General features: G+C 41.8%; 1 protein-coding gene and 2 long non-coding RNA genes across 3 annotated transcripts; all 3 read right to left on the reverse strand.

Annotated features, from left to right (window-relative positions):
• Window positions 1-815: 815 nt before the first annotated feature.
• On the reverse strand, window positions 816-1,331 carry LOC120435125 (stonustoxin subunit alpha-like; the record flags this gene model as incomplete). Its single annotated transcript, XM_039604108.1, has 1 exon — window positions 816-1,331. A coding segment is annotated over one exon (516 nt), but the record flags the coding sequence as incomplete, so codon positions are not given.
• Window positions 1,332-29,173: 27,842 nt separating this feature from the next.
• On the reverse strand, window positions 29,174-37,661 carry LOC120437940. The gene is made up of 3 exons (XR_005611517.1): window positions 37,597-37,661; window positions 37,411-37,512; window positions 29,174-29,230 (listed from the first exon to the last, which is right to left on the reverse strand). It is a non-coding gene; the product is annotated as an uncharacterized LOC120437940 (long non-coding RNA).
• An 18,302-nt stretch (window positions 37,662-55,963) lies between these two features.
• Window positions 55,964-58,159, reverse strand: LOC120439025. The gene is made up of 2 exons (XR_005612328.1): window positions 57,943-58,159; window positions 55,964-56,363 (listed from the first exon to the last, which is right to left on the reverse strand). It is a non-coding gene; the product is annotated as an uncharacterized LOC120439025 (long non-coding RNA).
• Between the last annotated feature and the right edge of the window lie 13,930 nt (window positions 58,160-72,089).

Here is a 72,089-nt window from a genome sequence, read left to right on the forward strand (position 1 = left end):
TACACTGAACACTTCCAGTCATGGAAACTGTCTGTTGGATCTGTGTGACGTTGCTTTCTTGTGTTGCTTTCTTGGTTAGAGTTCCTCACAAATGTCCAGATGATTCTTCTAATGAGGCGTCGACCATGTTTTCAGTTCTTTGGAAGAAAACATCGCCCTTTGCCATCCTTACTTTTCTTTGACTTCTTCAAATGCAGCTGAACTCCAGCTGGTATTTGATTGGACTCTGCAGCTGTTTCTGGTCATCAGTTCATTCCTGCAAACCTCTGAACCTGAACAACAATGATGCTGCATTGCTGGCTGATCCCAAAAGGTTGATTCTGTTCATCTGGACGTTTTCAGAAATGTTTGCTCACTGATCAGGTGACTTCTTCAGTCTCAGCTGACTGCAGCTTTACAACCTTACAAACAGCACATTTGCACAATGACTGAAACCAGCAGCACCTGATATATATGATACTAATATAATACATATACATATATAATCCATACTAATGATGAAGGAGCTGAGCTCACAGTGTTCATTCAGTGAACTACTCAGTTTATTTTGGGCCTCAGAAATGCTCACTCTGTTTGTACATCACTGTCAGCAATAGACTCATTCTGCTGTGTGGACAGGAACACATGTGACATCACTTCCTGTTTGTTTGTGACTGAAGAAGTTTCCAAGGAATCATTTAGAAGAGTTTCAAACATCAACTGATTGAATCCATGAATGTGAAAACGTGTTTGTGAGTGAAAGAGACAGACATGTACAGACTGAACTATCTGTTCAACAGTCAGAGTGTTTCTCTAACAGGAGACACTCTTTACACTCAGCACAGGGACACTGAAGAACCAGGCCAGAGTCTAAACCCAGGATAAAGAGTTTGAGTGAATGTGGTGTTGAAGGTGTGGAGGTGGATCAGAGTGTCAGAGGAGACTCTGTAGAAGGACAGAGTGCCAGCAGGACAGTCCACATACACTGCTGCTCTGTTAGAGGCAGAGGAGGAGGAGGAGGAGGAGGAGATGGATGTGTGTTTGTTATTGTGCCTGACAGACTGAGGACCATCATCAGAGCAGTACAGACTCCAGGACTGATCATTGTATCCAAACTCACAGTCACTGCCTCCTTTCCTTCTGATGCTTCTGTAACTCACTGATATACAAACGTTTCCTCTCCACTCGACCTCCCAGTAACAGCGACCAGTCAGACCATTTCTACACAGCAGCTGTTTACAAACATCAAATCTGTCTGGATGATCAGGATATGACTGAACCTCCTCCACATGTGTCACCTTCCTGTTGTTGTCAGACAGTTGGAGGTTTGTGTTCACTGTGTTTGTGTCGATTGTGAGTTGACAGGAATCTGATGGAGAGAACAAACACAATCCAGCTGCAGTTATTGATCCATCATCTGTTCATTGATTGACACTTTGATGATGACTCCTGACATGATGAAGATGGTTGAATGTGTGCTGCTTTGTTTTCATGAATCCCATTAAAAACACACTTACACTTCCTCAGACCTGGTCTCAACCATCGGACTCCAGCAGGCTCCACCCTGAAAGGAGGAGGGGTCAGAGCAGCACAGTCAGCATGCACACATGGACATTACATGGCTCTCATACACACACTGTTACACACTGAGCTCAAAGCTCGGCTCCACTGTTTTATTCAAAGAAATCTACATTTATTTATCAGCACATTTAAAAACAGCTTGAGCCAAAGTGCTGCACAGAGTAGAGATAAAATAGGAAACATACACAGTAATTACTATAAAGACTCGTCAGAATTGAAAGCTACAGAGTACAAATGTGTTTCCAACCAGGTTTTAAAAATGTCGAGTGTTGGTGACGACCTGATGTCAAGGGCGACTGTTCCAGAGTTTGGCTGCAGCCATCAATAAAGCTCACCTCTGTTTTTACGTCTAGTTCTGGTCAGAAGCTACTTATCTGCAGACCTGAGGGCTCGACGTGGATTATTTTTATTAAAGAGAGATAAGATGGAGCCAATCCATTCAGAGATTTAAAGACAAACAACAAGATCTGGAAGTGGATTCTACGATGTACTGGTAACCAGTGGAAAAGGCTGGAAAAAGCTGGTGATGGGTCGTCTAGCACAGAGCCACCGCTGGAACCAGACAATTCATGAGGGAGAGAACTGTGACAGCGCCGTTCCTTCACTTGACCTCAGTCGCTCTCGTCTGCTCCCTCGTAACACTGCTCTTTATTGAGGTTACATGAATATGCATAAGTTCATTAACATATGACGTCTTACACAGGTATGAACAAAGAGTACCAGTCTGTGCATAGTGTAGGTATGTGTGTGTGTGTGTGTCTGTGACCTAGATGTGACCCTGTGAAGACTCCCCAAAGCTAGTGCTAAGAGTCCAGCGGTCCCCCTAACAAAGGGCTCTTATACTTAACCAGACACCGAGTAGGTGTCCTCCTATACCATAAATGAGTAAGAGAACGTACGACCTCTCTCATGGCCCCAAGTTGTGTGTGTGCATGCCAGAGCACTCTGGAACGCACACAGAGTCTTTACAGACTACTAAGGATCAAACCTCTATCATTATGCAATCGATTATAAAACTCGTAAGCATATATGAGTAAATATTTCTAAGCATAAATGACAATCAACAATATAAACCTTACAGCTGGTTTTAATAACAGAATTTATTTGTTTCTCAAATGACAAAGAGCTACCGAGAAACACTCCTAAATCTTTAGTTCTTAACTTTACCAGTGGGCCAGGGTCAACATTATCCGATAATGCTAACACACATTCGCATTATAACGATGTGAGGAGTTAATGCTAAGTATGCTGCCATTAGCAGCTAATTCTAATTAGGGGTGAATAATTATTACTAGCTAATGCTAATATTGTTTTCTCTTCCCTTTTAACAATGTGAGCAGCTAATGCTAATTTGATGTGAATTAGCATTATATTAGTGAGGAGTTAATGCTAACTAGACTGCCATTAGTGGCTTGTTCTAATTTTAGGTGAATAGGAATTGGCATCTAATGCTAATGCCATATTTTCTTGTTTTATAACAATGTGACCATCTAATGCTAAGTAGGTTGCCGTTATTAGCTAATCCTAATTTGAGGTGAATTACCATTTTCTGCTTATGCTAACAATGTTTTTTCTTACTTTTTAACAATATGAGTAGCTAATGTGAACACTATTTTTCATTCAATTTTAACTTTTCCCCTGCGAAGTGAAGAGTTAATGCTAAATAGGACGCCATTAGTGGCTAATTCTAATTTTAGATGAAAAAGTATTTGCAGCTAATGCCCATACTGTTTTCCTTTGCTTTGTAAGAATGACAGCAGCTAATGATACGAAGTCTACTGTTATTAACAAATGCTAATTTGAAGTGAATAAGCATTAGTAGCTAAAGCTAATATTTCCGTTAAGCCTATTTAGCATTAATTAACTTCATTTCGCTAAGAAGTTTGTGCTAAATAGGCTACCATTAGTGGCTTATGCTAATTTTAGGTGAATAAGCATTGGCAACTAATGCTAATACCATATTCTCTTGATTTATAACAATGTGAGCAGCTAATGCTAAGTACGTTGCCGTTACTAGCTAATGCTAATTTATCCGCTAATGCTAACAATGTTTTTTCTTACTTTTTAACAACATGAGTATCTAATGCTTATACTATTTTTCCTTCAATTTTAACAATGCGAGCAGCTAATACTGAGTAAGTTACCGTTATTAACTATTGCTAATTTGATGTGAATTAGCATCATCTGTTAATGCTAAATCTTTTCCCTTGCATTATAACAATGTGAGCAGCTAATGCTAAGAAGGATGCTGTTATTAGCTAATGTGATGCAATGTGAGTAGCTAATGCTAACACTCTTTCCCTTTACTTTATAACAATGTGAACCGCTAATGCTAACACTCTTTTACCCAGCATTACAACAATCTGAGCTGCTAATGCTAAGAAGGCCGCCATTAGCAGCTAATAATAATTAGTAGCTAATAACAATTTAATGCGAGTTAGCATTATCCGATAATGCTAACACTTTTCACTTGCATTATAACAATGTGAGCAGCTAATGCTAAGAAGGCTGCTGTTATTAGCTAATGCTAATTTGATGTGAATTAGCATTATATTAGTGAGCAGTTAATGCTAAGTAGGCTGCCGTTATTAACTAACGCTACTTTGACGTGAATTAGCATTATGTGCTGATAAAAGATTATTGAACATATATGTGATCAGCTCCATGAAATGTATTCCTTAATTCATTATTAAGCACATGTCTACGTGACTTTTCACCTAATAACTTTTGACATGAACTCTTCTGTGATAAACAACTTGCAGCTTCCTCTTTCTGTTTTGGAAGATACAGACTTAGAAAAGGGGAACCTCAGCTCTGAGTTCTGAGAATAACTCTGTTATCTTTGTACACACACACACATACACACAGAAACATGGTGTATAAATAAAGAAACGCGGACGGTGACAAAGTGCGAGTCCATGAGTGTCTCCTGTGCGAGTGCTCTGTGACCGTCCTCGCGAGTGAAAGAACTGCAGTGTTGTGTGTTTTCTAACTCAGGTGTCTCAGCTGAACAAAGAACGGCAGGGTGATTTAAAGAAATCCCCTGTCATGTGCTAATGCTAATACTGTTTTCCCTTACTTTTTAACAATGTGAGCGGCTAATTCTAAGTACGCTGCTGTAAACAGCTAATGCTAGTTTTATGTGAATTAGCATTATTCAATAATGCTAACACTGTTTTCTCTTACTTATTACAAATTATAGTAGCTAATACTAATACTCTTTTCCGTTGGGTAACAACGATGTGAGGAGTTAATGCTAAGTAGGCTGCTTTTAGCGCCTAATTCTAATTAGGGGTGAATAATTATTAGCAGCTAATGCTAATACTGTTTTCTGTTTCCTTATAACAATATGAGCAGCTAATGCTAATTTGATGTGAATTAGCATTATATTAGTGAGGAGTTAATGCTAAGTAGGCTACCATTAGCAGCTTAAGCTAATTTGAGGTGAATAAGCATTAGTAGCTAATGCTAATACCCTTTTCTCTTGTGTTATAATGATGTGAGACGTTAATGCTAAATAGGCTTCCATGAGTGACTCCTTTGCTTTGCGTTATAAAGATGTGAAGGGTTTATGCTAAGTAGGCTACCATTAGCAGCTAAGTAGCCAATTTGAGGTGAATAAGCATTAGTAGCTAACGCTAATACCCTTCTCTCTAGTGTTATAATGATGTGAGACGTTAATGCTAAATAGGCTGCCATGAGTGACTCCTTTCCCTTGCATTATAAAGATGTAAAGAGTTTATGCTAAGTAGGCTACCATTAGAAGCTAATGCTAATACTGTTTTCCCTTGCTTTCTACAACTTGAGCAGCTATTGCTAAGTAGGCCACTTTCCTCTGCTAAGGGTTTGTGTGACCATGATGGAAACTCTGATAAGCTAATGCTGCTAAGCTAATGCTATTTATGAGCCCTGTTAGAATCAATATTTCATTCTCATTCTGTTGTTTGAGAACAATAACAGAAAAATGTGCACTTGAGAACAAATTTATTGTGAATTCAGCTGTGAATGTAGTTTGTCATTATTTAAGCTTCCATTTCCAAATGTTAGCTGACACTTTATTAGGTACACTGGCATCTATCTCAGGTACACCTGTGACCTAGATGTTCCTGCAAACAGACTCCTTGGAGACCCCTACATAAATATCCATGTACTATCCAGCTAGACTAGTGTGTCTGTCCCTGAAAATATTCCTGCATGTGTGATTGTTCATTTCTCATCTGCAGGAAACAAATAGGAAGTAAGTGAAGGACACAGGAAATGTTTCCAGCTCTTCCTCCTCTATCAGACATTCTCTCCATACCTGAGAGTGTCCAGTCTCCAGCCTGGATCCTTCAGTCCAGCCGACAGCAGCTTCATTCCTGACACTCCAGGATGATTGTAACTCAGGTCCAGCTCTCTCAGATGGGAGGGGTTGGAGCTCAGAGCTGAGGCCAGAGAAGTACAGCCTTCCTCTGTGATCAGACAGCCTGAAACACTGCAGACACACAAAACAACAATCCATCTGTTATCCATCTCTATGGCAGCATAACTAAGGGATGGTTCAGGGTCACCTGATCCAGCTCTAACTATAAGCTTTATCAGAAAGGAAAGTTTGAAGCTGATCTTCAAAGTGGGTGAGAGAGGGTGTCTGTCTCCTGAACTCAAACTGGGAGCTGCTTCCACACCCAGTCCAACATCGCCACGCTTTTTTTGCTGCTTTGACAAAACCTCAAATCCCAGTCAGAGATGATGAGCATCATCACAGTGATGATCATTTCTCTGTTAACCCAGGCTTTCTGCTTCAGGATCTGTGCACGCTCACAGAAGTATCAAGTATCACTTAAATGCATTACACGCTGTTGATGGCAGCAAATAAACCACCCAAACAAACAGAGGTGGGAGGCTTGGGCAGACTACGTAGATTCAGCTTGTGGGAGGAGTCTAGATAAACCAAAGAAAGACAAGCTAACAAACGCCACAGTGAAGTGAGTAGCTACAAACTGCAGGCCGATTAGTGTTGTTGAATAAGTCGGTCTGAGGAACGTTCTTAGGATCAACAAATGACGGCATGTATGAGCCTCCCTCAAGACGCATCATCACAAGAAGAATACATGAGCTGTAGAAGAAGGAGAGACTACGAAAGCCACGGCGTTACAACATGAACCTGCTGTTGGTCTCTCTGGAGACTACTGGACGTGGCTGGGTAACCATGGTTACCTGGGAGTTACAGAAACATGCAGAACATGTGATTCATGTTGCACAGCAGTGGGACATTTGAAATAAAGTCAGCACACTCAGTACAGATAGTGCATCAAATATGATCCTGCTGCCAGACGTCTGCCTTTGAACACGTCCCTGCATCGCGCACAACACCAAGGTTGCCATGGCAATCACAGCTAACAGGGACAAAGTGCACAGCTGGAGCCCTGCAGGTATATTTAACATGATGTATTTCTCAGTGTCCTGTCTGTGTGTGAGAGACAAACAGCCTCTGTATGTGTGTGTAAATACAGCATGAATATGTAGAGGACATGTTTGTGTATATAAGTAAATGAATGCTCTGCGTCATTTGAATCTTTGATTCTTGTTTCTGTTGCAGGTCTGTGACTGAACTTCTGTGAGGAGAAAAGTTGGTTTCATGCTCTGTGATTCTGTGTTTTGTCGTCTCTCTCAGGTGATGGAGAGCTCAGATGATGACCCCGCCTACGTGGTCAAATTCAAGTCTACATTCAGAACAGACCTGGAGACATGCAAGCAAAATGCCAACATTGTATATGTGAAAAGTGCTGCTGCACTGGAGCCAGATTCAAGGAGCTCAAGTGTTTACCCAGATCTTACTAAACTTACTGAAGGAACAGAGGGTTGTTGGAGGGAAACCTGTGGAAGCAACAACATCCGAGCCACCAGAGAAAAAGTTGGACCTATTGGTGCTTCATCAGAGTGTGATTGTGAACAGGAGGAAGACTCAGTGTGGTGGATACAGAGCAGAGCCCACCATCAGTACAGAGGCCTGTGCATTAGAGTGCTGCTCGAATCTGCAGCACAAGTACTTGGCCACAGCTGCAACATCTGTACCTGTGAAAGCTTGTTCTCTGTTGCTGCTCATATTGTACAGAAGAAGAGAGTTTCTTTATCATCAGAAAATGTCAATGAGCTTGTGTGTCTTAGCAGCTGGCTCGGTGCAGAGGAGGAAGAAAATGTCAAGTCAGAGGAAGATAAATGCAGTTCATGTTGTCAACTCAACCTGGACGACTGAAAGTGTTTTTCTTTGTCTTGTTTCTGACTGAGATTCTTCAAAGGAAATCCAGCACAAACACACACTTCACACACTCAAAGTCCTGCACAGTAAATGAGCTGATGAGCGTTTGTGCTGCTGCCTGATAACAGAAAAATAGTTCTGCTGGTTCCTGTTCTGAAAACACACATTTATAAACGTTCACTTGCTGTTGGTCAAAGGTATGTTGGTGGCTCTGGACTCTGAGGGGAACTTTGTAAAAAACTAGATCAAATGTTGACGTCCTGGCAGAGACAAAGAACTTTAATTTGATATTTGATTTGATTAGATTCATGTTTCAGCTCAGATTGACAGAAATATTTGAACTGCTGCTGTGTTAAAGGGAATACTGCTGTTAAAAATGAATGTTGCACTTCTCATACTGCAGTACTATTAAAATAAGTACACAATACACTACTTTTGAACTCATGATTGCATGTTGCTGTAACAATGCCATTAATGGTGATTCAAAGTATTCATGGTTGCCCAGCACTACAAATGATTGTACAAGTGTGACTCAGTGACACATAGTGTGGGCTACAAACACATTAGAAAGTGGATCAGTCACACTGGTGAGTCTGTGTATCCAGGTTCTATGAGGAGAACAGGATATAGTGACTGAGTCCAGCAGATTAAAGTCTGACTCCATCCTCCATTTAAATAACTCACACCAACAACTGAATAGCTTTGCCTTTGTGTAGCTGACACTTCATTTTAATGTCCTTCTATTCTGGTTCATCTGGTTTCCGTTTCTATAAGCACACAGGTTTCATCAGTGACTCTGTGACCTCAGTAATCTTTGCTGGGCCTTAATGCTCTGAACAAAGCTGCACATCACAAGACTAAATAGAAATGAATCAGTCTTTCATTTCTCACTGCTGTTTGACTTCAGCTCTCAATGTCCCACCGTAACCCATGGAAAGAATTACTGTCCATCCAGGCTCCTGAACATGAAGCTGATGAAGGTGGAGTATTGTGAGGGCTGATGGAGATGATGATGAGGAATCCAGGAGCAGTGGGTGGATGGCAGCATCAGCATGAAGGATCAGTGTGAGAATACATCATCATCCACAAAGAAACCAGTCTCAGAGTCTGACGCTCTTGTTAGAAAGACGCAGTCCCAGCAGTTAGCTTGTCTGCTAGTTAGCTGAGAGCTAACTCACTTGTACATTGAATACCAAACTGTGTAAACCAGGGATGTCAAACATATGGCCCGTGGGCCAAATCCAGCCCTTGAGATAATTTCATATGTCAAATATTGATGAATTTTCAGGCTTAACTATATATAAAGTGTGTCTGAATGGCAGAGATGCAGAAATATGTGCATGTAGCACAGAGCCACGGCTCAGTGTCTGAATGAGTCTCACAGACCTGAATGTGCTGTTGAAGCCATTTATAATTATAACGTAATTCTTTACTCGTTTGATCTGCTCCTTACCACAAGTGACCAGACGTAGAAGGTTTTGGACTTTTAACTATATTTTCTTAAGTTTTACAACTTTTCTTACTGTTAAAAACCTTGTTGTGGCCATTCATGCTATACAAAGTAATTAGACATGTGTGGTATCTACAGAAATGTCAGAATCTCAGCTAAAAGTTCACAAAACCATCTCAACAACCACCAAACAGCTAAAACAGCAGGTGAACAGATTACACAAAAAATGTGTAAACACAAATCTCCCTGATCATCTGTTTTTTTTTAAACATGAAGCGTAGTTTTGGACGTTCATTTACTGCTGGTTCAGTGAAATTTGGTTGGACAGTGATGAAACCTGCAGTCTCAGAATCTGTGAGAAGTCTGCTTTCAGCACGCAGCAGCATTGTTGTGTTGTGTGCTGTGGACTCACCTCTGCAAACTCATCACTGTTTTACCATCATGTTTTTACTTAGACAATAACAAAGGAAGCAGTTCCCAGGAACTACTTCCTGTCTTGTTAACATAAGAGTATGTTGCCCTTCAAAACACCTCTACTTCTCCTCTTATTAGAGGACTGCCTTATTATTAATCTGCTAATTCTGTCAGTTGATGAAAGAAAAATGCTTGATCTCACCTGAGAGTTTCCAGTGTACAGTGTGGACTCTTCAGTCCTTCAGACAGAAGCTTCACGCCTGAATCCTTCAGGTTAATGTTACTCAGGTCCAGCTGTCTCAGATTAGAGGTCTGAGAGCTGAGACCCGAGGACAGAGCTTCACAGCTTCTCTCTGAAAGGTCACAGTGACTCAGTCTGAAAAATAACAGATAAAACACTTATGTTGAAGTGTAATGAGATACTATTATATTTAGCAATATTTAATCTTGTTTTTGTCAGGAAACTGAGCACTGATGCAGAGAAACATGTGGAGAGAATCAGAGAAGAAGTGAAGAGAGAACAGCAGTAAAACAACACTGAATTGTTCAGTGTGCTTTTGATATCAACAAAATGTGTCAAATTTCTTTATTTTGTATTTGTTTTAGTAGAATTGATGATTATCACTTAGATAACAACCACAGGCCAGATCTACATGAAACTTTAGTAACAGTTACACCCAGAAATATTTCAGAAATGTGGACAATTTGTGCTCCAATGTATTCAGTATTGAACAAACTGAGTACCGATGACCACTTAATATTTTTTATATTTTATTTTAGTTGTTCCCACCTGATTTATGTTAACTAGAATAAACATTTAAAAAGTAAAGGTATTTTACTTTTTTACAAATATTTACTTACAGAGCTTTGTTGGAGGGTTTGACCACTGGCAGCAGCCTCAGAAGAGCCTTTTTAAAGGCTCATGTTCTCACTTAGATCATTTATTTCTACTTACATTTCTTTCTGGGAAAAATGGGGATTACTTTGAAAACAGCAACTATTTTCCCCAAAAATCAGCCCTGGATTAGTAAATCACTCAAACATCTTCTCAGTCAGAAGAATCTGTCTTGTTATGAGGGAAAGAAGAAAAAGACTGAGGCACAGAAACTTGTTGAAAGAGAGATAAAGCAGCTAAAATCAGGTGTAAAAGTAAAGCAGTGCACAAGTTGAATAATGGACACTCAAGGCTGGCTTGGAAAGGAATGAAGTCCATGGTGGGGATGCAGAGCAAGGACAAAAGATGAAAGTGATGCTGAATCAGCAGAAGACTTGGACTCATTGGATTCCAGCTTTGATATCACTGATTTCAATGAAGAGCTTTGTGATTTTAGGAAAGGGCTGGTAGCTCTGTGAGTGACACTGATGAGGTGTTTGTGAAGGTTCGCAGTCATCTAAAGAGCTTAGAAAAAAGGCATCTGGACTTCTTTAAGTTTCTTGAAGACGTTTCACCTCTCATCCAAGAAGCTTCTTTATTTCTAGGGTCAAATGGTGGAGAGTCCCAGATTTAAGCCCTGTGGGAGAGTCCGCCAAGGGGGTCATGAACCCCCCTGTTGATCCTCTACCTAATCACACGAGCCAAGGTGTGAAAATGGGTGTAGGTCACAATCAGCCAAGGTTGCGGAGAGCTCATTGTGAAACCTAGCCCCACCCTAGCATGTGATTTCTTGAGGTTAGGCACTGTACAAACAGACTTCAGAGTGAGTGTGAGTGAATGAGAGCACACACAGGACACTCTGATCTCTGAATGTGTGTGACTCAGTGAAACAGAGGATTGTACTGGATATACTGTGACTGACAAACAGAGTTTAAAGAGAAAGGTTTTTGGATTAAAATGGATTATGCTAAAGTGAACATGCTAATGAAATCTGAACTGACTGAAATATGAAGTGAAGATTATTCAGATGTGAAAGAGAGAAACTGATAATAAGGTGGGGCTGGAGATCAAACACCTGATTGGCTGAGTAGATATCAGATCGACAGTTTCACAGTTTTCCCTGTGGATTATAACTTTAAGAAGATGTGACATTCATCAAGGAATCCTGCTCTCTGGATTATTTCCATGAACACTGAGCGAGAACACATCTACAGTGCTGGAAGTGCCCATCTCACCACCAACCTCTCTGTGCACATTCACTTTTTAACACTTTGTGAAACAATAAAGGTTTAAATATGAGTATTATTCTATGTTAGTGCAAACACCTCTAATAGGTTGCTTTGGCCTTTCCAAGTAATATCTTCCCTTGGAGTCTGCGGTCCAGGCTAATCAACCAAATTTAACAAGCACTAAAATCTAGAGGAGAGCTGCACTAACAGGTGTGACTGATAAGATCTGACCTGCAAGGATATTCAGGTTTCTCCAAAAGTTGATTCTGTTCATCTGGACGTAGCGTTTTGTGGGAGAAATATTTCGTCACTCATCCAGGTGACTTCTTCAGTCTCAGCTGACTGCAGGTTTCGCCAATCTTATAAACAGTACATTTGCATAATGACTGAAACCAGCCCACTGAAGGAACAATGGGCTGGGAGGTCAGTTCCTTATTCATTATTATGCAAATTCTCATGACCATTGATCAACAACCACTGACCAGTTACTCATGTTTATGTGCATCAGGAGAAGCAGGGAAGACCTGGACATCAACTCTGTCAGGCTGCCTGAGTCCTCTCACACACATCAGCTCAGAACTCTGCATTATCTACTGAGTCAGACTCAGAGGATCAGGGATCAGAAGTTCTACAAAAAGCCGAACAAGACTTCCTGTATAGAGGTCTGCGGGCCTACTGATCCACAGTGTCAGCACAATTTTCACGTCATATCCATCTCAGCACAACTAAAACATGGTGACTGACCTCAGAGTTTCAAATCGACATCGTGGATTCTCCAGAAGAACACACAGCTGCTTCAGTCCTGAATCCTGCAGGTTGTTGTAGTCTCCACTCAGGTCCAGCACTCTGGGATACGAGGGGTTGGACTTCAGCGCTGCTGCCAGATAATCACAGCTGATCTCTGACAAACCACAGTCCACCAATCTGTATAAAGAATGAAAGATGTAAGTTTATTAGACAAAGTGTGTGCTTGAAATCATTCAGTGTTTCATCATCTGTTCAGAGCTGAAGAAGGTTCAGAATGTAGAAGTTTAGAAAATGGAAACTCCAAACAGCTGAAGCCAACAGGAAGCAGCTTCAAACAAACAAGAGAAAAAAACTATTTCCCATTAAAGTCGTACATTTATCATAAAAACATGAAAAAGTCGTGTTTTTCCTTCAAGGAACAACATGGCTTCATTTTTAAAGGTGAAGTGTGAAAGAAATGGACATATTTGAAGTCCAACACCTTTTTCCAGTCACATTATTAAAGCAGACAAACTACAAGCTCATTTTCATTCCAACAACTCATCTTCTGACCCTTTATTATTATTGTTATTATTCAATATTTATGGAGGATGTTTTAAAATTAGGACAGACATTTAATCCCATTTCAGTTTGGCCTCATCCTGGGCCGGATTATCCAACACACACTCGTTAAACCCTGATGTATAAAAGCATTGCTGTGTCATTGCTGGGCGGAGATCTGATGCTGTCTGCATCTCCCCAACGCTGCGTGTGTTCATTAAAAACTATCGTCTGACTCCACCCGGCCGGACCAGTGTTGTTATTTGGATTTCCAGTATATCTCTCCTTAACTTTTGAATCTTAACAGATCCTCTGCCCGAGTGTCGTGCTGGGAACTTTAGATTGCCTCAGTTGCCGGTCTCAGCCTGTGGGGAGACAGACCGGCTTGTGATCGAGGCCTGGACAATTGCCACCAGCACGAGTTATTAAAGCTATTAAAGATTGAAGTTTTAGTCTTTATGATATGTAGCGAGCTTGACGCTCAGTGTCCTTTTATTCTTTTAACGTATTGCTCTGTGTTTTATTTCCGTGAATGGAGGACGTGCCAGTGGCCCTGGGACCTCAGGTGGTGGGTCGTTTTCACACTTTCCTTTGTACAGCACTGGCTGCCAGCTGTAGTGATTTTCTTTTTGTGTGATTTTCTTTTGAGTCCGCGGCTGCTGGTAAGTCCAAGTTCCATGATTGTTTTATTGTACTTTTAGGACACTGTCAACAACAATGCTACATTTTGCTTTTTAATATTTTAATTATTTTAACCATAAATAAAACTGTATTAATATTGGAGCCAACCGGATTGGCTGATCCGCAGGGCCAGCTCTGTTCTAGGATGCCCTCTGGACCCAGTGGAGGTGGTGAGTGACAGGAGAATGGTGGCTAAGCTGTCATCCCTGTTGGACAACATCTCCCACCCCATGCAGGAGACTGTGACAGCACTGAGCAGCTCCTTCAGTGGGAGACTGCATCACTCACGGTGTGGGACGGAGAGATTTCGCAGGTCTTTCCTCCCCACTGCTGTCAGACTCCACAACAAAGACTTCAACTGATCTAACACACACATCCACAAATGTGCAATAACACTAATGTGCAATAATCTTTTCTGGCATTGTTGTATTTTTACTCAGTTGTATATAGCATTTGTATTCTATTTTTATCTTATTGTATATTTTATTCTATTTTATTCTACTGTATATAGTATTTTATTTTATTATATTCTGTACAGTTGTGTACTGTATTTATTCTTATTTTATTTTATTCTAATTTTTGCTTCATAACTTTTGCACTGTGCACTTCCTGCTGTGACAAAACAAATTTCCCACGTGTGGGACTAATAAAGGTTATCTTATCTTATCTTATCTTATCTTATCTAACCTGCCTCGGTGTGCATCCTTGAATCTGAGCGGCCTCTTTTATTCACTTTTACTTATTTTTCTTGAATATATATTTCCTAGGGGTGAAATTCCCCTAGGTGGCGTTGTCGTTTATTTGTTTTTTTTATTTAACCCCGCCGACCACTTGGTCACATAAGTATTTAGTAGCTGCCCTCTGTGTCTCCTTGTTGTTGTTCTCTGTGTTTCTTCTTTGTTTGCAAGCGCAGACCCAATACCTACATTCAAATATATATTCTCCAGCTAGAATAGCTTACCATCATTTACTGTGTGACTGAACCACGTGGGTGTAGCGAGCATGGCTTTGAGTTTTAATAGCACATGGCAACATTCAGACATGAATCTAAACAGTAACACTTGGATTTGTTACAGACTGAGCAGAGAGAAGTGGGTCACTGTGAATGCAGTGATGAGAAAAAGAAACTCAGCTCATTTCTGCTCCGTTTCATTAAAATCCTGTTATTGAAGAACAGTAGGTTGGGCTCACCTCTAAACACTTAGCTTGAGGACTGTGTGAAGAGTTTTATGACAAAGCCAAAGTTTTGGCACTGCGATAACAGCTTTGATGTTCCTGTTACACTCTGCCTGATGAGCCCGGTTGTAAGTAAGCTATTAAGACTCGACTGTACACTGTGTTCGTGTTTTCCTCTGAAACAATAAGTTCCTTTGGAGTAGCCTTTCAATGCCTCTCTCTGTCTCTCACTAGCAAAGTTGACCCAAACAACAAAGTAAAGCTGGTTTTGAGCTACGAGCCCGACACGGAAAGCGACGTAATAGCCAGAGGTCCCTTTACTACGGTTCGGAGCCATGGACCTGTTTTATATACGGGTAGAATAGTTTTCTATACGAGGTCGCTGCAAAATGTGCAGCCTTACCTAATGTCCAACCTACTGAAGCTGAGTAATCTTCAGTAATAGTAATAAATCACACAGCAATAGTACATTTATGTAGTTGTACAAAGCATGATAATATATTAAGTGATCCAAAGTATTCAGAATACATCACTCTCATTGAGTAACTTAAGGGAATACCTTACAAAATACATTTTGGTGCATGTATTCTGTAATCTGTAGTGGAATACATTTCAAAAGTATCCTTCCCAACACTGCCTATCCTTCAGTATTTTAACTGTTATCGCCCTGATTGTTCGCTGTACTCTGTCAGGTTTGTTTCTACGAGGTTACATTCTGCCCCCACAGTCCTCTGATTACAAATCCATCTGTCTATATATATTAAAAAAAAAAATCCTCTCGCCCCTGTGGGCGGTCAATCCTTCAAACTCAGGTCCTGTACCAGAGGCCTGGGAGCTCAAGGGTCCTGCACAGTATCTTAGCTGTTCTTAGGACTGCGCTCTTCTGGACAGAGATCTCCGATGTTGTTCCCGGGATCTGCTGGAGCCACTCGCCTAGCTTGGGAGTCACTGCACCTAGTGCTCCGATTACCACTGGGACCACTGTTACCTTCACCCTCCACATCTTCTCGAGCTCTTCTCTGAGCCCTTGGTATTTCTCCAGCTTCTCGTGTTCCTTCTTCCTGATATTGCTGTCATTCGGAACCGCTACATCGATCACTACAGCCGTCTTCTTCTGTTTGTCTACCACCACTATGTCCGGTTGGTTAGCCATCACCATTTTGTCCGTCTGCATCTGGAAATCCCACAGGATCTTAGCTCGGTAATTCTCCATCACCCTTGGGGGCATCTCCCATTTTGACCTCGGGACTTCCAGGTTATACTTGGCACATTATCCTGTACACTATGCCGGCCACTTGGTTATGGCGTTCCATGTATGCCTTGCCTGCTAGCATCTTGCACCCTGCTGTTATGTGCTGGATTGTCTCTGGGGCATCTTTACACAGCCTGCACCTGGAGTCTTGCCTGGTGTGATAGACCCCAGCCTCTATGGATCTTGTGCTCAGAGCTTGTTCCTGTGCTTCCATGATTAGTGCCTCTGTGCTGTCTTTCAGTCCAGCTTTGTCCAGCCACTGGTAGGATTTCTGGGTATCAGCCACCTCCGCTATCTGGCAGTGGTACATACCGTGCAGGGGCCTTTCCTTCCAATATGGTTCCTCGTCTTCCTCCTCTTTCTTGGGTTTCTGCTCCCTGAGGTATTCGCGAAGCACGCTGTCAGTTGGGGCCATCTTAGTGATGTTTTTGTGGTTGTCCGTTGTGTAAAAACCAATACAGACAGGAAACTGATGCTTTGAAGGATGGCTGCAGACATGAAGACGTATTCTCACAGGATCCAATGTAATTTTAAGAAATCAGACTTTAAAAATATGCTATAAAATACCGATAATTTAATAGAAATGAAAAAACAAAACAAAAACAAGCTATGAACCAATATCTCTCTATACAGGTAAATACTATGATTGAAAGAAATTTAAATCATAAGTTTCCTGAAATATGAATATGGACATTATTACATACTATTGAATATGCATTCTAATTAATGCCCAGTAGACACCATACCATGCCATTTGGAAATGGTTTTCTTCCCATGCATGAAACGAGGAAAGTGACCACTCCACTGAAGTGACCAGAACCAGGAAACTGGGGAAACTTGGCAAGAAACCACATGGATATTGCATCAAGATCATCTGATCAGTCTAGCACATCGGGAGGAGCCAATGTGTCAGCGCTGAGAACCCCACAGTGTTGGCAAGAAGAGAATTACTGGCCATAGAGTGAAACTTTACACCAAAAATGTAGATAAAAGTGCCCACAATAAATATCGGAACCAGTCAATGTGGAAAAAGAGCTTAACGTAATCAGTGCTTACAAACTCCTCAATACTTCTGTTTTCCTAATTAAACTAAATATATGACTTTAAAAAATCTTCAGACAGTAAGGAAGACTCTCCCAAGCCATTCAAAAATAAATAAAAGGTCACTCGCCAATTCTAAAAAGCTTGTCTGTTTATAGAATAATATCATTCAGACTTTTGATGATCAGCAGTGGGAATGTTTGGATCCTGACCTGAGAGTTTCCAGTGTACAATGTGGACTCTGCAGTGCAGCAGACAGAAGCTTCACTCCTGAATCCCATAAGTCATTGTTACTCAGGTCCAGCTCTTTCAGACTAGAGGACTGGGAGTTGAGAACTGAGGACAGAGCATCACAGCTTTTCTCTGAGAGGTTACAGCCACTCAGTCTGGAAGAAAAAAACAAATTAATTAAATCAGTCAAATGAGACATTTTTTAATGCCAGCATGCAATACAATTATTGGTTAACTAAATAGCTTCATTAAACCACAACTGTCTTTCTATATGAGCACTTACTCCTTGTAAGCTCCACCTGCTCCACCTTCTGAGTCAGAAGACATGAAAACAAACTGTAAATCTAGCAGAAACATAATTTCTGACTCATGATTGGAAATGTAATCAGATCCATTTGTACATTTAGAGCCTGATACTGAAATATAGCAGCACGGACATTCACAGCAGCAAAGGGTTCTTGCTGATCGGAGCTGGCTTGGCCCTGGCTTATTGAAGATTAAAGAAAGCGGAATCAGCTGTTCAAAACCCCACAAGGCTGCCCGCTGTGACTGAGACAATGGGACGGGTCGTGACTTCTCAAAATGGGCTCATTGAACGCAGCACGGATAAGATCTTGAAGAAGCTCATGGCGGTCATGAGTTCTCAGACTTTGCTCTTTGAGCGCAAAACTGATAACCTCTCGGAGAAGCTTGTGGCTCTCCAACGGGAGATTGAGAGATGAGTGACGGACTGTTAGATCAGCTGTGAAATTGACATGCAGTTGTTCGCACCAAAGTAAACCACCATCATTTCATGCGGCTAATATACCGGCGCCAGCTGTGGTCTCAAGGATGGAGCTGAACATAACAAATCTCACCCTGATAACAGACGGTGTTTAAACTGTTCCTTCCCATCCTAAGCATGCTTATCCCCTCCCAGTGCAGGCGGTGGGTCGAGGGGACCAGCGCAAATGCTGCAGGCCCGGATGCGCTGTCTACACCGGCTGTCTCTCACCTTTTACCCATCCCTGTTGCTTGTCATGTGTTTCTATGGCGTATTAAGAGTTTTCATGTGTTCTGCGCTAAGGTCATTTTTTTCTGTTCTCAAACTGATCTCCCTGTTGGAGCTCAGTCTGGGGGGAGTTCTTTTTTCTCCTCATCTTTCCTGATGTTGTGCATTTTCCACTGTTCAATTCCGGGTCGCTGCTTTAGCGGCTGACCGGCCAGCTACCTAGCCTGACCTGTCTCCCCAATGTGATGTTTGTGTACTGTATGTACGGTTGGCAAGGCCAGGATCCTAATTGCCCCTTGAAAATAAATACAGTGTTCTGAATCTGAATCTGAAAAGATTACAGAAGACGACTCTGTTCAGTAAATATTACACTCGTGCTGTCAAGAAATACCAAAGGTAGGTAAAACTCTGGTAGTTGCAGCCATCCAGTATGACATGCTTTGTACTGTTCTGCTGCAGTTTGTGACACCTGGTGGATGAGTGGTGAAGGATGATGAAACAAACACTTCACTCAATGTTTTTCTTCTAAACTGGATGTAATTTTGGCAGCCAAGAGTTTTTCACAATCTATCCCAGCTGCAAAAAGGAACACAACAAATAAATAACTTTACCCACTTGGATCCTTATCATTCAAGATTGTGAAAAGATGATCTACTCAGAGAATACTGGTGATTTTAGATGAGAGAGATGATTTGGAAGATGATGAAGGGGAAGAGTTTTCAGAACTTGAGGCCTTTTGTCTTCACTGTATAGGACAGAGAAGACAGGAAGGGAGGGAGAAGTGAGGAGAATAACACACAGGAAATGGTCTTGGGCAGACTCAAACCAGGTCCTGGAGTCACGAGTCTAACTTTCAGTACATGGGTCACCTGCTCAGCCAGGTAAGCTACAGCAGTCAGCAGTGTGTGAGTTAATTTGAAGACAATGATGACTGTAAGTCAGGTAAAAAAACAACAACTTATCATCAACCAACAAGGGGAAAACAGTGAGCTTGAATGACCAAGCTTTGACCAAGTGTGGCTCACTCCTCGGTCTTCTTGCCAAGGAGTGAACCACCCTGCATGGCTATCAATGTGGTGCAACGAAGGCCATCATACAGTACAGGACATCCAAGCTGATTTTTAACTTTTCGTCCCAGATACCACCTTAAAAATCATCTAGATTAGGATATGTTGGCTGATCTGAATTGTGTTCTAGATCCAATCACAACAAACAGAGAGCTGTTGTGTGTCCAAAGTGAACAGGAAGAATATATACATCATCATCATCATCATCGTTTATTTGTATAGCACTTTAAGAACACACCAGGCAGACCAAACAACACAGATCAAAACAACTACCAAATTAAAAATACCATAAAATCATTACATACAATAAAATAAATAAGAAAGGTGTCAGTTTCCTACAGAGTTAAAAGCCAGGGAATAACAATAGGTTTTCAATCTGGACTTAAAGACCTGCACTGATGACGCTTGTCTAATTTGGAGGGGAAGGTTATTCCAGAGCATCGGAGCCGCAATTGAAAAAGCTCGGTCTCCTCTGCATTTCAGCCGCGACTTAGGAACCGACAGCAACAGCTGCTCAGCTGAACGGAGCGAGCGAGGAGGAACATGTGGCTTCAGCAAATCAGATAAGTAGACAGGAGCCAGACCATTTAAAGATTTAAAAACCAATAAAAGGACTTTAAAACGAACCCTAAATTCAATGGGAAGCCAATGCAAAGAAGCCAGAACCGGAGTGATGTGATCGAATTTCCTACTACCGGTTAAAAATCGTGCCACCGCATTTTGCACTAACTGCAGGCGTGACAAGGTGCCTGACCCGACCCCTATTAAAAGGGAATTACAGGACAATTATATCCACGCACTTTGGTTCTGTCCACCAGTTCAGAAGTTTTGGCGTGAGATATGTGAAGACTTATCAAAGTGTCTGAAATGTAACATTCCAACTTCCCCTTTAGTATGTTTGTTGGGCAGCTTAGATAATGTCACTCCGGAAAAGAATATAGCCCATATGGTTTTCAGTGCCCTATGCATAGCCAAGAAAACAGTCCTCATGAACTGGAAAAATAAAAATAATCTTAATTCTAACCAATATAGAAATTATCTATTAGATCACATTAGTCTTGATACAGCCTCTGCCACCACATCAGATCAATTGCTCTGGGCTCCTTTGATCAGCTCCATCACCTAGTGGGGTGGGGGTCTTAGTTTGGTCCCACCTTCACTGTTGTGATTGGTGTGGGGGTAGGGACAGGCTTAGGGCATCGGGGGGTTCCCCGGGAGCATCTTCCTTGGGGGGCTCAACCCGGGGTAGCGGTCATGGCCAATTAGGGGCTCTGTTGGCTCTTAGGTGACGGTTTCCTCGTGGCTGCATGCAGCAGGGCTAGGGGAGGGTCTGTGCTGACGGACGTGGGTTACTGACCTGGTAGCCTGGCTGCCCCTGGGTGGGTCCGGGATGGGCGTGAGGTTCTGGGGGCACTCCGTCTCTGGGCTGGGGCCCTGGCCAAGCCTCAGGGGCTTGGGTCCTGGTTGGTGTGTTGCCGGGGTTGTGGGCGGGTGGGTGTATGGGGCCCAGTCCTGGCGCAGGGTGCCGCCTGTGCATCGAACCACCTGGGGGCTCTTCAACTGGTGGGGGAGGTTGTCACATCTTGCAGGAGCTTTCTTCTCTTCAGGAACTCTCTCTGCAGGAGGGGGAGATACAGGAGAGGTGGAGGAAGATCTCAGCCTGGGCGTCTATTGTCTTGTGTAGTCTGGAAGATGAGTGGATGATGGGGTGGGTGCAGTTTTCTCTGTGGTGGGGTCAGGTGGACTGTCCCGGGCTCTGTGGGGCCGGGCGGCGCTGCTGCACTGGGCCCCGGTCTGGATGGGCCTGGGCCCCCCTTTCCCTGGCGGGTTGCAGAGTATGGGGGTGCCTACTGGGGTCAGCGGGGGAGCTGACCCCAGGGAGGGGTCACTTGCCCCTCCCTTCCTTCCCTCCCCATCTTCAGCTGTCTCCCTCTTCCCGCTCCACCACAATCACCCACACATGCAGGGCCTTGGGGTAGGGGTGTGTAACCAGGGTGCAGAGGAGACATCCCCCCCCTCTGTCCCCTTCTGGCTGCCTCTGCCTCAATTTTATCCCACAACTTAGACATTCACATTACTCACACTCTCATTACACATACATATAGGATCTTGGGGGTGGGCACGCTACACGGATTCCAATCACCATCAGGGTGTACACCTCACCCCTGGCGCCGCTGCCCACCTCTCAATTTTAAATACACGTAGACATTGAGGGCTAGCAGGAGGGCTATACGCTTACCTGCTGCTCTGGCAGGTAGCTCCATGCCCTCCTGGGTTTTAAATGCACCTTAGAACACACATACATCAACACTACATATGAGCGGGTGGAGGGAGGTTTGGAGTCTTCCTACACCCCCGTTCTCTGCGGCCTGCTGGAGCGGGGGGGCTAGGAGGAGGAGTTGGCCGTCCGACTGGGGTCTGGAATGTGGGGCCTCCTGCTGCTGCGGAGTCGGGGCAGTCTGCTTCTCCCACCGCAGGGAAAAGGGTAACACCACCTGGGTCTGGGTGCAGTTTCCCCTCCAGGGCAAGGGTACCTAGACCCGGGCTTAGAGTGCGCTTTGGGGAGTGTGATTGTGTGTACAGTGTCTCTCTATGTCTGTCTCCACGTTGGGTGAGTGTTGAGAGCATGAGGGTGGGAATAGATGTTTGTATCTGTGTGTGCCTGTATGTCTGTGTCTATATGTCAGGTTGGGTATCAGACCCCACCTCTCTGGGGACATCTTAGGCCCTCCAAGGTTTGAGGCCCATCTCCCCCACCACTTCCCCTGCCGGTGGCAGACGCCCTCAGACATCGGTGCATTGGTGGTTCTTTGTGTCCTGGGGTGGGCGCCCAGGTACACACCGCTCACTCCTTGGCGGCTGCTTATCGGGGCCTGGAGCCTGGGGCTCGCTCGGGCCACTGGGGATGGGGTGCCCTCGGCCTCACGGCCCGGGGCTCGGTCACTCAGGCACAGCTGGCTGCCGGCGGGAGCTCACAGGCACGTCACTGCAACCCCCTGGCTTCTGCTCCGGCTGCTGAGTGACCCCTCATCTGGGACTCTCCTCAGCTCTTTCTGGGATAGTGGCGCGGCTGCCCTCTGTTGGTCTTCCTTGGTCTCTTGTGTTCTAGGGGCCTCTGGATGTCTGGAGTTTTGATCTCCTCCATACCTGCTTCATGCCCTGGGGTCGGGGCAGTGGCCCCCACACCCTCTAGCAGATCATTACATGAAGGAACCTTTTTAAAAACAAGCGCGTTCATGCTCACAGGTGTACACACGGGTGATCACACACACAAACTACACCCTTTTTGGCTCCTACCTCAAAGCACACTGTGCGCTGTCGATCTCACGTGCTGCACCATAATGTTTAATATTTAGTATTTACTGTCATATTCCCATATATCATTGTGATCTTGTTTATTACTCTCGTCTTCTTCTGCTTGCTTTCTTTTTCTTTCTCAACAGGTGATCCAGGTGATCGATATGTATTTTTTTGTCTGCTTATTCTGTTGGTTTTGTTTTTTGCCCTTTTCCCCGTCCCTCTTCTCAGGTTTTTTTTTTTCCCTCTTTCTTTCTCCCTTTCTTTCCACCAGTCAAGTCTGTCCCGTTTTCAGCAAGTGAAAATAAAATAAACAATAAAGGTGAATCAGATGGACCATTACGGCAAGGCTGGGATGGTCCATTTGGTAAAGTAAATCCGTTGGGCATCTTTCTTCGCCTTTAGACAATAATTCTGATGGCAAAAGAACCAAACGTGACAGGTTAAAAAAAAAAGAAAAAAAAAAGGGAATTACAGTAGTCCAGACGTGAGGTGATAAAAGCATGAATAAGAGTTTCCAAACTGGGTTTGGAAAGGAAAGGCTTAACCTTCGACAGGCGTCTGAGGTGATAAAAAGCTGATTTTACCACCCCATTTACATGACCTTCAAAAGTAAGTGCGGAATCAAGTTTAACACCAAGATTAGTGATTGAACTTTTCAGATGAGAGGTCAAATCACCAAAATCAACATCTGGAGAATCAGTAGAGCGATGCGGGCCATATAAAATTGCTTCCATTTTGCGACCATTAAAATTCCAAAAATTATTTGCCATCCATAATTTAATATCACTAAGACAGTCAAGCAGTGATTGACATGGGGAGGTATCCAAATGACTAAAAGGTAAATAAAGCTGACAGTCATCGGCATAAAAATGAAATGACACTCTGTGTTTACGAAAAATCGCACCAAGGGGGAGTAAGTACAGCGAGAAAAATAATGGCCCAAGGATAGATCCCTGGGGCACACCCCAAAGCAGAGGGGCCACAGAGGAAGCGTGGTCCACTGTGTCAAATGCAGCTGTCATGTCCAATAACACAAGCACAGCATATTTACCACGATCAGTAGCAACAAGAATGTCATTCATAACTTTAACAAGAGCTGTCGCCGTACTGTGAAAGGGCTTAAAACCAGATTGGAAGATTTCTTACAGTTGTGAGTTGTTCAAATAATCCAACAGCTGGGTATGTACAATCCTCTCCAAGATCTTACTTAAAAAGGGAAGCTTGGAGATAGGTCTAAAATTTGACATAGTAGAACTATCAAGGCCAGGTTTCTTAAGTAAGGGGTATATGACTGCATGTTTAAACCCACTAGGAACTTGACCGGTTAACAGACTAGTATTGATAATTTTCAGGATATAAGGTCCAATGATGGGAAATACTTTTTGGAGAAAGCGGGGAGTAACAACATCATTCGGGGAGCCACAGGGCTTAGCATGTAGCACCAACTCCTCTAAGTCACACAGTGAAATCGGTGCAAAAGGAGGGAATAGGCTTGAGCAAGGAGCATGCATGGCCGGATCAACAATAGCTGGGATCAGAGGCCTCAGGCTAGCAATCTTGTCCACAAAAAAGGTAATAAAGTTATTGCACATAGCCTCAGAGGACGGCAAAAGGTCGTAACCCTCCAAGTTAAGTACAGAATTGATCGTATTGTATAAAACACGAGGGTTGTGAGAGTTGGCCGAAATAAGTTGAGAAAAGTAGGAGTGTTTATCGGCCTTAACTGCCCGCTGATAAGTTTTCCAACTAATCTTTAGGGCTTCCAGGGACACATGCAATCTATCTTTTTTCCACTGTCTTTCACATTTCCTACATTGTCTTCTAATAGCTCGGGTACGATCTGTTAACCATGGACTAGTCTTAGATTTACATTTTCTTAGTCTCAAAGGGGCAACAACATCAAGCACAGATTTACAAGCAAAGTCAAAATACAAAAGTAGGTCATCTGCAGTGGGCAACTCAGGGGCATAAGACATTAATTTGTCAAACAGTATAGAAAACCGTTCGGCAGAATCAGAGCCAAAGGCACGATAACATCGAACAGGTGCAGCCTGGTTTGCAAAAGCGTTAGAAGGAGCAATATCAAATAAGATAGGCATGTGATCAGAAAATACTGCATCTTCAACCCATACATTGCAAACAGATAAACCATGAGATAAAACTAAGTCCAGTGTGTGACCACGTTCTTGAGTGGCACCACTAACAGACTGGACAAAATTAAAAGAGTTCACTAAGGCAAGGAAGTCCTTGGCCAGGGGCTTCCCCGGAGAGCAAATGTGAATGTTAAAATCACCAAGCAGGAGGATCTGGTCATACTGTGATGCACAATCAGCAAGAAACTCTGAGAACTCTGATAAGAACACCTTGTTATGTTTCGGCGGGCGATAAACAATCGCACATAACAACGAAGGTGAGTGGCCCAGTTTACATAAACAGAGTTCAAAACTGGTGTAGCGAGACGAAGGGAAAAGCTGCTTCAAGTCCAAGTGAGCCTTAAAAACAACAGCAAGCCCTCCTCCGCGACCAGAAGCTCTCGGAACATTAAAAAAGGTACAGTCAGCGGGTACTAGTTCAATGAAAGCGCTTAACTCACCGGGAGAAATCCAGGTTTCAGTCAGGAAGAGCAAATCCAGAACACGAGAAAGAAAAAAAATCCTTCAATATGAAGGTCTTGTTTGCCACCGACCTGGTATTTATTAGACCCAGCCTGAGAGGAACTGGGTCCAAAACTTCTGAGGCATTAGCAACCAGATCCACCGGTTGAAGATTTTTCTTGTCAACTCCGCACCAGCGCAAATGTCGTAGAGGAGAGAGTTTTGCAGGACCATTTTCGAAAGACCCAACAACAGGAACCAACCAGGAGTCCACCGGATCCAAGGCACGCAATGGCACCAAGAGTTGCGGACAAAAGCGGCGGATGCAGCGGAGCTCATGGGGAAAATGAGAAATCCAGGATTTCAGCTTCACAAGACGACCTCCACGGTTACCCCATCTCCTGCGTCGCTTCCGCAGATCCGGTGACGGTGGTAGGGAACAACAGTACGGTGGTATTGGTTCCAGATAGGGAGGAAAAAAGCCTTGGTTGTCATATTCAGGCTGGTCAGACATCCGGATGGATAAACCTATTTCCAATAATGTCTGGCGATCATAGGAAAAAGTACAACACACATGTAACGCAAAGTTAACTAAAAACTATAAAACAAAACAAATAAAGGAGAGCTATAGACGGCATGCATAAAGTCAATAAAGTCAGAAGGTTTGCTTTGGACTGTGCTGCAGTTTATCATCAAAGACTGACAAACAGGCACCATGCTGCCAATAAATGGCATCAAGTCTGACTTCAGTTTTTTCTTCTTTTTTTTTAAAATCAAGATTAAATTTTATAGCAACCACAGCAGAAATAACCAGGGAAGGTGTGCTTGAGGGGATATAGCTAAAACAGCTGGTTTCAGACTGAAGATGAACTGAGGTGCTGCACCCAAGTCTGTACCAACATTTTGACAAAAGTGTGGAAGAAAAACTGGAAGAAAAGCAGGTTCAGGGAGGGACAAACATCTGCTGCAACCAGATTGGAGTCAGGGGAGAGAGCAGGCCAACAACAAGAAGCACACTGTGGAAGACCGAGGCAGAGATTAAAGTGTAACTAAGGATGTTTCTCTGGCTACAATGATTCACTGAGTAATTCAAATGCTTTCTTTAATGCACGACCCACCATGCATGTAAAAGCAAGTGTTTCACCAACATTTGTGACTAAAAATAGACCTGCAGTAGAAATGTATCTAGGAGCACGCATGTGAATATAAAGTATCACAACATTAGGCACATGCAGCCTAAGTTTTTAAACAAAGACTGATAACATAACAGCAGCAGTGATGATCAGAGTTTATGGTGAATTCAGCGTCACGAGTAGACCCAGTTCTGGAGCCATCAAAGAGGTTACAGTTGTATTGGAGAAATCCCCAAACTTTAGGATACAAATTCAAACAAAGACAGAAAGCCTGGTGAAATAAATTACTGACACAGTTGGATGTTAAAAGTAAAGACATGAGTACAAATGTACTCACAGAGCTTTGTTGGAGGCTTTGACCACTGGCAGCAGCCTCAGTAGAGCCTCCTCTGAAGCAGAGTATTTCTTCAGGTCAAACACATCCAGATCTATTTCTGATGACAGTAAGATGAAGACCAGAGCTGACCACTGAGCAGGAGACAGTTTATCTGTGGAGAGACGTCCTGATCTCAGGGACTGTTGGATCTCCTCCACTAGAGAACGATCATTCAGTTCATTCAGACAGTGGAACAGATTGATGCTTTTCTCTGCAGACAGATTCTCACTGAGCTTCTTCTTGATGTACCGGACTGTTTCCTGATTGGTCTGTGAGCTACTTCCTGTCTGTGTCAGCAGACCTCGTAGGAGAGTCTGATTGGTCTGCGATGAAAGACCCAGGAGGAAGCGGAGGAACAAGTCCAGGTGTCCATTTGGACTCTGTAAGGCCTTGTTCACAGCACTCTGGTGGAGAGATTGAAGTTTTGTTTTGTTAAATAGTTTAGACCCTGTAGAGGTTGTTTGTTGTTGTTCCATCAGATTGAGTCCAGAGTTGATGAAGGTCAGATGGACATGAAGAGCAGCCAGAAACTCCTGAACACTCAGATGGATGAAGCAGAACACCTTGTCCTGGTACAGTCCTCTCTCCTCTTTAAAGATCTGTGTGAACACTCCTGAGTACACTGAGGCTGCTCTGATATCGATGCCACACTCTGTCAGGTCTGATTCATAGAAGATCAGGTTTCCTTTCTGCAGCTGATCAAAAGCCAGTTTTCCCAGAGACTCCATCATCTTCCTGCTCTCTGGACTCCAGTGTGGATCTGTCTCAGCTCCTCCATCATACTTGACCTTCTTCACTTTGGCCTGAACCACCAGGAAGTGGATGTACATCTCAGTCAGGGTCTTGGGCAGCTGTCCTCCTCTCTGGTTTCCAGCACATCCTCCAGAACTGTAGCAGTGATCCAGCAGAAGACTGGGATGTGGCACATGATGTGGAGGCTTCGTGATGTCTTGATGTGGGAGATGATCCTGCTGGCCTGCTCCTCATCTCTGAATCTCTTCCTGAAGTACTCCTCCTTCTGTGGGTCAGTGAACCCTCTGACCTCTGTCACCATGCCAACACAGTCAGCAGGGATCTGATTGGCTGCTGCAGGTCGTGTGGTTATCCAGAGGTGAGCAGAGGGAAGCAGTTTCCCCCTGATGAAGTTTATCAGCAGCACATCCACTGAGGTGGACTTTCTAGGGTCAGTCAGGATTGTAGTTTTGTGGAAGTCCAGAGGAAGTCGACACTCATCCAGACCATCAAAGATGAACACAACCTGGAGTCTTCAAAGCTGCAGATTCCTGCTTCTTTGGTTTCAGTAAAGAAGTGATGAACAAGTTCCACCAAGCTGAACTTTTCCTCTTTCAGCACATTCAGCTCTCTGAAAGTGAATGGAAATATGAACTGGATGTCCTGGTTGGCTTTGTCTTCAGCCCAGTCCAGGGTGTATTTCTGTGTTAAGACTGTTTTCCCAATGCCAGCCACTCCCTTTGTCAGCACTGTTCTGATTGGTTCATCTCTTCCAGGTGAGGCTTTAAAGATGTCTTCTTGTCTGATTGTTGTTTCAGGTTTGTCTGGTTTCCTGGATGCTGTTTCAATCTGTCTGACCTCATGTTCATCATTGACCTCTGCAGTCCCTCCCTCTGTGATGTAGAGCTCTGTGTAGATCTGATTCAGAAGGGTTGGGTTTCCTGCTTTAGCGATGCCCTCAAACACACACTGGAACTTCTTCTTCAGGGTGGATTTAAGGTTACGATGACAAACTGCAGCTGGAAGTTCTGAAAGAGAAGAAATATGTAGAATATCTTTTGAAAGTAGAAACAAACACTTAATTCCAAAAGAATGAATCTTTAAAACATCATCTCATAAGACATCAGTAAATGTCTCATTTATCCAGCAGCTTAAATCTTTAGATAAATCCTCTTACGTCTCTGCAGACGTTTAGCCAGCTCCTCCTGCTTCATTCTCCTCAGGAAGTCCACTGTGATCTTCACAAATGCCTCTCTGCTGCTGTTCCTCTGACTCTCTAAGCATTCTGGGTAATCTGGACTCAGAACCTTCTGGATCTTCTTCAGCTCGTTCTTCACAAAAGTGATGATGTTGTCCTCCAGCAGCTGGAACAGAATATTTATGAATGAGCCAATCTGACTGAAATCATGGAGCCAAACATCAGATCCATGTTGGACACACTGACAATCCACTGGTCTACAAAGAGCAGCATGGAGATGACTGTGAACAGAATAGATGTAACAGTAGTTGTTGTACATGTACAGACCATAAATATGGAGTCCAGCTGTGTTTGATGCTGCTGGGCAGACTGACCACTGCGAACCTCTGAGCTCTGCTGGTCCACTCTGTGGAGGAACCATGAAGGATTAGATCAAACACAGAACAGATCAAGAAGGTTTCTCCTATTCCAGCCAAAATAGTCCCCAGCAATCCTTAGTGCAATTTAAGGTTGCCAGTAGCACCAACTGATTGAAGAGGGGACTGAATAGCCATATTAGTTTTATTGCAAAATTGTAGTCTGTAAGCCAAGAGGGAAAATATTATATTTAATCAACTGTAATTATGTCTACAGTATATACTTAGCATTAATAAAGGCTATTAGATCAGAAGCGTGTTTAGTTTAGTATGTAAGCCCAGGTAATGGAATGGATTAAGGTCCAACTACCAGCAGTCTATAAAGAGCTGCCAGTTAACATCAGAGGCTGTTGCTGCAGGACCAGTGGGCCACACTGGTTTGTTTTCAGTGTTAGTGAATAAACATACTTCAAATGAGTTGCTACAGGCTATTCTAATTATATTGGAATCCAAACTTTATTTCAGTCTAATGAATGTATTCAGCTTGAATCCGTTATGTTGAACAGAAAAAAAAGTTTTCTGTTGCTGCCACACCTAAACAGGAAAATAAGAAGAGTCAGAGGTTAAAGTGGATTCAGCAGGTGTGGAACCGTAATGGCAGCTGTAGTGGCTCAGTGTGGGGAAAAGTATCACACTCACAATCATTTCTACTGAGAGCTCCAGTAGATGTTCTTAGTGTACAGGCTGTGATCAGCTGACCTGCTGCTCTCTGTGGATGGACACAACTGAATCCAACCAGATGTGAGCAGATGTTTCATGAGTGGTCCTGGCTGATTTCCATCCTCTACACTGACAGTAAACGGTTTATGCTGTCTTGATATTAGATTGTATAAAGTTGGTATGAAGGTGGAGTTCGGTCCACAGATCTCAGCATCATCTGATATTACGTGTCGGTATCGGTCCGATACTGACCGAAATTACTGGATCGGATATCGGAGAGAAATAAAAAATGTAATCCGATCCATTAAATATCACAAAAGCATCTCATAGAACTTGCGACATGGCGTAACTCGGCTCATAACCGTAGCACGTCGGAGCAGTGTGTGTCACCATGATCGTCTTTTCTGTCGCGAGTCCGTCTCTCTTGTTTGTTTATCGCCCACTTCGGACCAGAAAGATGAAATAATAATCAACAGCAGCAGGTTTAAGCTTTGATAAGCTGTTGTTAGAATTTATTTAATATTACTCTCTACAGGATCCTTTTCTACGCAGCTGACAGCTGGTAACTGTGCAGGGCGGGTCTAGTAAAGTTTAGCCAGGGGGCCAGGTAGGGCATGAACAGGGAAAAGGGGGCACAAAGAAATACTTTTCTTTCTTATTCTCATGTCTACTTTTTAATAAATAACTATCTGAATCTTACAACCAAAGTTTTCATCTGATGTAAAATGTATAGAAGTCCATTACTGTATATAGTAACTATTAAGTCTAATATACCCTAGTAAGCTATAGTACTTTTTCCTTTGGGAAGATACGATCTGTGCAGTCTGCAGTTCTGTTGAAGAAAGATGTTGAATCTATTTAATTATTATAGAAAAATAATTGATTTCTGTGAATTTGTTTTACACGTGCATTAAATTAAAGTCGGTTACGTCGATTAAGCATCAGGAGGTTTTAGCTGTTTGGTGGTTGTTGAAACAGTTTTGTGAGCTTTAGCCTGAGATTCTGGCATTTGTGTTAAAATACATTTATATTTAAAAGCCAATTCAGGTTTTAATGAATCGATATCTGGGAACGCCTTGGTGTTCCCCCAGGATAAGCTGGAGGAGGTGGCTGGGGAGAGGGAGGTCTGGGCTTCTCTGCTTAGGCTGCTGCCCCCGCGACCCTGCCCTGGATAAAGCGGAAGAAGATGGATGGATCGATATCACTTTATAGAAGCTAAAATTGATTTTAATCGGAAAATCAATAATTGAAACCCAGCCCTATTAGAAACCAAAGGCTTGTTTTTAAGAGACAGTTTAAATGGGACAGAGGGAATGACACATTTGCACTGCAGTTTATATCCAACAACATCAAGCAGTTAAATCAAAGAGTTCATGTTACTAACAGCTCACCTCTCTGCGGCAGACAGAGGCTGGACTTCAAAACTCATGGGTTCAACTTTAGACTGGTCACTCTTTAAGGACACACAGCTTGCAAAAGTATTCGGCCCCCTTGAACTTTTCCACATTTTGTCACATTAGAGCCCCAAACATTAATCAATTTTATTGGAATTCCACGTGAAAGAAGAAGAAGAAAACCATAAGAAGTCCCATTTGCAGTTTGCCACAAGCCATGTGGGGGACACAGCAAACATGTGGAAGAAGGTGCTCTGGTCAGATGAGACCAAAATGCAAAACGCTATGTGTGGCAGAAAACTAACACTGCACATCACTCTGAACACACCATCCCCACTGTCAAATATGGTGGTGGCAGCATCATGCTCTGGTGGTGCTTCTCTTCAGCAGGGACAGGGAAGCTGGTCAGAGTTGATGGGAAGATGGATGGAGCCAAATACAGGGCAATCTTGGCAATCTAAACATAAAGCCAGGGCAACAATGGAATGGTTTAAAACAAAAGATATCCATGTGTTAGAATGGCCCAGTCAAAGTCCAGATCTAAATCCAATCGAGAATCTATGGCAAGATCTGAAAACTGCTGTTCACAAATGCTGTCCATCTAATCTGACTGAGCTGGAGCTGTTTTGCAAAGAAGAATGGGCAAGGATTTCAGTCTGTAGATGTGCAAAGCTGGTAGAGACATACCCTAAAAGACTGGCAGCTGTAATTGCAGCAAAAGGTGTTTCTACAAAGTATTGACTCAGGGGGCTGAATAATTACGCACACCCCACTTTGCAGTTATTTATTTGTAAAAAATGCTTGGAATCATGTATGATTTTCGTTCCACTTCTCACGTGTACACCACTTTGTATTGGTCTTTCACGTGGAATTCCAATAAAATTGATTCATGTTTGTGGCTGTAATGTGACAAAATGTGGAAAAGTTCAATCCGAATACTTTTGTAAATACGGAGCAGAGGTCATGTGACACAGCCTGTGGGTGTAGCATCTCGGGCTGAATGACGCTCTCTAAAACTGATGTGTCACAGAAACTTTGTTAGACATGTGGTTCATTGAAACTTTAGGTGAAGACACCAGAAGAGCTAAAACAAAATATTACCACCATAAAATGAAAATGTTAAAGTAAAAGAACATTTCTCCTGCACACACATAAACTATAACATGACATCAAATTAACTCTTTATGTCACATGTATGAGGCAGATTATCTTTCATAGCTCCAGCATCACATCAAATGAGGCTGTGAGTCACAGGAAACTGAAATACTGTAATGACACTACTACAGCTCAGCTGATTGACTATGTGATGTCACTAGCTAACAGCTACACATAAACTCTGTTCAACAAAATGTATTATCAGTCATTTAAGTAATTAGAAACATGAACAAACCCAGTGTTGCTGTGCGTCAGTACTTATTAACACAGACACCCCACATTTCTGTATGTTAACACATTGCAGATTCCTGTTTCAAAATAAAAGCATGAATTTCAAACTAAAATGATCATATTAACCCATCTAGTAAAGAACTTACTTTCAAACAAATATATATGAAAATATTATTAAAACATGACACGTGGGTGTGACCACAGCAGTGCTGTGAGTGTTTGTTTATAGATGTAAATATGAAATGATTTTTTTTGGTTTGTTACTTTGGTTGAATATAAAAAAAAAAAATGTAAAATAAGTTTCCATCCATCTTTGTCCCCATGTCTGAGGCCCTTTGGCATTATGGGTAATGCAGAGTCCAGTAGTGCTTCAGTCGGTTTATCATTTCACATGCTTCTGAGAGATTTACATGTTTTGAACATAATTCATCAAAATGTTGATGCGGATATGACAATTTATATCATCCACTTCACAGAGCATCAGACTTTATTTCACTCATTTACTGTGTTTGAACTTAACTTACAAATACAGGTGCTTGATGTGTTTGCAGCAAACATGATATACAAGTCACTTTGATAACTTTTAAATTATTTGTGTGTTTGAATTGTTCCTGAGTAAATTGGTTTGGCTCAGATTAAAGTTCAGCTTCATAACCGGACGGTTTCATTTTAAAGTCATACTTGGAGAGCTGTCAGTATATTTGACCCTGAATATTTCCCCTGATGTAAAATGTGCTGTTCTCATTTAAACAGCTGACTCTGAATTAAATCTAACAGTAAACATATTTAAATTCAGGAGGAAACAAAAACAGCATGTTAACACGTGGAGATCCTGAAGGTCCAACAATGATCAGATGAGATTTGAAATATTAGTTCAGTTCTCTTCCAAACCCCAGCAACTGTCTGTTGTAGGTCTGAGTGTTTACTAAAATAAAAGCGCTCTAACATCTCACCTGTTTCCTTCTATTCACACATACATGTGTGCTGTGTTTATTAATAGAGAGGTGAAGCTTGTGTTTCTGTCGTGTAGTGATTGTGCTTAAATGTATGAAGCTTATTAGACATTATGAAACAGATCATATGTAAAATGCATTTTGCCAAAGTGCTTAAGATTTTTAAAATTCTCTTTCTTTCTTAAATAACCATGTATAATTTCTATTGCAAATATTAATCACAGTTAAATTAAGGGGGGATGGCAGTAAAACCTTTAGAACAGAGATGTCATCAAGTACACTGCTGTTCCTGTTGTAAAACGATCACACTGAGTTCTCGTGTTCTTGGGAAGTCCGGACTTGTATGTGAACTTACAAAGTCTGGACTACCAAGATCAGATTTAAATTACTGGATCGGATATCGGAGAGAAAGAAAAAATGTAACCCGATCAATAAACATGAATAAAGCACCTCTCAGCACGTCAAAGCAGTGTGCGTCACGTGACTGAGCGGCTGTTGTGTGCGAGACCTGTCGGCGGTCTGGAGTTACTTCTCCAAAAGTTGAATCTGTTCATCTGGACGTAGCGTTTTGTGGGAGAAACGTTTCGTCACTCATCCAAGTGACAGCTTTTTCCACCAGGCCATCAGACTGCTGAACACGTCATAGACACCTCACCCTCACTACTGGAACTTCAACATTATGCACTCCATACTGTACATTAATGCCACTGTTTTGCACATACCTACCTCTGTATATTTTATATTTTATATATCTTATTTTATTGTTTACTCTATTTCATTTGTAAAACATGTATATACACACTCACACACACACACACACACGTAGAAAAACATATTTAGTATACACATTCAGTAATGTATATACCTTTATATATGGTACATATATTTATTACTTTTTAGATTAACCATTTTTATATTTTGCTTGTTGCACGTTATTGTATTTTGCACAACTCTGTTGCTTGTGAAGCTCGCACACAAGAATTTCACTCGCATGTACTGTACCAGTGTACCTGCACATGTGACGTGACAATAAAGGTGATTTGATTTGATTTGATTTTGATTTGACTTCTTCAGTCTCAGCTGACTGCAGGTTTCCCCAAACCTTATAAACAGTACATTTGCATAATGACTGAATCAGCCCACTGAAGGAACAATGGGCTGTGAGGTCAGTTCCTTAATCATAATTATGCAAATTCTCATGACCATTGATCAACAATCACTGACCAAAACCCACTGATCAAAGAACACTGATCAATGGCCATGAGTACCATTCACAGAGAGTTGGGGAATGGCTGCAATCACAGCATTGTAAGATGGCGAAAGATGTACCCTTAGGCCCCCTCCTCGATTCAGAGATGGTCTTTCCCTCTTCACGTAAATGGCCTCCTTGACTCCGCGCTCAAACCAGCGTTCTTCCCTGTCCAGGATGTGTACATCCTCATCGTTGAAAGAGTGTCCACTGGCCTGTAGGTGTAAATAGACTGCAGAGTCCTGGCCTGATGAGGTTGCTCTTCTGTGTTGTGCCATCCGCTTCGCTAGAGGTTGTTTGGTTTCCCGATGTATAAATCCTGGCAATCCTCCTGGCACTTAACAGCGCGTACTATGTTACTCTGTTTGTGTCGGGGACCCGATCCTTGGGGTGGACCAGTTTTTGGCGCAGCGTATTTTGGGGTTTAAAAGCCACAGAGACCCGTGTTTAGAAAAATGCGTCTCAACTGTTCCGATACTCCTGACACATATGGGATCACTACAGGTTTTCGCCTGGGCAGCGGTTGTCCTTCTCTCCTGGATCGGCTGGAGCTTTCTTTAGGTGCCTTCCCAGCTTTGACAAAAGTCCAGCTGGGATAACCACATTTACTCAGGGCCTTCTTGATGTGCTGTTCTTCTGCCTCCCTGGCCGCTGTGTCTGTGGGGATGGTGTTCGCTCTGTGTTGTTACTGGAGTTACTTCACACTTAAAGCACCTGGAGCCTCGCTACGTGCTGCCAAACCGGCATCCCAGAGAAGTAAAGCAAGTGTGTAAGTTCATCTGTGAATGTTGGTACTTTAAGCTTAACAAACGATATACGGAGCTCAGATGTCTGTGCACTGTCATTGCTAAGTCTGACCGTACGATGATAGACTCAGGTTTTACAAAACGCAGTGTTGCTGCTGAACAGTTTCATGGTTGGACAAAAACACAAAATTCAATCTCAGGTTAAATGTGATACAAACAGCTCACATTGACATCCATCCTGATAAAAGTTTGCATTTATTTGTCCTGCTTTAAACTCTGGATGTCTGTTTATGTTCAGCTTTACAACTTAAACATTTGTTAAGTTGTTAAATATAAACATGATTTTGAGCTGATATTGCAAAAACCAAAGACTTTTTGAAATCTGCATAAATTGCATTTTAAATGGCTTTTTGAATTTTACTTTAAATACTTGGATTTAAAGTTCTGCTAAAAGTTTCAAAGGATCAGTATCACTGAACTGGGAAATATTTTGGGTGCAGTGAATTTTTTGCATACAGGTGTAATAGAATCGCTTTAATGTTTAGTTTTTTGGGTTTTTTTATTTTTGTTTATGAACTTATACAAAATGCAGTAAGACATTTAATTAAAAATAACACAAAATCAGTTTAAACTATATTGGATTCATATCACTGTCGGACATAAAACAGTGGTGTGGTGCCATCTCCACCAAGAACGTGAGTACTTGAGTGTTGAGAAACAGCCAAAGGCCTTTTGTTGGTCCTGATCAGATTTTTAATCTCATCTCTCCTCCTTGAACAACTAATAACTGAGTGAAAACTCTGATAGAAATCTGAGCTCAACTTTGATCAGCATGTGAACGTTAAGCAGCAAACAGAAGTCTAGTTCAGTCTCATTTGTACAGGTTACAAAGGTTTCTAGAGTCCCATCAATGCTCCTGATCAGCTGATCCACACTCTCATGTCCTCCTGATCACATGATTGCAGCTCAGTGTGTTCAGGCCTAAATGATGCAGCAGTGTCTCGTCTACAGTCAGTACAACACACAGCAGCAAAGCTCCTACACACACTGAGGACAGTGAACACATCACTGCAGCAGCTTCACGTTCACTGCAGAATGCAGTTTAATCAAATCTCTACATGTTACAGCTGCACTTTATATCTCAGAGCATCTTTAGAAAGCTGAGACCCTCAGACCAGAGAATAAATGACTGTTACAGGGTCAAAGGTCAGGATTCAAACACAGGACTGTGTTTCACTGCTTCAGCATCAACACCGTGGAACAAACTTGTTGTCACTGTGAGATCAGCACAGTCAGAACTCTGTGTGAACAGCTGACCTGTGTCATGTGACCAAGAACACAAACATGATCTACTGTCAGATCAGGACACGTCACAGTTACTGTGTTACTGTTTAACAGCACACTGCAACATTCACACGTTCATCTAACAAACTGGATCATTAACAGCTGCATTTTCACACGTTTCACTTTGATTCACTACAGATTCAGCAGACAGAAAGAAGCTGATGAGGAAACAACAGTTCAGTTCATTTCTGTCCTGGTTCATGAAAACAGCAGCACTGCTGAGGAGCAGGAAGTGGGGATCAGACTGAGGGAAGAGTTTTAGGACAGAGTTTGAGAACATCTCCCCTTCCTAAAATAATCTCTGAGTATCTGCTGTGTGTGTGGAAACACTCCAACACACACCGCTGCACATATGAACATGTGTGTGAAACAGAGCTGACATTAAACATGATGGAGGATTTATTCACAAACACACAACAACATTTACACACACATTACCTCTCTGCAGGACGACACACGCCTGATTTAAAGTAAATAACTTCATCTTTAGACGCGTCACTCTTACAGGACACAGAGCTGGGTGGAGGTCCAGGTGGGTTCCTGTGAATAATGATGGAGCAGTGATGTGAGTGCTGAGCTGTGACATGGAGAAGAGTCATGGACAGTTAGAGATGGTCATCTCACCTCTGAGCTTTGGTCTGGCTCTCATGTTCCCCATACAGAGTGCTTTTAGAGGGAGGGACTCCCTCCTCTCTGTCCTCACACTGATCCATGCTGCTCAATTCAGCTCACACACACTTTCTAGCTTCACCTGCAGAGGAAACACAAATCATTCATGTGCACATCAGCTGAAATCCTCCTTTCCATCATGTGTGCTGTCCAAATATCAGCTGCTTCTTTCCTGCTTCATCTCAGTGTCAGCTGAATGCAGTCAGACAGCAGTGTGAGGCAGAGGAAGCTGCCATCAGCTGCTCTATTATCAGTCCACTAGATGGAGCCGTGAAGCACACACGATGCATTCACTGACACACACTGATTCACTGTGACTGGAAGCTTCAGTCAGTCCAACACGTGTGAACAACATTTTAAACATTTCAGCTGATCCATGATTCAAAGAGGATCAGCAGAGTTAAAGCTTCACACTAATTCTTCCTGCTGAGTTTGCAGAGAACTGCACATGTAACATATGTGTTAAATACTTGTGAATTTCACCCAAAACACCCTTTATTTAATTAAATATTTCGTTTTGCATCTCACTCTCCTGCCTGTGTGATCTGAGTCTGTGTGCGCTGCGTGGTGACGTAGGCGCGTGCATGTGTGCCCCGGTCACAGCTCCTTTCAGCATGGCCGGAGGTAAGTCACTGCCACGTTGCTCTCTGCTAATTAAAGTTTGTTCAGAGCCCAAGCTGCAATGTGAATACAGCCGAACCGCAGCATTTTTGTTTGTCAATAAGAGATTCGTTCGGGATAAGTTTTGTGGAGGGCGGAGTTTGCTAATATACTTTTTTATTGAATTTTAGCCTAGAACGCAGCTGAAATGCTAGCATGCTAAGTTAGCCTGATCGCTAGCGGCTTGTGAGCGTACTCGCGGCAGTTTTTTTTAACAGCGTGCACTCTTTTTTCCTTCGTCAGGAGAGGTGTACTGGCAGACACGTGACACACACACAGATCAGACTCGTATTTCTGTGTTGCAGGTATGGAGATGTTCTTATGTTTTGGAGATGCAGTCTTTCATTAATCGTTTTTATAAATACAGTGTTGTATTGCCTGTTGGATGGCGGTTATTAATATGATTGTACTGAAGTGTAGTGTTTGAATTATAAGCATTAGAATATTGGGTCCTGGTTATTGAATTGTATTTATCTGACTGTTTATTTGTTTTTGAATTATTTTGTTTATTGTTCTTATAAGTTGTTTCTGATGATTTTTCAGTGACATATTATTTATTTTGTGCTTTTTGTTTTTCAGAGCTTAAGTTAATGTTTTAAAAGAATTTGTTGTATTTGATTTATTATATTATTGTAGTGTTAATGAAGTTGCAGGCACAGCTCCTTTCAGCATGGCCGGAGGAGAGGTGTACTGGCAGACGCATGACACACACAGATCAGACCCTTATTTCTGTGTTGCAGATGTGCAGTAAAGAGCCAAAGACCCAGTACTGTCTGCTGCCTCTTACTTTCACGCCAGAACACAACAACAACAGGCGTAACACTTGAACGGGTTACACACACACACTGATTCACTGTTTGGGAAACTAGAAAAATGTTAGTCTTGAACTGGCTGCGTAATGCAGACAGGGTAGGACCCAAATATAATGGTGAAAGATCTTCACGCAACTTACAGAAGTCCAGATGCTGCAAAGTGCTGGGTCAAAGGGACCCAGAACCATTAAAGTTCTTTTCTTTGCTCTTCACTGTGAGTGCAGACAGACTCCACATTAAACTATGACAGCATCGTCCCTGCTGCTGCTGTCAGACCTGTTATTCAATCACTGCTCGCTGGTGTTTCTAATGAGTTTTACTCATCCATGAGAGTTTAAAGCTTGCACTTACAAGGTGACTACCAAATAAAATGAGTGTGCATTACTGTCAGAGCTACGGTGATTCATCCAGTAGGTCGAATGACTTGATAATAAAAATATTTGTTTGATGCTTTGCATTGAGGCGCATTGTTGAATTTGCAGGGACACAATAACCTCAGATCAAATGTGCAAACCACTACAGTATAGAGCCATGTTAGGAATAATAAACAAATAATAATACTAATACTAACAATAATAATAATAATAATGTTAATTTAAGTAATTGTTTTCGACTGAACATCACATATAATGTAACAAGCAGTAAATTCAGGTTAAGTGCATTATCAACATTTGGAGGAGCTCCTTATCCTTCTCTTTACTGCTCACCTCTTACAAAGTGTTCACACAGTTTGCTAGCCTCTTTCAGTCTGCTAGCTATGCTAACAAGTCCACTGCCTGCATGTGACTCAGTCACATGACAGGCAGCAGAGATAGCTGCTCTGCTAGCTAAGCTAACTCATGTTAAAGGTCAAAGAAATGAGGTGATGCTGCTGGGAGGTACGTCACAGACTAGCAGAATTTTGTCATTCAGCATAATATTTAATCCTTATTATCTGCTCCTCTCACCTCTGTTTACCTCTGAAAACAAGAAAATTTTGCCAACAGTTTATTAGCTTTGGTGAAATTATAAACAGGTATCAGCGCGGTCACCTACTACTGTCCTTTAGTGCTGCAGCAACACCAGTTAATCTAAAATCTCCTTTTCTCTCTAAAAAAAGTGACAGCAGACTGAGTCAAAGACAGAAACACCAAACATTCACCGGCTTCACTTCCTGATCCAGGATTCAAAGAGGACGTTGCACTTACTCAGCTTCTTCCCATGAACGTCTTCACTCTGCAGCTCTGCTGTCTGGACCAGGTCTGTGTAGAAACAGAGAAAATCCTCTGCTTCTTCTCTGTCACCAGTCCTCTGTGTCTGCAGGCTGAAGTCACACTAAACACTTCACACCAGCAAAGACTCTGAAGCTCACAGGTCAAAGGTCAGCTGCTGCACCGTATGTGATATTAATTTGATCAATCATTAACTTGCAATAGGTTTCTGCTCCAACTCCAACACACTGAAAACATCCCTGAAAATAAATCAGATGATGTGGGTGTGTCTGCAGGCTTCAATAGATGAGCATTAAACACTTTACACCAGCAAAGAGGCTGAAGCTCACAGGTCAAAGGTCAGCTGCCACACTGTATATAACAATACACTTTTGAACAGTAGATAGCCTGTAGGCGTCTCTGCAGTGATAAACAGTTTACACATTAAACACTGAACCATAAAAGAGGCTTAAGCTGCAGCTCACAGGTCAAAGCTCAGCTGCTGCGCCCAGTTATGAGTTTAAATAAATCATTAATCATCATCTTCTCCCTCTCAGCACATTCACTTGGCCTTGGGGTGTTTTGACTGAGCTACACTGCATGTTTCAAATGTTGTAAATAAATTGGGAGTTAGGGCTGGGCGATATGGCCTAAAATCCATATCGCGGTATAATTTAGCTTGCTTTTCAAGCAACTTAAAGAAGTCCAGACGCTTTTCTTTGCAAACTCCTTTGACTACGATCACCTGGATGACTGAGAATCTTCAAATCAAATCAAATCAAATCACCTTTATTGTCACATCACATGTGCAGGTACACTGGTACAGTACATGCGAGTGAAATTCTTGTGTGCAAGCTTCACAAGCAACAGAGTTGTGCAAAATACAATAACGTGCAACAAGCAAAATATAAAAATGGTTAATCTAAAAAGTAATAAATATATGTACCATATATAAAGGTATATACATTACTGAACGTGTATACTAAATATGTTTTTCTACGTGTGTGTGTGTGTGTGTGTGTGAGTGTGTATATACATGTTTTACAAATGAAATAGAGTAAACAATAAAATAAGATATATAAAATATAAAATATACAGAGGTAGGTATGTGCAAAACAGTGGCATTAATGTACAGTATGGAGTGCATAATGTTGAAGTTCCAGTAGTGAGGGTGAGGTGTCTATGAAGTGTTCAGCAGTCTGATGGCCTGGTGGAAAAAGCTGTCTCTCAGTCTGCTGGTTCGGGACCGGATGCTGCAGAACCTCCTTCCTGATGGAAGTAGTCTGAACAGTTTATGGCTGGGGTGACTGGAGTCCTTGATGATCCTCCCGCTTTCCTCAGGCACCGCTTCCTGTAGATGTCTTGGAGGGAGGGAAGCTCACCTCAATTATCCGTTCAGCACACCGCACCACTCTCTGGAGAGCTTTGCGGTTGTAGCGGTGCTGTTGCCGTACCAGGTGGTGATGCATCCAGTGAGGATGCTCTCAATGGCACAGCGATAGAAGGTCCTGAGGATGCGGGGCTCATGCCAAATCTTTTCAGTCTCCTGAGAAAGAAGAGGCGCTGCTGCTGCCTTCTTCACTGTTTTGTTTATGTGTCCTGACCACGTAAGATCCTCAGCCAGATGTACACCAAGGAAGCGGAAGCTGCTCACTCTCTCCACAGCGGCGCCGTTGATGGTGATGGGGTGTGTACTCCTCTGCACCTCCTGAAGTCCACTATCAACTCCTTTGTCTTTGCGACGTTGAGGGTGAGATGGTTGTCTTGACACCAGTGGGTCAGGCGCTGACCTCCTCCCTGTAGGCCGTCTCATCACCGTTGGTGATAAGACCCACCACTGTAGTGTCGTCCGCAAACTTCACAATGATGTTGGAGTTTCTAGTGGCCGCAGCAGTCGTGGTGTAGAGTGAGTACAGGAGAGGGCTCAGTACACACCCCTGTGGAGCACCAGTGTTCAGTGTGATGGGGATGAGGTGGTGCTGCCCAGTCTGACCACTTGGCGTCTGTCAGACAGGAAGTTAAGGATCCAGCTGCAGAGGGAGCTGCTCAGTCCTAGATCCTGCAGTTTCCTGTCCAGCTTGGAGCGAACGATGGTGTTGAATGCTGAGCTGTAATCTACAAACAGCATTCTCACATACGTGTCTCTCTTCTCCAGGTGTGACAGGGCAGCATGGAGTGTCAGGGCTATGGCATCATCAGTGGACCTGTTGTGGCGGTATGCGAACTGTAGAGGGTCCAGTGAGTCGGGTAGTGCGGAGCAGATGAAGTCCCTGACCAGCTTCTCGAAGCATTTGCTCACGATGGGGGTCAGGGCTACGGGTCGCCAGTCGTTCAATGACAGACAATATCAATGGTAAACGTAGCTGTAGATAATATTACATCTGTGAGATGATAATTGGTAATTCTTTCTCTAATGATTGAAATTTTATTTGTGAAGGAGTTCAAGAAGTCATTACTAGTTAACGTTAAAGGGATGGTTGGCTCAACAGAGCTCTAAGTTTTTGTCAGTGTGGTTACAGTGCTTTAGAGAGACCTAGGGTTGTTCTTATTTTCTTCAATCAGTGACGAATAGTAAGATGTTCTGGCTTTACGGAGGACTTTCTATGAAAGCAACAAACTATTTCTCCAGGGTAAATAATGATCGTCTTGATGTACTCTGAGGCCCCCTCCATGCGGAGATGGTCTTTCAATTTTCATGTGAATGGCCTCCTTGACTTCCCGCTCGAACCAGCGTTCCTCCCTGTCCACGATGTGTACATCCCCATCAACAAGGTTCAATGATAAAAATAAAACTTTAAAAAAAAGCATCACTGGACCTGAAATCATTCCTACTCTACCTTTACAGGTCAGTGGACACACGGCCTGTAAATTTCCCAATTTGGAGCCCTCTCGCTTGGCAATTCTCGATTACACAAACATCATTCAAACTTTATATGTGTTAGACTTTGGACCTTTCTTGACTAAATCCATGTTTTGATATCCGTTATGGGGTCTTTCACAGGAGTAATTACAATTTTATGAAAAATTTGATTTTTCATAAAGATTTTCCATCACTACATGATCAAAAGGTGTGCTCTGAAAAGTGAGTGTGAAGAATAATGAGGAAAAAGGTGTGAATAATGTGTGTAAGAATAAATGGACTGCAGAGTCCTGGTCTGAAAAGTTAGCTCTTCTGTGTTGTGCCACCTGCTTAGCCAGAGGTTGTTGGTTTTTTTCTCTGTAAATCAGTGTAATAGATTTAAAAGCTTTCTTCCAAGCTACCACTAGAGAATGGACCTTTCTGGTTAGCTACAGTTTGTGGTTGCCTTCCCTCTTGATGGTTTTGACCACTGTCACATCATCTGTACACATACTAATGTAGCCAGTGGCAGACAGAGTATTCCTGAAGGTCAGTAACACTGTGATATATTGCAACCTCTCTGAAGATATCCCACTGAGTGATCTAGAAGCAGTCTATCAGTGCTGAATTTGCCCCTGGTGGCAAAAGTCTAACTTCTCTAACCACTGGCTTTTCCTGCTGCACTCTGGGTTTGTAAGCTGGTGTGAGCATAAAAGCCAAGTGGTCAGAGTTCCTAACATAGGGGAGGGCAGTGGCTGTATAAGAGTACTTGATGTTTGTATACACTCTATCCGGTGTTACATGAAGTTTAAGAGGAGTATTATTTATACTATGTTGTTCTTTTATACTTTCATAAACTACTAACTTTGTGGCAATGAAAGATGGGTCTTATAAAATAAGCACCAACCAAAATAGTCTTTTGATTTTTCTGTGCATGACCCTTTGACTCTTCATAGTGTTTTTGCTCTGTCCACCATTTCAGTTGCTTGACTCACTGCCAGTCTTCCTATATGTGGTCACTGTCACTGTGATTAAAGAGTTGGGATTTAAACTTTTACACAGCTGCCTCTGAATGCCATGCATTTGGTTTATAATAATAACACATACTAGTCCTTATGATCTACATTCTGTTTTGTACTCTGCCACTATCACTGTGATTTCTATATTTTAAATGGTTGAAGTTTACGGTTTACTCATTTTTTATAAGCTCAGGCCACTATGGGGAGTACAATGGTGATTCATTCATTTTTCTCCTGTTGTATAACCATGTGATGGCCACCAGATGAACTACCATCGCAACCAAGTTCAATGATAAAAATAACACAAAGCATCACTGGACCTGAAATCATTCATTACTCTGTCTTTCTTTTATTACCCTTCTATAAAATGTCACCACATATTGACGTATACTTATCTCATTTGCTGGAAAAATTCTTTCACTTTTCAAATTCTTTATCAGGGCACCATAAAATGGTACAACCCATTTCATATAATCTTATCTCTGTGGACTAAATGGATTTAAGGAGACGTGTATAAGTTTGCTCTTAAAATAACCTTTCACTTTCTCTTCTGCCTGTATCACCCCACCATAAAAGAGCCACTGATAACTCTGATAACGTGTCAGTAGACAAAAGTTCAACAGTTTCTTGTAAATTGTATAATGCTTTGGTAGATCATATTATTCCATTTTTTATGGGTCTGTAGTGGTTGAAAAGTAATGTGAAGGGGACCAGATGACAGAAAAGCAACCAACACAGACTTCAGTCATTTTCCAGAGCTCTGATTATATTTCTTTTACAAATAAAGAAATCTGACACTCTCACCAGCGGCACATGTAAACATGACCCCCCCCCCCCAAAAAAAAGAAAAAACTTCTCTAACCACTGGCTTTTCCTTTTTTTTTTTTTTTTGACCTATCCGGTTTGGCTCTTTTGCCATCATAATTATTGTCTAAAGGTGAAGAAATATGCCCAACGGATTTACTTTACCAAATGGACCTTCCCAGCCTTGCAGTAATGGTCTATTTAATTCACCTTTTATTGTTTATTTTATTTTTTTTATTTTCACTTGCTAGATACGGGACGGACTTGAATGAGGAAAAGAAAAGGGAGAAAGAAAGAAAGAGGGGGAAAAAACAGTGGAGAAGAGGGACGGGATAAAGGGCAAAAAACAAAAAAACAAAAACCAACTAAATAAGCAGACAAAAAATTAGAGATGGCACGATACCACTTTTTTATGTCCGATACCGATACCGATATCATAAATTTGGATATCTGCCGATACCGATATGAATCCGATATAGTGTGTTTTTTAATCAATAAAACTGTTTTCTTAATATCTTGCTGCATTTTGTATAAGTTCATACTCAAGTTTAAATAAACAACAACACTAAAGCTATTCTGTTATACCTGTATGTAAAAAATACACTGCACCCAAAATATTTCATAGTTCAGCAACACTGATCAATCTAATAAACTTAAACCTACTCCATCCTCCCTATTCTGGTATTTTAAAGAGTACTTAGCAGAAATATTAAGCAACCTAACTAATAGGGTTGCAAACTCCCAGCAAAAAAAAAAAGGGAACCACCGCCCACCCTCCATCTCATGATGCTTAATCGATGTAATCAACTTTAATTTGATGCAGGGTGAAAAAAAAAATGCACAGAAATAAATTATTTTCAAGAATAATTAAATAGATTCAACATCTTTCTTCAACAGAATTGCAGACTGCACAGATGGTACCTTCCCAAAGGAAAAAGTACTATAGCTTACTAGGGTATATTAGACTTAACAGTTACTATATACAGTAATGGACTTCTATACATTTTACATCAGATTAAAACTTTGGGTGTAAGATTCAGATAATTATTTATTAAAAGCTAGACATTTTAAATGAGAATAAGAAAGAAAAGTATGTCTTTGTGCCCCTTTTCCTGTTCATGCCCTATCGGCCCCCTGGCTAAACTTTGCTAGATCCGCCCCTGCACAGTTACCAGCTGTCAGCTACGTAGAAAAGGATCCTGGTGTAGAAAGTAATATTAAATAAATTCTAACAACAGCTTATCAAGTTTAAACGTGCTGCTGTTGTTCAGCTGCTGGTTTCCTCTTTCTGGTGCAAAGTGGACCAAATACAAACAAGAGAGACGGACTCGCGACAGAAAAGCCGATCAGCTGATCGTTAAGCAGTTTCACGATTGAAGTAGCAGCAGGAAGGGGAGGGAGAGAGAGGCACTTGCTCCATATATCGGTTGTTAAGCTTAACGCGGGAGTGCTTTACAAACATTCAGAGATGAACTTACACACTTGCTTTACTTCTCTCTGGGATAACTTCCTCGGAGATGAAATGCTGGTTTGGTAGCGAGGCTACAAATGCACACAGCCGCTCTATCACGTGAGCACACTGCTCCCACGTGCTACGGTTATGAGCCGAGTTACGCCGTGTCGCAAGTTTTGTGAGGTGCTTTTTTGATATTTAATGGATCGGATTACATTTTTTATTTCTCTCCGATATCCGATCCAGTAATTTACGTCAGCATCGGACCGATACCGATACGTAATATCGGATCGGTCCATCTCTACAAAAAATACATATATCGATCACCTGGATCACCTGTTGGGAAAGAAAAAAGAGCGTGGCCCACCTCCAGTGACGTCAACTCCAAAGCCCTATAACTCAGTGACGTAATGACGCTGGGCCTGCGTGTTTCTGTTCCTAATTATTCAGAGAGATAACAAACCATCTGTTTCTGATGTGACTTCATCCCAGACACACGATGACAAACAGCTTTACATTAACTTTACATTTAAATCCAGATTCCAACACTCAGAGCCTGAAACACAGAGAATAACTAAAACGTTTTTTTTCTCTTAAAAACAAAGCGACAGCAGAGCGAGCAGAGAAAGAAACGACAGAGCAAATATTCACATCATATTTCCTTTTTTCGGCAGAAACATCTGTTTCAACGTCACGTACAGCGGCCTCACTCAGAGCTCAGGGCGGGTCAGCCTCTTGGTCCAGCTGCGAGTCCGTTACTCACAGCTGTGGAGCGGCAGATTTGTGCTGAACTAAGCTGCTCACAGCTGATGTTAGCCAGGAAACATTACACACTGCTAACGTTACCTTAACACGGAGCTTCACACGGAGACGATCAGCGTCAAAGTTCAGGAGAGAAAAACTTCGGGAAGGAAAAACCAGGGAGGGGCTTGTGGGACAGAGGGTCCACAATCCCACAGCCACAAACATTCTGACCAATCACAGCACTCCATTTCACTCCGCTTTTGTTACGTCCCCTCCGCTTTTCCACAGCAGTAAACTGCTTGTCAGTAACAGAGAGGATGGAGTCAGTGAACGCAGCACATTTTCTGTTGAACGTAGAAAAACACAGAATAGATTAGTTTGAGTGAATGAACAGCACATGTTTGTCTGCACAGACCATAATAATACTGACAGGTGGCTGTTTGTTCAGAGATGATTTATTTCTGCTCATTTTCCTGTTTGAAACAAACATCTGTCAACACTTTGTTTCAGCTCCACATTCATCCAAACATCCTCAGAGTTCTCTGCTGACAGCCAAACATCCATGATGAGAGTGATCATGGTCGGGTGTGAGGTACAAAACTTCTACTGTAACACTTTACCTTCATCTGATGTATGAACATCAGCAGGATTCTAATGCAGGACTTTTACTGCAGTAAATACTCTGAATACTACAGACAGGCTGATCCAACAACAGCAATAACACCTGAAAATACATGAAACTAACATTAAAGCAGTGTTTCATCCTCACTGTGTGTTTGACCACACTGATCCAGGATCAGATTCATGTTCCTGACCTGACAGTTTACCTGTACACTTATGATGCATTCAGGGTCCCGCAGCAGACTGTTGGCTCTACAACGGGGGTTTTATCCTTCAGTCACTGCAAAAATAAAACCTGCTGCCACCAAAGTCCATTGAAAAATCTGTAAATTTAAGAATAAAGTCTAATATCCCAAAAACTACAATACTATCATAAAATACACATCATAAATCTTAGTTTACACTCATGAATCATGCTTCATCAACATGGAGCTCTGAGTGTTTATTAGACAATCATTGTGTGAAAGAGGCTCTAACACAGCTGAGTGCTGAAAGTTCATGTGATATCCATGTGTTGCTGCTCTGGACGGTGCCCTGCAGAAGCTGCTGTGCTGCTGATACAATCTCAAAAAAAGTTTCCTGGTACTTTTTTTCTTTGCTGTTATTTATATTAACTATGGCCATTATAATGATGAGCCTTTGATATTAACAAGCACTTCTTCATTGTCACAGAGAGGGAAACATTGTATTTTCTTGCTGCACTTCCTCACAGTAAAGATATTTGTACCGCACTCCTGCAAAGAAGATTCTGTAGGTGAACTGTTGATGGGACAAAAAAAAAAGTTTCACTTTGCAAAATGTTGTGCAGGGAAGGTGTGGTTGCTTCTTAGACTATCATGACCTGGATGACTGAGAACCTACACAGACACGCTCTGAAGGAAGGACTCCACACTTATTGTACTGATTTAACTCTGCTTATTGTCATCTAGCAAATTTTGGTTTAATGTGTCTCTATTGACAACACAAAGCATTTTTTTTTACTATTTATAGAATGATAATAATAATAATAATAATAATAATACGTATGTGTTAGTCCCCGTAGGGAAATTACTCCTCTGCATTTAACCCATTCACCCAGTGAAGCAGTGGGCAGCCACCAATGCAGCGCCCAGGGAGCAGTGTGTAGGGACGGGTACCTCAGGGTAGTTCAGTGGAATTGAATCCCCGACCTTCCAATCATGGGGCACACAGCTGCATCCAGTTAGAGAGGAAACTGTGTAATGCAATGATGATGTTCCAGCGTCATGTTGTTGCTCCTCCTCCACATGCTTACCTGCCACAGTTTAACTCCACCTCTCAGACAGTCAGGTCACCTGATCTGCATGTTTTGCTGTATGATGACATCATTTTGACGATGACGAGGAGAAAAACTAGTTTTGTCCTGCAGATGGCGATCTTGCACCGTGTTCAGAGAGCCGACACTTTGATGATGCTGCTCTACTCAACTTACTTTAGCCTGGGTTTGACTCTATATGAGCAGCTTCCACTCTGGTTTCACTGTAAATACACTTGTTTGATTTCACTTGTAAAAGTTTAAAAATAAATATTTTATTGCAAAATTATTTGTTGGTACATTTTTTGAGGGTCAAATATCTTGTTTGATTTGAGGAATGAACTGTTAAGGTGGAAACAATGAACCAGGTTAAAATACTTTAAATCAGTGCAGATGTATAATGTAATGTAACATGTTGATAATGGTTGTAGTGGGCTTGTAATGTAAATGTGATTAAATGTGACATTAATGGTGACGCTGCATAAACCTGATCAAACAGTTCTATTAGTGGGTCTGTGTGATCAGCATCAGTGGGTTAAGGTGAGGCCTTGACTAGTAGAACGTCATGTTGGTGTCTGACAACACATGAGCCAACATCAGACTCCGAGCGCTACGATGCTAAAGATCAGAAGATCCAGTGTGACATCATCGTTACCTGGCAACAGCAGCCCTCATCTGACTTTATTGGAGGATATTTACACCAGCAACACTGTTTAGTTTGATATGACGGATTAACAACATGCTGTGATATCCAGTTCATCTGTAATAGATACTGGATCTAATCAGTGAGCAGATATTTAATCAGCTTATTTATAACTATACTAGAAACAAACACAACTGTGTTGGTGATTCATGCAAACTTGCATATCAGCCTTTGAAGGTTTTGTAGTATTGAGAACAAAGAGGTTGTGTTAGGGCTGAAAAGCCCGACTTGTTCTCCTCTGCAGGTCATCAAATGCACCACAGAAGTTTGTATTTGCACAGCCTGTATATGTTTGATGGCTTTATTATTCTCTGTTCAAAGACAATAAATGTGGAAAATGTCTCATGTAGTATCAGCTTCATTTAAAATGACTGCAAACATTTAGAGAACATGTGCTGCTGTTTCTCCTACATTTCAACACTGAATGAACCCTGAAAACGTGATGGCAGGTGGCAGATTGGAGTCCACATGAAATATCGGCTGTATGAAGACTGGAAAATATAGATGATACAAACATGCAGCCAAACATTTGTGGACATGGATAAACTCTCTGATCCAAAAAGCAGGAAGTGACACAGCTAGAAAATGAAAGTGTGTAACAGCTGAAGTCAAATGTAATGCAGAGTTGAATCTGCACTTGGATCCATGTGTGAAAGGTCCACATGTAGGGATTGAAGCGAGATCGATCAACTGTAGACCAGACAACAAACGACGGAGGCCCAGAAAAGTGCAATCAAACGATGAGTTTATTGACAACGGAGAACAACCGTCAGCATATGGCTTATTTGCTCTGACAAAAATACACTGAGTTCTGGTTTTATAGCATAGAGGATCACACCCCCACATACACGTCAATACAGGTCAAAAATACATTATGTCCAGTCATTGTTTACAGACAAGGGTACATCTTGTACATCTTAATAACTATAAACAGACATATAACTTCTCTTTTTGATAACACCTTCCTTTTAAGGTAATAACTTCAAGCTTCAGGGCCTCTAAGGGCTAATAATGGACCCTCGTCCTCAATCACTAAGTACAAACATATTCAATGCAATATGAACCCTGTAAACAATATTACTGATAAAATAATACTGTAGAACATGTTATTAATGCATTTATCATAAGGCAGATTATATGGCAGCAATAAAAGAATCTCTAAATCCCAACATTCCCTCTTTTGACATTCCAACAAGGAATGTCACCACACTTCATGTTGTATCACTCCCTGGCCCACTCTAGGGGTTCTAAGTTCATCTGGTAGATGACCTCAACCCAGCCAGGGTTAGGAACCCTCGCTATTACTCTTCCTCCGACACAAGGAATGATACAACAACTAGCGATGACCAGTATTCCCAAAAGTACAGTCAAAGAAAACATCACTGACATAGCCACACCTTTCCATTGTCCAAACACAGATGTCATCCAGGACGCCAGCAGATTTTCGATACCTGAGTGTTCATGCATAGTTTTAGACAAAGTTTTCAAGCCCTCCAGAGCTCGGGTTACTGAGCCATCTGGGGCAGTATTATTAGGGATAAAAGTGCAGCACATGTCTCCGAATATGGCGCACGCCTCCCTTCTCATGTCAAGGGCCATTCGATTTCCCATCAGCAAACTCGGACCCAATTGTTCTGCGAACCCCATCATGGCATCCCTGGTTAGGTTTGAGAGTCTCAGCAGATTGCAATGAACATAGTTAATGCGATCAACATTCTTATTAGGTGTCACCCAAAGAAATATACTTTCAAATTCTACCACTATCAGATTTACCAGCTTGTACTCATCTGGAACTCTCCTGGACACTCCAATAGAGTCTAGGTTGGAGAGTTTAACCTAGGGTCATATGCATGTGTACCCTGGGTCCCTCTTTCGGCCAAAATATGTCTCTTACCTCTGGCGGCTAAGGTACGTGTGTGTTGTGTTGTGGAATAGCCTTTACCTGCCTAACTGAAGCACAGGCAACACAGTCAGATACATGTTGTTCTCTAGCATTTTGAGCCACCCAATCAAGCCAGAGGTTACTGTCCTTGAAACCGGTGGCACGCTTTATCAAATCCTTAGGCTTCAGTCTGGAGTAATCTGTCGTCAGAAGTAATCTCTCTTTTGGTTCCTGTTCCTTTTGAGCTACTGTTCTCGAAGTTACCATCTGATCAGTCAGAGTGGTGATTAAGCTTTCTCTGAGCGCGCTTAGACTTTGCATCAACTAAATTTACCCTAAGCATATCATGGGGTGATTGCAGACCCATACATCATACGCTCTCCAGCTACTACTAGCTCCTGTACACTTAATAACGTCACACAAATCAAATGTGAATGAGCGGGTAGACCCTTTACCATAATTCAACTCTATGCCATTATTCATGCTGAGACACTCATCACCTTTACCTGACACCTCGCGCTTTTGTCTTTTTACCGATCCTGTTTTAGCAACTACAGTCTCAGGAAGTGCTGGGCTGGACTGGCCTCCGTGTTCAGACAAGTGGTCCAGAGTGCCCTGCAAAATATAGACAATAAACAACACAGCCATAGTTAATATCATTGCATACAATAAACATGTAGTTGTAAGGAACATTCTAATCAGTTTTCTCATTATGTGTCTCTGATTCGTGTGTTTGCATCATGTTATATAAACTTTATATCCTGGAATGAAACTCCCTGCTTTTGTGGAGTCCTCAACTTGTCACCGCTCCTTTCTGCTGGCGTGGCGACCTTCTGCGCTGCTCCTCTTCTCTCTTCGGCCTCCCAGGTAGACTACTGGTTGGCCCGTTGCACAGGTGAGAGGATTTATTTTGCCTCTGCTCGTTATCGTTGACACCTGTGTTAGTTAAAGACGAGTTTTCCTCTGGCAAGCTCTCATGTGCTGGCGCACACTGCGACCAGTGATACCAGGTATCGCCTTTCCCTTTCAGTTGAACTGCTGTAGTTGTTCTGGCAACGACCTCATAAGGACCCGTCCAGCGTGGCTCCTTTCACTGCTGGAGTTCCTCGTGGGCTCAAATTCAGTTCCTTGTTTGCAGACTATAGCATAGCCTGCTTTCGATCCTTCTTCATCACGATGACAGCAGCCATCTATGAACCAATCCTCAGCTCCAGGGATAGGTTCTGCTTGTAAATCTTCCCTAACTTTCCCTTCAACTTCTGCTTTCTTAGTACAATCATGAGGTTCTCCTGATTGATTCCTTCATGTGTAAATATCAGATTCGGAGCATCTAAAACTTTACTCAGTCTCTGTTGTGCTAATGATGTCATCGTGAACGCCTGCGAGTTCACATATGCCACCACACTATGTGTAGTCAGAACTTTTGGTGGGTGTTCTCTCACTACATGTGCTGTTTTCTATATTGTTTTGGCAACCCCTGCTGCATGCTGTGCGCATGTAGGGTGCCTTGCTTCTGTTGGACTCCACCTTATGCTGACATACATAAGTACCTGTCTTTCTTTATTCAATCATCTTCCGGGGTGAGAGACCTCTGCACAGCTCAAACGCCAGTTGCAAGAGCTCTCTAACATTAGAATCATCAGCTGTGACCTATATGGTGTTATTTCGGTACTTTACACGTCACACAGGCTTGAACGTTGTTTATATGGGGAGTTCCTCTTTTTTGTGTCTATATCTATTAATATGCCTTGTGCACTAAAACTTCCTGTTTTTCAGTCTGGCTGAGCTCTTGTTTGTAAGTCAAAGGTAGCCTTGCTCTACAAGCCTTCATCATTAGAGTACACATTAAAAATATTTCTTTTATTCCTAACACCAGTCCCCCTTTTTCATTTTTCACTCGAGAAATGAACTAATTCCTAATTTATCACATTTAAGTTTACTTCAATACAATCCAATTGAATTTTATTTATATAGCGCCAAATCACAACAAAAGTTGCCTCAAGGCGCTTCATAGATACAGAGAAAACCCAACAATCTTGTGACCCCCTATTGAGCAAGCACTTTGGCAACAGTGGGAAGGAAAAACTCCCTTTTAACAGGAAGAAACCTCCGACAGAACCACGCTCAGGTACAGGCAACCATCTGCTGGGACCGCTTGGCGTGAGCTAACAGAGGCTTTGAAGAGAGAGACCTAATATTTAATAATCCACCTTTCACTGTTTTATTCTTCGGTTAAATGTGGATTCTGTATTGTTCTTGCTTTGTTACTATTGATGTTTAAGTTGTTTTATTGCTAGATTTGGTTTGTTGCTGTCTGTTTGGGAGCTGACATAGTCTCTATGGATAAGGGTCTTTGGCAGGGTATCATCAGGAGAGAAGCTCCAGAGAGGCATGTTCCCTGTTAAAGCTAAAATATAACAAAAGAAATTATGCTAAACAAACAAAACCTTTCAATTCCCCAACCCTATCTGTCTCCTCAACGGGTTGTATGTTTTCAATGTTTAAAATAAATCAAACAAATAACTTAAGCTGTGTGACAGCACCTTGCGTTTACGCCAGGCTGTGAGCTGCCCTAAATCTACTTGCTACACCCCCTTTCCACCTAGTTCAATTTACCATCTGATCAGTCAGAATGGTGATTAAGCTTTCTGCGAGCGGCTTAGACTTTGCATCAACTAAATTTACCCTAAGCATATCATGGGGTGATTGCAGACCCGTACATCATACGCTCTCCAGCTACTACTAGCTCCTGTACACTTAATAACGTCACACAAATCAAATGTGAATGAGCGGGTAGACCCTTTACCATAATTCAACAAACAGCCTCTCTCTGCTACACCTCACTAATCTACTATATTCATCTAAGGTTCCTTTAATCATTCAAAGTTGTTTCACCATATCATGTTCTGGGCTCTGTCCTTTATATTAACTTTACTTAATCTCCATGCCCTTCATGTGTGTGAGCAACACTTTTAGTTTTATTAAACACACCCAGGGTAAGATATAAACCATCACCATCTGAGCATAGAAACAGATCAAAAAGAACCACAAAACAATTTCTATATCTAAATTATCAAAAACCCCAAACGTCATAAAACGCATCCTAAAACCCCTTTCAAATTAAACCTTAAATCCTGTAACTCCCCTTTTGTGACACATCTTATGTGTTACAAACTCAAAATCCTTCACTCGAGCTTAGGAGATTAAAAGAAAAAGGTTAGTCATATCATATTAGATATTCATGCTCCGCCCCTTCAAACCTGTGTTTAAGGAATGAAATCAAATTAATCATTATGTCAAATCTTTTCTTGGCTCCATCCACAGCCTGCATCCTTGGAACTTCGAGAAACAAAAACCTGTGTGTTAACCAGAACTTCACATTTCATCCTCAGTTTTTCCCACTTATGATCCAACCTGTGTTATAAAAAGAAAACTTAAAACAGAACAGTTATCAGTCATGTGTCTAACCTTAGTCCAGTCTTTATCTCAGTGTCCAGTCGGTCCAACCTATGGTCTGCCTCGTCCGTCCAGTCACCATCCATTTACACACATTCACTCACATGCATTAAGATCAGGTCTTGCTGACAGTGGAGACTATCTCGCAAATAATCAGAGTCTTCACTCTCAGCAACATGCGCTCATTTATTTGTTTTACTTTGTTTTTAGGAAAATAGTTCTTTCTGCTTTTAGACTGGATTGGCTCGCGGCAATCCTTTTAGACAGAGACTTAGCCTTCTCCTCTGCCCATTGTAATCTGGAGAAGGTCACCGAGAATTTTCAGCGCTGTTATCCACTCTTTTGCAGGCCTGCTTAGAACAAAAATGAGAAAAAGAGAGCTGATTATTGGCTCATCCAAACACAAAACAAAATCACCTGGCAGGTTTTCTAAGTGCACTGTTACAAAAATGATGGACCCCCTTAGACATGTGCATGTTTGATAAAACTCCCTCTATTAAAATAAGAAAACAACACAAATCTAACCGATAGAAGTAACCCATCACTACAACAACAACCCCAACAATCTTAAACACAGAACATTTTGCCACAAGTTCTTCAGGGTCCTGACACTCTCAGGTCAACTAACATCACCTCACCTGCTCAATACACAGAAAATCTCGTTAAACACCACACAACTTGCACACCATCAACACTAAATTCTAAATTTTCTCTTCTGAAAACTACTACACACTAAGCGAGTTGGACAACATGATAAACAGACTCCTATGCTAAACCTGCTATCTGATCTTCATGAGCTCTTTTGTATTCTAAGGTTAACACATTTCTATTTGTGTGTGTGATTGTGTATATGTTTCTTTTCGTGGTTTTTCAGACTCCCTCACAAGGTTCCACTTAAACAGTCAGTTTTTCTCTTTCGCAAATTTGATCTCCCTCCTTAAATAACAACATTCCTTGTCCTCAGCCAGAAGTTAGAGCTTGATTTTCAGGTTCAGGGAACAATTCACCCTGAAAGACAGTGAGTGTCTCCCCTCTTCGGCTCATCACTCGTCATTGTTAATGACGTTTCCCCCTCTGCCCCAGCGGCTTTACCCTTGTAGTCCCGTCTCCTCCAGTGAGTCCAGCTCACTTAGGGACCTAGGTTCAAGCAATCGTGACTGCGCCTTGCCTTAGGTTGTCCCAGGGTTTCGAGGTGGGATCTTACCCGTCATGGGCTGTCCAGCCTTCCATGCTTCGCCTGATATGGGGGCCAAGTGGGCATGGGTTCTATGAGGGGAGGAGACACACTGACTCTGGAAATCAAAGGAGTGTAAGCTGCTTTCTTCATTTCATCAGTATATTAAGCTATCTCACTTCTTGATTATTCCCAACATTTCACCTGTAACAATTTGTGTACGTGTGTTTTCAATTCATTAATGTAAATGTTAGTTCATGTATTTATTTTCTCAGTTTTCTTTTTCTAAAACATGTAATTAATATATTTTATTACTTTTTCTTAAGACATTCAGTCTCTAATTGCTCTGTTTTCATGCTGCAACGTCTCTCCCCAGCTATAATCAGACTTCCTGTTTGACGCACACACACTCTCTCAGGCCTCCTCTATTCACGCACTCCCCTATGAGTTATTATTACTTATTTATTATTTTGTACAAATCACACAGAATCATTCAAATCAAGTACTCACAACATTCACACACTTAGCAGCACTCAAAATACGCTTTCCTAAGAGTATTTTATCAAACATGCTTGCTTAGAATCAGAAAGAGGAAGTAGACAACACTCAGTGCGTCTGTCCTCTTAAAAAGAAGAGAAATAAACACATATGGGACAATTCTCCCCATCTTAGACAAAATGTGACCTTAAATGTCCGTTTCTAAGTCATGTTCTTCTCTACACACGACTCTTGGCCTCCAGGGCATAAAACTTTAAACCTAAGTTTTTACTTTTACCAGAACTAGTACTTTACCAGAACCCTCATACGTCCAATAAGACAGCTATATGTGCAATTCTTTCTTTGACAAAGTTGTATTTTGTATTTTCTTACTCAGCTGTATATAGTATTGGTATTCTATTTTATTCTATTCTACTTTATTTTATTGCATTCCAGTGTTTTCTAATTTCTGCTGCATAACTTTGCACTTTTGCTTTAACAAAACAAATTTCCCACCGGTGGGACTAATAAAGGTCATCTTTATCTTTAACTAGCCCTAACCTAAATCCTGTCTCATCCACTGCTGAAATTCTAGTTCAATGAACACGTGTTGCAGTTTAAAATTAAAAGAGGAAGTAACTCACACCCAAGTACTGTGTGTGTGTTAATGTCTGTGTCCCTTTAAATGAAAAAAAGGTGAACACATGTGGTGAGTTTTCCTCAATTTACACAAAATATGACATTAAATATCCTTTTCTAATTCCTGTTCTTCTTTAAACACCATGAATGACCTCCAGGTCATAACCTTTGGACTTATAACTCTAATATAAGTCCACACAGCGCACTGCAAGCACAGAGAAAATTCAACCTCAGTGCTTCAGAATTCTCCTCAAAATTCAGAAACTGTTTCTGTCATTTATCTCCCCAAGAACTTCATCATATGGACCTCGCTGGGTCCAGTAATCTTCAGCACATGTATCTCACTGCAGCCAGTGAAGATTTAAAAACAGTTTATTGTCTCAGTTTACCCAGTATTCACTTATCAGGTGGACCGCAGCCGATCCATACATCTCAACACAATCGTGTGTCCACATTTACACAACTTATTCTTTACTTGTATCACAACACATCTAGTAATATCATCAGAATTACTTCAACATGGTAAACATTGATTTTCCTTTAAAATCAACTTACCATTAAAACTCGAGATCACAGCTGACTCGATTCTCTGAAATCCTGAGTCAGTTAAAACGCCTTGCTCAACTCACGGTGTTCTTTTCTCGGACCCCTTCGTCCGAGCTCACTCTTTTTACCCCGGCATCTCCCCCAGATTGTTACGAGATCTTCATAAACCCAAAAGTAAGCATATTATTTCCCTAATCAAAAATGAAGCCGTTCCTTACACAGTAATTCTTCATCCAACAGCCTTTGTGTTTTGAAACTAAAAAGAGGAAGGAACTGCGCCCAATTTTAAACTGTGCATGTTGTCACTGAACAACACACACACACAGACACAGACCCAGGGCAATTCTTCCTGGATCATTTATCAACGTTCGAACAAACACAGTCCGCCTTGATTATTTTCTGGACCTCAGCAGATCCACCAAAATTCATATAAATATATCAGCCATTAACCAATTTATTTCTTTTCCTCAGACCACGCCGGATCTGTTACTTCAGCACAATAAACACTGATTTTCCTTCAAAATCAGTTTACCAAGAGCCACAAAACCATTTCTGACTCGATTTTCTGAACTTCTGTGTCACTTAAACATCCTGACAGCACCAGGTGTTTCTGTCGGACTTCCTCGTCCGAACTTAATCCTTTTACTTGCAAATGAGCGTCTCCCAAAATGATCCTCTTGATCATTAGCTATTCACCGAGCCCACAACTCTCGGCAACACCACCTGACGTATGCCCACGCCGGAGCTCCTCTTTGAAGTCTCAAAGAAGTACAGGATTCTCCAATCCCATGAGTTTGACACTTATTAAACCATAAGCTGACCAATAACTCTTATATTCTTCTATTCTTAAACATGCATTGGTCTCTTTTTCTTTTTTACCATGAAATACCATATAACCTTTTAACTCAGTACTGTCTGTTTCTCAAAGTTTCATTATCCTTGCTTCAAAGCTTCTCATTACTTCCAAGTTACTCATTCATTACTTCAACGTTTTACTTTATTCTCGAGAATTCAGTTTTACCCCTACTGCGCCAATTTAGTAGTTAAGATCATCTACTCAGCGAACAGATAATTTAGAATTCAGCCAATTTGCACAAATTTGCTTATTGAACAGGTTTGTGCGTACCTCTTAATCTTTTTTAGACCGGTCTTCTGTTCGCCTCATATCAGATCCAACCTTCGGCCACATTAGTTCTCTCTGATTTAATCTAGAAACTTCACGGTCTGCCGTACACAGAATCTCTTTTCCCTTTTCTTTGACAAGAGATACTCAAAAATTCTGCAAATTCTCTCCACTCAGGAGGAGGCTCACAGCTTTATTTATTACTCTGTTTCTTGTTGGATTAAAATAACTCTTATATTAGAATCACCCTGTCCAGTGATACTGTATTTCAAAATCACCAAAGGCACGCTCACAAAACAGGAAAATGCTTCAGCAGCCTTAATGGGATCCCCGTGGGCCTCTCACTGTCTATTTCAAGCACCTATAATGAAACACCGCACAATGAGCATGCCTTTTATCTACCCCTCATTTAATCAATGTATCTATTCTTTGTTAAAATTAAAAGGGGAAGTGACCGCACCCAAATTTTAACTGCGCACTTTTCCCCAGCAAAAAGAACGGAAAAAGAGACTTTTACAGCCTCTCTCTCACACACAGCCTGCAGCCGGCTGGCACTTAAATCATTTCAGACAGTTTCTTACGTCACGGTTTCCAGCTGTATGAGTGGGTCCCTACGACCCGGATATACACACCGCTGCTCGTCTTTAAGAGACGTCAACAGGTCTGCAAATTCTCCAGGAATATCAACAAAACACAGCTTTTCTCGCCCACGGTGGTCCACAAATTTTCACTGACCACGGCGGGTCCACAAATTTTCACTGACCACGGCGGGTCCACAAATGCATAGGTAATACTTTTTAATCGTCTCTCATAGCTCACAGTATTTATTCTCAGAGTTACTTCAACACAACAGACCTTAGTTTCACTTTACTGCTCGGCTGGCTTTACTGCAAAACCTCAAGCTTACGGCTGACCTGAGTTTCTCTTAAATCATATATCAACTTCCTCGGACTCTTGCGTCCGGTATTTTACTCTTTTTCTCACAATTAAGTGTCTCCCTAACAATGATCCTCTGCGATCACCAGGGCTATATCTGAGGCCACAACTCTCAGCGGGGCCCTCCCCCTAGTATAATCCTAGGAAACGTCTTTCCCAGGGAGGGAGTTCTTCAACTCCTTGACTTTAGACACTTTTAATCTCTTTTAATCTCTCTTATTTCCTTAAAAACAACGTCTCTAGTTACTTTTAGCTCAGTACTGCTTTTTCCAAGCGACCATGAACACAACACAAATTACTTTTAGCTCAGTACTGCTTTTTCCGAGCGACCGTGAACACAATACTACTCTTAAGTTTCACTTTCGTTGCAACAAAGGTTTTCGTTTCAAACAAAACTCAAAACAGAGATCAACGGATGACCACTTGACTACATATTCTAGAATTATAATCCACTACAGCACAATTTCAGTTTAAGAGGTTTGTGCCTTACCTTTTTGTGGGCCCAATAGTCAAGCGATCACCGTGACGTCTGCCGTTCAATCACCTGATCTGGCCTCGACCTCCGCCGACAACAAACACCTGTACCTCTTACTGCTGATCTTTAGTTGCCCTGCATCCTCCACCAAATGAAGCGAGATCGATCAACTGTAGACCAGACAACAAACGACGGAGGCCCAGAAAAGTGCAATCAAACGATGAGTTTATTGACAACGGAGAACAACCGTCAGCATATGGCTTATTTGCTCTGACAAAAAATACACTGAGTTCTGGTTTTATAGCATAGAGGATCACACCCCACATACACGTCAATACAGGTCAAAAATACATTATGTCCAGTCATTGTTTACAGACAAGGGTACATCTTGTACATCTTAATAACTATAAACAGACATATAACTTCTCTTTTTGATAACACCTTCCTTTTAAGGTAATAACTTCAAGCTTCAGGGCCTCTAAGGGCTAATAATGGACCCTCGTCCTCAATCACTAAGTACAAACATATTCAATGCAATATGAACCCTGTAAACAATATTACTGATAAAATAATACTGTAGAACATGTTATTAATGCATTTATCATAAGGCAGATTATATGGCAGCAATAAAAGAATCTCTAAATCCCAACAGTCCTGATGTTTGTCAGTGCAGCTTGATAACTCCATCTACTGTGGGCTACATATACTGGGCTGGTAGCTCCATAGTGTTGCAAAGAAACTATTCAATGTGCAAATTTAAAATCAGAGGCTCTTCTAACACAGGAGCCATGTTGAGTTTAGATCACAGCGACCACCGGCAGTCTGAAATGGAATGAAGCCCATTGACAGCCAGCAGGTCTAAACAGGAACGCAGCCATTTGTATGCGTGGCAATGATGTGGCTGCAGCTGACACAGGATTGGTTCAAACTAAACATCATTTCACAGAGTTCACAAATAAACTCACGTTTTTATCTTTGAAGATCATCATAAAGTAGAATTGATGGTCCAGCAGACAACAGCAGGAGGTTTGAGCCCTTCTGATGCAGCAGAAACAGGATTTGGAGGAAGATGTTAATAGATTAGAAAGAATTGTACACTGTGAATCAATGCAAGTCTTTCTAGATAGACAGATCTTTAATAATCCCTCAGGTAGGTTCCTCTGGGACAGTCACAGATAGAGACACCAATTCTGGCGTCCTTTGAAAGTTTTCATCACTCGTCATGTACACAGATGTTAATTCTACATATTCCTAGTACTGAACTCTAAATCAATATGAAGAAAATGCTCCTACTAATCTGCATATATGTTGATATCAAATCCTTTTCCAGCACATGGATAAATCTCTATAAATCTTTCAGTCTGATCAGAATGGGCACAGTGTTGTTATTGCAGCACTCCCTGATGTTTGAAAAGCTAAATGTCCATTTTAAAGTGCTCGTGTGTAGGATTGTGTTTCCTTCCTTTGTGCAGTTCTTACAGTAAACATGTTTGAATGTTTCCTGTTCCCCTGATGCTTCTTCCTGTTGGATAAAGTTGGTTTGAATAACATGTTCTTATAGGTTTCAATGAACTTCAAACTGGGATCCACTTACAAAACGGTCTCATTTTATTGGAACGATCCACATTTGCATCCATTCACGGTACATTTGACATCTGAACAGGTTTGTACACATGATGAAAGGACAGATGGTGTTTGTGTGTCCTTCTTAAACTTAGTGTGAATGTTTCATCATGTAGAACTACTTAGAACAAAGTCTTTGGGAACATTTGGAGAACACGTTTAGGAAAGTAACATCCTGGTAGAACATTTTCTTAAAGCAAAGCAGAGCTGCAACATGACTGTGAGGATTCACAATAATAAAGTCACAATACTTTATTATTATGAAGACTAAAGTGCACCTTAATGCTGCCAATGAATACACATGTTCTTTGTGAAAGCATGAGCACAGCTGACATGCACCACACTGACCCCACTCGCCCCATTTCTTCATCCACTTCTTGCTCTTGTGCTTGAAATGAGACGCAGACGCAGCAAAAGTCAGAGGCTCTAAAATCCACAAAAAGGGGCTTGTTAGATCAGGATATTGATGTGATCCATAGAAAACATGGATAATACACCACTTTATTTGAAGACATCTGTAGCACTGCCTCAGGATGTTTCCACAGACTCCTCTGTGCACCTAAAGAAAAGGTCAAAGGTCAGCAACACATGTAGTTGGGACGATTCTTCATTTACAAACAACAGTCGCACAAACTACACAATTATTTTCCTCCAATTAGGACTTTTCACTTGCAGAAATGGTCCTGTGTGATTTCTAGGCTGTGATATAAAACTAGTTCCTAATGGCAGCGATTCACTCAGTAAACATGTGTTTCCTTCACCAACCTCACACACAGATCCAATAAGATCAGGAAGTGGGCAGTATAGTACAATATGTGTTATGTTGTACTGTGCTGCCCAAACTAAAGATCTGCTGAAGTGTTGGAAATGATTCAGATGTTTATTTTGGACGATACAGCAGAAGATCAGACATGAAAGTGGAGATAACACAGAAGACCTGCAGCAAAGGGTCAGAGGTCAGACTGGGCCACGTGATTCAACAATGAGCCAATGATCATCAAGTAGTGACTAAAGCAGAGCCCTGACGTTCTGACATTTATCACACAGTTAGAACAAATGTCTGCTGATGACTTCATCTCATGAAATGACTGATAGATGTCAATTCATTGATCAGCTGAGCTGCTGATCTTCATCGTGCACAGAAACATTCAGCTTGTTTCAATCAGTAAATAACTCCCACTACTCTCAGTTTGAACTGTTCCCACTCAAAATGCTGTCAGAACAATGATCATTGTAGAACTTCACAAACATCACGTGTTGTTTTCCACATGTAAGATCAGCAAACATACAGAAACTTCCTGTTGCCACACACGGCCTCTAAAATCTCTTCCACGCTTTCTGTCTGAAGTCCACTCTCTGTGTCGGATCCACAGGAAACAACAAGATCTTATTAACATGGTTTTCAATGTGTCTCCTTCCAAAAGTCCAACCAATGAACAAATGTGTATATTTGTGGAGGCCGAACAAAAGCATGACACATTTGTCTGTTTCTATAAACTGGTGTCAAACACAAATATGAAGAGTTTCATTGACAGACTCCAAAATGCCCCGCAGTGAATCAAAGGAAATCCTACAGTGTGGCAGAGAATCTTAATGGCTCCAACATCAACACATCCACAATGTTGGATCCAGTTCTACCTCACAGAGTTACTAAGACACACCCTCTGCCAGCATTACAACAGCTCCACCTGCTTCACCTGCCTCCTCAGCCTCTGTACACCTGAAGAGAAAAGAAAGGCTCCAAAAGCTCAAATCTACAAAGGATTCATGAAGTTTCATCCAACAATAACATGTTTGCCTTCCACAGTGTGCTGTTAGACACCACTGTACCTCTGCCATTTCAAAAAGAGCAGCTTGGGAACATTTTGGCTCCAAACACTTTGTGTTTAAGTTCCTAATCTTTGTTTTCTTTGTGAACAACATCTGGAGCTTTTGACTCATAGAAACATCATTTTGTTCTTTAGATGACAGCAGATTGGGACTGAATAATCAATCACTATCAAACCAATAAAGATGCTGATTTTACAGGAACTTTGTTGGAGAAGCTGTAAAGACATGAAACTGGTGGAGATCCCAAACCAGTTGATAGTGCTGATTATTCCAAATAAAGCTGTTTTCCATTTGAGATGAAATGACTTTCTGTCCTGATATATAATAAAGATGTTGTTGTTTTTGAGCCCCTGTATTAAAAGTAGATCCAGTTTAAAGTCAGCTTGAGTTTGATGTCTTTATGTCAAAGCTGCTCATGATGTTGAGCTGCTGATGGAATAAAAACAGGTAAAAATCTGCCTCAATATAAAAGCATGTAGTCCAGACTTAAATGTAGCCTATTGTTAGCTGAGGTCCACACACAGTGTTTGACAGTGTAAACTGTGTGAAAGGGCTGCTGGTGGAGCTCACTAGGATGAGCAGGTGACCATGTGCCACCAGGTGGAGAGCAGCTGGCCTGGCTTTGATTCTGACCACGCCCCTTTCTCTCTCCCTCTGCTTTGCTGTCACTTATCTTCACTGCTCTGTCCAATAAAGCTGAAAAAGGCCCCAAATCAAAGAAATCTGCTGCAGCCTCTGAAATGTCTTCTGTTTCCTTCCGATGGCTTTTTCACCGTCAGCCCATCAGACAGTCCAGCAGCATTTATGATGATGTCATGATGTTGAAGAGACTGCTATGGTGGCCTCCCATGACCCCCAGCCTCATCTACACTGAGATGCAGACATTTGAAAAGCAGACAACTGAATAATAGTCCAACACAACAGTCTGTGTACAGACACACACTGAGCTTTCATAGAGTCAAAGGAGTCAATCAAACACAGCTAGTTGAGTCATTTCTTGTGTGAGTCTAAAGTGAATCTAGTATTTGAAAGTCCACTTCCTGTATTTGTTGTTGAAGACTTCTTCAGCTTCTTCTCAAGGACATCAGCTGCTTGTTTGGCAGCAGAGGCAGTTAAGAAGCTTCCTGAAAAACACTGAACAGTGAGTTCACTGTGGCATATGACAAATTCAGCTTTCTATGTGCAAATGTGTCTGTGTCAACCTTTCAAATGCTGTTGAATCCAAAACATCAGCGGCTCCTTGGCTGCTCACTTCATGCACTTCTGTCTTTGTGACAGTCCAATGACATCACAGCTGTTTCCACCCCAGTGTCTCAGGACTGGACACCTTTAAACATGTGGAGGATCAAACAGCCGTCCAGCTAAACATACATGAAACTATCAAAGCTGACAATCATTCCAATAACATCTAATGGTGCATATATATAGACACAGGACTACAAGGAAATGGCTCTCAGCATCTGGCTGTGGGAACAAATGAGTCCCTGTTTGTCTTCAAATTGTGTGCATGTTTTAGACGTGTGTCACATGTAGAAACACAAAATCCCACAATGACACAAAGATGTGTTTGACACAACTGTGCAGCTGTAAGTTGTTTCTAATGATTCATTGAAGCTCTTCTAACATTCTGGAGACAATCAGTCCATGAATCTGTTCAACACCACAACAATTTGACTTCAATGTGAACGTTTGCCATTAAATAACCTTCTTCATCCAGCTGACAGCATCCTTCATTCTATGATATGAACAGTTCCTCCTGTTGATGACAAACCTCTGACATGATCTGCTTGAGGAGCTTTTTCATGTGAAGCTCTCTGAGCTCAGGGCTAAGTTGCTGTGTTTCATCTTTAAGAGCTGCTGCCTCCTCGCCGTTCTTCTTCTCCTAATGACACCATTTCTGCTTCAGATCTTTCACTGGGCCTAAAACAGATGAAGAGTAGATCTACTGCTGTTCACTGTTTGTGTCAATATGGAGAAATATGAAAGACAAACACAGCACATACAGAGAAATGTAGACAGAATGTGCAGCCAGTGCAGTAAATGGTCTAAATATCAGCTCTTTAGAAAATGATCCTGATGAACATGAAACTAACATCCAATGAGAAACACAGCTTCCTTGTTTCATGTCCAATAACAATAAATGAAGAGCTAATAAAGAGCTGTTCTATTGTAAAATGCTGAGATGATTATTAGACAGAACCCAGCGGCTCACCAAAAGCCTGCATTGAAAATCTATATGAAAGTAATCTATGCTCATATATGGCAAAATCCTTTAAGTGTCACTGTGTTTTTCATCTGTGCTCTTGTTGGTTGGACAAGTTTGTAAATGACAAAGAGCTCAGTGGACTTTGCATCCATCAAATCCTGTTAGATGTTTGTTTTCCTTCACAGCTTTGTGATGAAGGCTAAAGAACAGAGATATGAACTATTGCCAATATGAATCCTGATGCATGACGTGGGCACAGACCCACCAAAGCAACACTCAGCTCACCTCATTCCAGGCGCTTGTCTGCTGGAGACCATGAGCCTTGTTAGTCACACATTAGCACCGTGGTAGGAAACAGCCTCCATCATTTCATTAGATCTGAATTTGGACTGTTTCCTCTGGATGAGAACCAAGTCTGTCAAATCTATTGATCCAACACAAACTATCAAACACATTGGCTCACAGTCAGATTGGCTTTGTATGGATGGTGTAACAGGGGCTGGGAAAGGATGCTGAAAGCTGAATATAATACAGAACAATAACAGGACATATAATCATGTAGAAACATGATCTTCAACAGGCACACTTCTATTATTCATGATCACAAAGAACTTGTGCAGCCCTGATATCAGCCCTAATATATGAGTGTGTTTGCCCAAAGATTGAAACAGCATCAACATGACAGCTGTAAGAAATCTTCTCTCAGCCTTGTTTGGCAGAAGATCCCTGCAACAAAGATTGTAGCTGAAAGATGACGTGTGTAAAGTTTGTCTTTGGGAGGGTTGAGGCTGTTTTTAGACCTTTGATAGTTTCAATCCAGTTCTGAAAGACAGAAATAAAAACAACATCATTAAGATCAGATCATGGAGCTGTTTCCTGCCTTGTTTCTAGCTTCACATTAGAAGACTTTACTACAATAAAGATGCTAACATGTATCTGTAGCAACAACATCATTGAATCTATAACAACTGGAGCCAAACCAGTGGCTCTGCTGGGATCACTGGTGAGCCAACACTTCCTTGTTGGATGCAGATTTCAGGGCTTCCTGTTGCTCCTCCGTTATAACTGTTCTCTCTTCTCAACACATGATGACACAAAGGAATCAGCAGTGATGAAGATGATGCTGAAGCACACATGTCACACATATAACAGAGCAGTCCAGTTACACACACCTCTGCTTGACATTAGGCCTCAAACAAAGACACAAAACACTAACTTGACTCTAAATAGAAGAAACTGGCAGCTTTTTCTGTTCTGTGCTTCTTTATATTTGACACACATGCTTCTCTTTGTGCAAACACACATTGCACTATAAGGGTAACCTAGCACACAATGATTGGACAGCACAGTGATGATGCTGGGAGATCCTATACTGAAGCAACACAGAAACACTGAGAACTTTAAACATTGATTATATTGAGATAAGCAGCCGACCCAGTCTAGATAAAGGCGAGCAGCTGGGACCGCTGCTGCACCAAAAACAGGTTTCAGTGTTTCCATGTGTGTGTGTGTGATGTCTTTACTTATACTGGTCAATAGACTTTAGTCAACACATGATTGAAAGGTGTTACACATGAAATAAAAACAGTGTTTCATCTTTATTCCTCTGAAGCAGCTGCATTATAACCAATCTGCTCCTTTGTGGCCTTTAAAACAGCTTAAATAACTGTTGTTATATTTGTTTCTGCTCCTCTTGGACAGACGACTCTTGAAAAGACATTTTTGAATTTCAATGTGACTTTAACTGGATAAATATGGGATATATAAACGTCCCTCTGCAACAAACTGATTCCAGCTTCTACCTCATGATAGGAATGTTTTTGTGGCTCAAGATGACCTGATATCTTTCATGATGGAGACATTTGACACATGTTTCACATATTATAGACCAACAAGTTATTCATAGCAGTTTAAATACGGGAGTCACTTTTGGGCCCAGCAGATAAAACAGAGCCAATATTTCCTTCTTTATTTAAGTGACGTGTGTCACAGATGTGACCTAGTAAAGTGTAGCTGAACATTAGTAACGTTATTAACACTCTCAGCTCGTCCTTGTTCCAGACCTGAAGATCCTCTTCTTTCATTCAGCAGCAGCTTCAGGTCTCTGATGGTCCAGGCTTGTTGTTGGGAAACAGCCCTGCTGGGATGATGGTGTCCTCACAGAAACAGTCAGTGATGCTGTTGATCTCCATCACAGAGCACGTCCCAGTCTGCAGTCTCAGTCCTGCAGGGCCTCGCTGGCTTCCTGACTCCACCCAGTCAACAACAGGAAGTGTTTGAAGTGCAGGAACAAACTGGGGCTGTGGTCAAACAGGAGTTTTATCTCCTGGCTCTGACTCTCACTGCGGCCCCGCTGCTGTGTCAACATGTGTTTGTGCTAAACAATGATGGAAAGTGTTATAAATGACTTGTTGGCCTCTGATCTGTCACAAACAGCTGAAACGTGTCTCTCATGAGTCACATGAAGGTTTCTGACAGAAAGGACAAAAAGTAGCTGCAGTCAGTTTGTGTCATTTTTATATTTATTCATCTGGGAGAAAAATCTGAGGGACATTAAAATGTGTTTTTCAACAGAGACAAGAACATAAATATAACAGAACAGCTAAATGAACATATTTCAAGTAAACAGCTGGACTGATCAGGTCCAAACACAGAGTGATCAACAAACAGCTGTCATATCTTTATATATAAGCTCTTTATAAATCCTGTTCACTGCAGTCTGTTTACTAATAATGTCAAACTGTTAGAAACACAGAAACATCAGAATCGTCTTTGTTCACATAAACCTGTCTGGGATCCTTTGTTGTTCTTTTGATGCAGAGTTACATTATAAATATAAAGAGTTATTTCAGAGTCTCATCAGTTTTCCTGCATGTCTTTATTGAAGACATCAGCAGGGCTGAAGCTCTCATGTTAAACACACACTGATCTATGGACACGTTCATGTGTTTCTAACAGAACCAGGCTGTTATCAGCTGCACTAACATGATGTCACACACACTGAATGTAACAGTGACAGTTTACATCATCACACAATCAGCTGTGATTGTTTCACTGTCATCAAACTAGTCAACAGGAAGTAGAATCAATAGAAACCAATCATTTACTGACAGCATGTCTGATGGAAATAAGTGCAGATTATGTATGAAGTCTAACTGCACACAGTAACTGTGTTACAATAAGGACTTAACAGCGCCCTCTGCTGGAGTGTTTCAGTACTGCGTTAACTAGAATACACCACCTCCTCCTCCTCCTCACACCACCTGCTACAGCTCTACTCTTCTATGACTACAGTCATCCACAGCACTGATGTGAGGTCACATGGTTCATATGTAAGGAGCACAGAGACGTCCTAGCAGCTGACCTCAGGTCAGTTTAATGACTGTGAGCAGCAGCTGTGTTATTGTCACTGTGACAGGGAGACACTCTCAGACACAGCGCTCATGTCAGCTTGTTCTCATGCAGGAGGATCAGGAGCTCCATGTTTGTCTTTCTGTTTGAATCATGATGTGTTTGTGCCATCAGAGTCTGTCATGAGTACTCAGGGTTTCACAGCAGCTCTTCTGGATGCTGACGAGGACTCCAACCTCATGTTTCACCTCTCTGAGCTTCTGATGTCTGTGAACACTGTGTGTTTCTTCTCTGGGCTCATCTGGACAAAAACACCTTTCTGTGTTTGGCTCCAGCCTCATTGTGACTGACAGGAAGTGTGTTATCCATGAGCTTCTTTGTTTCCTGCTGTGTTTCCTGTCTGTGGACAAACACGAGTGTTTCAGCTGAGGACTTGGTTCCTTCCACCTGTCCATACAGGACATCACGCTGTCTTTTTTTTAATTTTTCTGTGTATTATGAACTAAATGTATGTGCTGTTACCGTGGTGACAGCTTGGATGTGTTTCTGTCCTGCCTGGTTATCACTGCAGGAATCTTTACTTTCACATTTATTACAGGTAATAACTCTGATTTTTCTGTGTATTATGAACTAAATGTATCCTGATACACACAGAGATGGATGAGCAGAGGTCACATGATGAAAGAAAAAACATGGAGTCTTTGATTTATTTAGATATTTATTGATGAATGCAAACAAACCCTGACACTGAACCATCGTCCAGCAGAACAAACCTGATCACATGACCTGCTGACCCAAACAGTGAAAAGCTCCACACCTCAGTGATATTCTCTGACTTCCTCAGTAGAGACAGAAACCATTCAGATCTGGGACGATCAGCTGACTGATGATGTCACACAGACTGTGTTTTTCAGGAACAGTGATTCTGATGTGAGCCTGCTAGCTGACAGCAGACCTGATGAAACCACATGTTGACATCTGTGAGGACAGACTGGACTCTTTGACTGCACCTTGGTTCTCCTCAGAGGTCTGTACAGGAGCATGTCCACCCCCACTGAAGATCTCAGTCACTGTGAAACATAGAAACCTGCTTGTGTGGCCTCTGCCTCACATGTAGATGCAGCTACAGGTTTCTCTGTCAGTCAGACTGAAACAGTGTCCTGATGCTGCATCATTGATGCTGATCCCAAAAGGTTGATTCTGTTCATCTGGATGTTTTCAGAAACGTTTGCTCACTGATCAGCAGCACCTGATATATATGATACTAATATAATACATATTGTGGTATTAAAGAAATTATTTTACAGCTACAATATATTCTACAGCATTGATATTGCATTAAGATGGTTATTAAACCTGCTGGCCTCACATTAACCTTTTGATTACAGCTGCAGCAATAATCATTGTATACACACATTGCATTTTGTGCCTATTAAAGAGTTGAAGCTCAGTCAATTAATCGAAGGTCGTAAGCCTCGTTTTAGCGGGAAGCCCTCTGCTGCTACTTGGCCCTGTTTTGCCATCTGTTTTGGCATCTGTGCCATCCCTGAGGTGATAGCACAGATGCCTTCTATTAGGCCTCTCCCTGAGGACACTCCAGGGCCAAGTGCAGAAGTGGGTGACCAAAACAAAAGCGATGAGGAAGTGAGTCAGGCACCCACAACAGGGAGAAAGAGAAGAAGAGACAGTACTGATGAGCTGCTAGACCTCGTCAAAGAGGACCAGGCTGAGGAGAGGAGAGCAGGGAGAGGATGGACAGACTGTTTTCACTTCCTGAAAGATTAGTTCCAAAAGGAGTTATGCATTAAGAAATTTATTTCAATATATTTGTTACATTGTTATATGTGTGGCATTACTTTAAAGGTTTTATGTTAATAACAAATTGATTAAAACAGTGTTTGTCACTGAACTCATTGAACAATTTTACATGGATATTTATTTGATGGCATTAAAGTAAATAACAATAACAATTAAACAAGAATATTTCAAATACACAGTATGTAAATATATTTTCAGTTGTTCAAACAGGATTAACCTGAGTGACCTGTTCCTGGACCGTTTCTTTAGCAACTGTAATAGATTACAGGAAGTCTCTGGCAGTGTTGCTGAACCTGCCCGAGCAAGATCAGACGTGGATGGATGGGCTGCTGCAACTGAGACCTGCGGTTTGTCTTTTCTGGTCTGTGAGTGGAGAATCACAGAGGATGGTCTGCAAAGAGAGCTTTAGGATTCTTCCTCCCACTGTCCACTGCATCGTCCATCCACAGGGTTTGCAGGGCTCACTCATGGCTGCCACACCACTAAGATGTTTTCAGAAATATGCAAGCAGGAGATGGTGGATGTTATATTACTGCTAATATGACAATATAATAAGTACTGTAACTCTGTAGCAGACAACAGTTTGATAAAGTGCTGTGTTAAAACGTCTTGATGCATGCTCAATCATTCAGGTAAGTAAATCTCCAAAAGTTGATTCTGTTCATCTGGACATAGCGTTTTGCGGGAGAAACGTTGGCCATGAGTACCATTCACAGAGAGTTGGGGAATGGCTGCAATCACAGCATTGTAAGATGGTGACAGATGTACCCTTAGGCCCCCTCCTCCATTCAGAG

The sequence above is a fragment of the Oreochromis aureus genome, linkage group 3 (genome assembly GCF_013358895.1).
Source record: "Oreochromis aureus strain Israel breed Guangdong linkage group 3, ZZ_aureus, whole genome shotgun sequence".
Taxonomy (NCBI): Eukaryota; Metazoa; Chordata; class Actinopteri; order Cichliformes; family Cichlidae; genus Oreochromis; species Oreochromis aureus.